The following is a 71,376-nucleotide window of genomic DNA, read 5'->3' on the forward strand; positions in this document are numbered from 1 at the left end:
TATCACTCCTTCAATCCTTCTCTCTTTGATTACAAGAATGGAGTTAAATGAGATTTTGAATGAGCAAAACTCTGTTATTCGTAGTTAGGAACAAAATCCAAGGGTGACTTTTTTACAATGATGGGGGGTTATATTTATAGATCTTTGATGGTGGATGGATAGAGGAGGGAAATGTGGAACCACCCTCCAAATTTCAGCTGGAAGTTCTTTTGGATCATTAGATATTATCAAATGTGGCAATAATTTCTAGGAGAGGAAATAGTTAAATACTTATTGAAAAATATTAAAATAAATTCAAATTTATATATTTTGACTCTTAAAATTATATTCTTTATTAATTTAACTTCATAAAATTCCATAAAAATATTAGTAAATCTAAAAAATATATATTATTATCTTAAAAGTATAATAAACCCCTAAAATATTTAAATAAATCTAAATAAATATTTTCTGACTTGTAAACTTATTATATTCATGAAATTAATGTCAGAAAACAATTCTAAGTACCAGAAATTAAGAGAAATAAGAAATTCATGATAAAAGTGCAATAAATCACTTTACGCATTAATAACATGCATTTACGATCATTTCAAAGAAAACGAGGAAATAAATGCATGAAATTATTACAAAAAGTAGGATGATATTTATGTTTATCAATGAGTTGTGATGAATTTTTATTTAATATAGTATTTAACTTAGAATTTTATCAAATCAGAAAAGGTTTGAAAGAAAATTTTTGAAGTTGTGTCAGATGGAGATATAATATCACAGCAAATAAGATGTAATAACCCAGAAGGTGCATCCCATGAAATCGCATGGAATAACCTAGAAATATCCACATAATTAATGAAAGATAGATGAGAAGGAATCATATGGAATAACCTAGAAAGTTCCACATAAATAATGAAATATCATGTAATACGCATTTTTTAAGCATGTAATATGTCAATCATGGAATTGATGCCCAATATCACTCATAGAAACATATCATGTCAAGAAACTCATTTTTAGTTTATCTTAGGTTTAATGGCATGTTGACTTTCATCTGATTTGTTACAATGTAATATGAATTTAAAAATTATGGATTCATAAATTTGTGTGCAAAGTATACGTGGAGATTAATGGACCTAGAGGCCAAATTTAAACCTAAATGACGAAGAATCAGGTCAAGTAAAGCTCAACAAATTTTTTTAATACACTTAATAACTATTAAGTGATTTTTATTTGTGGTTTGACTAAGTTTCAATTATCTTATTAAGTTAATTTCTAATATCAATCATAAAGTATTATCACAAGTATATCCATTTTGACCAAGCTCTCGTCTGTACTAGAATATTTAAAATTAAGATTACGTACAGGGTTCTCTTCCATTCATCATTCTTAAATATAAAGGCTTAGTTACATGATTCTAATGCACTATCGTCTAGGATGAGAATGTTGGATGGTATAGCATGGTTTGCATCCATCCTGTAGCTCATTTTTATGGTCAGCTGAAAGCATCCATTGGGAAATATCTCATTCCTGAACTGTCCTTCCCAAGGTGACTGATAAGTCCAAATTTAGGGGTTTTATGTCGTTGTTTTGATTCTGACTTAGCCAACAATATTTATGAAAATTTTCCACTTAAATATTCTATAATTAATATAGGGAAAGTATGGGGTCAATCCACAGAGAGGCATAAATTTAATTTCAGAATTTTTTCTCAAGCTTGGGATGAAGAGAAGGATTTTAAAAGTGAAAAATATAATTTCTGGGATTTTTCTGGATTTTTAGGTATTTTATATAACTTCCTATGATTTTAATTAAAGCCAGAATACAAAGAAAAACACAAAACACTAATTTCTTCTCAACAAAAGAAATCGAAATAATTATTTTTAGAATTTTCTGGAATTTTATTTACACCACAAACAACTAGAAACACTTAAAATGAGAGTTATAGATTTTCTAAGAATATTTTTAGATGTTAAAATGACTGTAACTTGATTATCTAAAATTTTATAGATTTTTCCTAATTTTTTTGGAATTTTTAAATGCAGAAAATAATTTTTCTGATTTTTTCCTATTTTTAAATATTAAAAATATGGTATTTACCTACTCTGGCGATCACCGGAGCGGTGGTGGCGGCGGCGGCAGTGGCGGCAGCGGTAGAGCGGCGGCGGCAGAGTGGCGTCGATGGCAGGCCAGATGGGCCGGCGGGCCTGGTGTGGCCCATATAGGGCTGGCCGTAGTAGGTCAACCCACTAAGGTTATCCCAATTTGGCTAAGTGAAGACTTAGCCAAATGGGCTTAAGCCTTATTGGGCTTAACCCAATGGTCAAGACTTAGCCGATTTGGCTAAGTCCGGCACAGGGCTACCCTGTACCCTTCGGTCATGTGCGCTGGCTGTACGCGGACCGGCAGGCAGACAGCTGTCCTTGCCGCACATGCACCGCATGGTGGCGGTTAGAGGACAGAAAATTTGAGTTTTGAAAGGATAAAAATGATAGTTTAATGCACTTTTTTTTGGAATTCAAAGTAGGGAATGCTTGAGGATCTAGGGAGAGATAGGGAAATATTTTAGAGGGAGAAATAAATGTTTTTAGAGAGATAAAATGTCAAAATGAGATGATAGAGAGAGAAAATGAAGAGATGGTGTAGAGAGAGTTTGAGAGGGAATTTGGAGGTGTAGATGAAGGATATTTTTTATGAAATTTTGCGGGGATTAACTGTGGATATGGATGGTCTAGAGAGAGAAATAAAATATTCTAGAGAGAGAAAGGGCCGAAGAGAGGAGATAGAGAGAGAAAATGAAGAGAGAGTGTAGAAGGAGTTTGAGATAGAATTTGAATGTGCAAATGAAAAAGATTTTTTATGAAATTTTTAGGGGAGTAACTAGGGATATAGATGAAGGTCTAGTGAGAGAAAAAACCTATTTGAGGGAGAGAACTTAGAGAGAATGAGTGTTTAGAGTGGAAAAGTGATGGATTTTAAGGGGAAATGGATGGGGAATGATGGAGAAAGTGGAAATCTAAGATCTTAAAGCCTCAATGCAAGTTTACTGAGCCCTAAATGCTTCCTCTAAAGTATGGATCCTTATATTTTCCAAGGATCAGGCATTTTTCAATGCAAACAAGAGACGAGATTAAGAGAAAACTTCAATAAACTTACACTAAGCAGGTTGAACAACCTGGATTCTGAAAAATGCCTTGTCCTTTTGGCCAGCCACTTGCTAGAGCATGCCCAGAATGAGGGAAAATGAGGGATAAAAATTCTATTTATACATTGAGAGAATTACTAAAATGCTCCTTTGGGCATATCTATTCTCTTTTCTTGCCATTTTGCCTCTTTTTCTCCATTGGTTGAGAGCTTTGCCTTGTCATTTCCAGTTTGTTTCTTTTGTAAGGTGTTTGAAGGCTCAATAGGTAGGTCAGGTCATGGCCCAAGCCCCTCTGATCTCTCCTTTAAAAGCCCACAACACTGTTCATCATTTGCAGCCCATTTTGATAATCACTAAGCTCCCAAAAATCCTCAAGTTTCCTAAGAATTGTATCTTCTAATTCCTGTAAATTTCTTCACATCTGGAACTATAAAATACTCATCATTAATCAAAATGATTGACTTCATAGAAGTCAACGAAGTTAGTGAAAAATAATCATAATGTGCAAAAGTTGGAATTTCTAGCTAATGCATAAATATTTGGTTAATTAAAGTAATAACATAATAAATTATAAATTTATAATACTAAAAACATCTAAAATGTGTGAAAACATATGTTCATTTATCATGTTATCAGTGTCACCTTGCCGTCCAATGTACATGACAGTTAAATATAGGTCCTTGTGGCTTTTGTCATTTCGAATCAGAACAAATGCTCAGCTATTGGTTCAGAAATAGGCCCTTGGCTTATTGCCTTCTTGGCTCTCATTAGGTACGAGTCCTTCCTCTAGGATCTCTACTGATGCAGAACGACGTTGCTGATGTCATCTTGAGGTGTACCGAGGCAATGCTCAGATACCGGGATAGGGACGGATGTCGTCGAAGACGTCGTCCGTCATGGTGAACCTATGGAGATGCGTCTACATGATGTGATGCAATCCTAGGTGAATGTACGTGCAGGCCCCGACTTGTGTGGTTTGTCGGGTTTCGTGCTCCAGGGCCGGCGTCCAATGACGGTGGCTGTGACCTCTTGATCCTCTTCGGAGTGACGAGGAGTCTATGGTGCTAAATGGCTTAAACCATTAGTGCTCTCATGTACGAACAGGCTCGGCCCATACCAGGGAAGATGCTCGTAGGACACACTCGTGTATGTTTACCCTCTCACCTACCCTAACCCGAGCACGGTGGAGTGTCGTCGACAGATATAAGACAAAAGATAATAAACGGGTGGGCTAGAGGAGTGAGGTACCTCTTGGCAATGTCATCCCGGAGTTACACGTTTGTCGATGCATAGATACCGACAAGCGGGGTCTGTGGAGCTGTGCCAGAAGCATCGCGGCATCGGTCAACTGGCGGCGTGGTGTGACTCAGGAGTGGTGACACAGAAGCAGAGTTAGAAGGGTAGGGGACGGTGCGGGCAGGGTAGGGTAGTGGAGTGCAGGCGGTGGCTGCAGCGGCGCGAGCAGCGATGGCGCGGATGGTGCGGACAGCGAGGCATTGGTACGGTGGTGTGATGGTGATGCAAGCAATGATGTCGTCAATGACGGTGCAAGAAGAAGCTCGTGCGACAGCGCGGCGGTGTGAGCAGCATCAGCACCCGGCAGATGCACGTCTGGCGGAGGCACGGGGCACGTCGGCGATGCTCGGCATAGACGCGGGGTGCGGCGGCGGCATCAGGCCAAGGCGTGGGGCACGTCGGTGGTGCCTGACAGATGCGCAAGGCATGACGGCGGTGGCACCTTGCAGAGGTGCAGGTCGCGGTGGCGGCGGCCGACAGAGGAGCAGATGCGGCAGCTGTGGCCTCCGACAGAGGCGGGAACACTATGGCGGCAGCCTCTGGCAAAGTCGCGGATGAGGCAGCAGCCTCCAGCGGATGCCGCAGGACGCAGCGTTAGCCAGCGGCGGAGCCGGGGAACACAGCGACGGGCACCGGCGAGGCCGTGGGACGCCGCAACGGCCTTGGGTAGGGCCGTAGGACACGGCGAAGGCCTCAGGCGGAGCTGTGGGACACGGTGGCAGCCTCTAGCGAGGCCACTGACGCGGCAGCAGCCTCTAGTGGGGCCGCGGGATGCAGCGGCCTCGAGACGGCGCGGGCACCCGCAGAAGCTGCAGGCAGCCGTGGGACGGCCGCATATGGCCTCGTGAGGCCACAGGCGGCCAGTGGAAACCTCGGGGCGGCGCGGGCGATGGGTGGCACCGGCGACTGCAATCCCCCCTTTCCGCTCTCCTTCCTCTTCTTCCTCTCTCTCATGATCTTGGAGTGGTGGGTCTCTTTCAAAAAATGAAACTCTACTTTTTGACCTTGACAAAGGGATTAGAGTGCCCACTCCATCCCTTATGTGGGGATTGTAATGTACCCTTGGAAGAGGTCCAACAAGGGGGGCCCATTAGGCATAGGGACCCCTAAAAAACCCAAAAAAAAACAAAAGGAAAAAGAAAATACAGACGAAATAGAAAGAGGTATCGAAATGAAGGGCCTTGTGGGTGGATATGGCCCGAAAATCTAAATTATAAAGATACCTTTGTCTTCGCCTTGGCGTGCTGATCTGGCAGGGCTCCAGTCGGCGGTTGTCACCGACGACTATGGGGGCTTCAATGTTGTCTTTGACAAAGGGGACTCTCCTACTCCATCATCTACTCTCAACTTTTTATTCTCTTGGCTCTGAGCATTTGACATTCACTCCTTTGGACTCCCTGCCATTTTTCAATGCAACCATTTTAGGATTACTCATTTCACAATTATCTTACCATTATGATATCTAAGTCTGTTAAAAGAAATCAAAATATAATAGAATCGCAAAGTGTGATTGGCAAAATTGTAAGCAACCAGATATGCATGCTTAGGCCCATTGGACCTGTCATCATGCCTATATATTTTAAGAGGGATGTCTCCATCAATATCACAAGTTGGCAATCAGATTAGGTCAACATCTTGATTAATAAAATGACTTAAATAATTATCAAATCATTTGATTTCAGTTGAAATGATCTGATGAGTCTCCGTCACATTAAGGTGACCTATCCGATCAAGATAATTATGCAAATGTCAATTGGTTGGTCTAAATAATGTGATAAGTCAATGTATTTGATTGGTCGATGGGATTGATCAAATCTTTGGCATCCCCACTGGATATTCTCTATGCATCACGATCAGTCTGTAGATAACAAAGATCAATCAGTCATACGATTGAAGATTGTCAATCTAATCATGGTCAATATAGTTAACCTCATGATCCCCATTGACTTGGCCCACTGCCTACCAATAGCCAGTGCAAAATCCATTTTTTTATTCATAAGAATGTCACCTCTTTAAATCTAATTTTGAAACTGATCTTTCAATCCAGATAAGCTTGATCGACCATTTCTTATCAATATTTTTTTATATAAAGGATCAGGATTGATCTTTGATTGATAAGTCAAGAATAAATATTTAACAAAACAAAATTCTGGTCAATTTCCAAAATATTTCATTTTATTGATTAAATAGATTAGCATGGTGTAATAAAATTATATAGTGCATTTTATCATGACTATTCATTTCTTATTTTGTTATTGGATTTTCATTTTTTCAATATCCATAGGCAACATCAAATACTACCAAAAATTTTAATACTAGGGCTATGCCCAAACAATCGTATAGAAATTGCAGATAACAACCCATCATGTGACACTATGCACAATTGGTCAAGGATCTTGGACAAGTTTTTTAAAAGTGTGTGCTTTATAAATTCCAAAACCCCACACACAACCAAAATAAAGGTAAGAGCACAAAAAAGTTCTGAAGACTTCTAGAGAAAGTCCAAAATATATATTTTATATTTTTCTGACTTATCATTTATTTATAATAATTTAATAATATATTTGCCTTTAAAATGGGCCTTTCCACATGTCGCCATTCGATTTGATTGAATGACAATAAATCAAAAGCATTCTGAATGATTAGCTGCACTAATCATTGCAAAAGGTATACTTATGGCATCCACAAACTGCGATGCCATAGTGTCCCAATCATTAACTAAAAGTTAATATTTTTATTCATGGGGGTCACGTGGACCAATAGAAAAAGGAGGGATTTAAATGGTAATAAATGTGATTATAGAGAGATAAGAAAAATAAAAAGGGTAGAGTAAAAAATCAAATATTGCCAATATACATGATACGCACATGCCCCACCTCAATTGATTAAAAAAGGAGACAGATGCTGATGTGGTACACAGAAATATGCACCACTTCAGCCAAGCATTGGGGAATATTCCCTCTTTTTCTGACGGGAATGACACGGGTTGTATCATTGAGTAGAAAAAAGATGACAAAAAAATATTGTGAAGTAGTCTGCAGTGACACACCCTACAGCATATGAATGAATGGAAATTAGACATCTCAAGAAACAACAGAAAACGAGGAAGCATCACTGCCAAGGATGAGGAAAGAGAGAAAATGGATGGCTTGGATTTCTCCAATTTTTAAGCTTGATATATGACAATCCATTAAGCCAAAATAGTTTAAAATTTGAATGGAGAAGTCACTTATTTTTGGCACCTTTTTCATTTGAATTTCTTTTTTTAAAAGAAAAAAGGCGCGAGGAGCGGGAGAGAAAAGCCACCTCTTTATACACTGGATAACCTTGTTGAGATCTTTTTTGGTGTTCAGGGCCTATTGAAAATAATGCATTGGATGGATGCCTGGGCATTGAGAAGGAAGGACACTTTCAGAGGCGAAAGACCATGGGGAGATACCGTATGTGATCCATGGTTCTCCGATCGGGAAACCGTATCCAAGCTCTGTGGCTAGTATGCGCTCCTTGGACTTTCAAAACTTAGCAAACTGAAACATCCATCCCATTTGATATATAAATAAAGGCGTGGATCCTTGTCAAAATAATCCTTAAACTTTCTTCCTACTAATGTGGGTTGATTGAAAGCTAGTGAGTTTCTGGGATACATCAAGCTTGTTATTGGTGACTTGGGAGTGTGGGAAGAGGCAACAGATAATAGGTGGAGCTTACATGCACTCACAAATCACCGTGAGCCTAACAGAACATAATGATCTTCGTAAGTGCCCTCCCCTTACATTGATTCTACTTAACATCATGAGAAGCATATATCAAGTTTACCGTCACCTCCCTCCATCACATCACGTTTGTATACTGTATAATCATGCCTTACCATCTTCATATCACCATATTATCATTATCTTACTTGTCATTCACCTTGTCATCTCGCTCTTTATATCACTCCCAAGCATTCTTCTTGTGATCGTCACTTCATCCTTGCTCTCCACGATCTTCTAAAATTTCAATTAACACTATCTACTGTAGTAATCTTAATTATAATAATGATTATATATGTCTTTCCTTGTGTTTTCTCGTACCTTGAGTCTGTATTTTATATGTAACTCATCTTTTCATACTAATCATTATTTTAAAAATATTAAGCCCTTAATCACTATTCCTTTTGGAGATGATTCATACTCATCACAACTAAAATTGCTGAAGCGAGTACAGGTTTATATTTTTATTAATTAAACTAAAAAATATCAGTGATAAATTAAAACCTTAATTTTTTAGCATATCAATCGGCGCTGTTGCCGGGAATTTGTAGCGTTAAGGCTTTTCTCACAATTGGTAGTCTTGTTTTGAGAGTGCAATCAGCTACACGAAGCCAATAGAGACACGAAGCAAAGGCACTATTAAAATTTTCCATCTTGATCTTTCTTTAATCTTTATGTTTTCTTGAATATATCTCTATACGTAGGGTAGAAGATCACTTAAGACAATAAAATGAAGATGTAGAAGAGAGATGATGCCTCAAATAATAGAGAAGATCATCTTGAAGATTATATTATAAACGAATATGTAGGAAATAGATGATGAAGATTAAATAAATATTATGCACTCGTAGGATATGAACCACTTACTAAATTAATGTTTCTATAGATGAGGGATCAAATTTCAAAAGAAATCATCATATGATTCAATCATTCATTAACTTCGATGGTTTATCTCAAGAGGAGCCAGATAAACATTTGGAATAATTTACTCTTATTTGTCAAACTTTTCACGTATGTAATGTTCAAACGAGGTTATAAAAATGTGATTGTTTTCCTTCAGTCTTGGGGATAAATCTAGAAGTTGGTTTACATCTTTATCTGTGAACTTTGATCATTGGAAGGAAATTGAAATCCCATTATTGAATAACACTTATTTTTTTTGGAAACACGAATGTATATTTAAGAACAATAGGATAATTTTGTGAAGGGCTTGATGAATCCCTAGGTTAAGCATGGGAAAAATTAAAAAAATTAGCGTAAAATGTCCCACATCATGGGATAGAAGATTGAAAAAAAAATTCAAATTTTTCACGCAGGACTAAGAGATGAAGATAGAAATATGACTGATGCCTGTGGATATACTTTTATGCATAAATATTTAGATGAAGCACTCAAAATTTTAGAAAATTTAGCAGAAAATGATGCTTACTATGCTGCTCTTAGTCATAATGGAAGAAACACAAATTCTAAGAGAGGTGGGAGGATTGATATAATAATATTTTAGCCTAATTGAACTAATAAATGTTGTTTGTAATTTAACTATATGCGTTGATAGTTTAAATATCTCTCAATTCATCTCAACCTTCTCAAATAGATATTTTTATCTGCAATCGTTATGACAGCTGATCATGTAGAAGTAGATTGTTGTCGATCAGCACTCGCCTGCGACCTCCTCCATTCCATCGACATCCAGGTGACCCTTGCGGTCACCCGCATTCAGTATCGAGTTGTTTATTGGCTTCCACCGCCAATAGCATTCTTAAATTGAATGCGGATGGTGCGGCCAAAGGGAACCTGGGGCCAGCAGGGGGAGGAGGTATCCTCAGAGACCATACGGGGAGTATACTCTTTGCCTTTTCTACTTTTTATGGCATACAAACTAATACAGTAGCCGAGGCTATGGCGATTCGTGATGGTCTACTCCTCTGTGAGGAACGAAACCTTCACAATATCATCGTGGAATCGGACTCACAGATATAAGTTGATATGCTTCGTCTAGGTACATGCTCTCAGTGGCGACTCCGCCGTGCGTAGCAAGACATCATGCGGTGCCGTTCTCGCATAGCCTGCTTTCGTCACCAGATGCGAGAGGGCAACCAGACAGCAGATGCCCTCGCCAACCACGCGGTACATGCACGAACCCGCTCCTCTCTCTTTCATTCTTGGCAGGCGCTCCCTCCCACAGCTAGAGGCTGTTATTGCCTCGATCGTCTTGGCATGCCCACCCTCCGCACACGGCGCATCCTCGTGATGCCAAGCCCGCGGGATTGGAGGATTGCGTGGAATACTGGAGCTAGAGGCGTGGACAGCGCCCGCCTCGACTAGAGCCTTCACCACGAACTTCCTCGATCCCACTTGACGAAGGAGAGTACACCTCCAGCACTACATCGTCATCGCGGGGCGGCTCTAGTGGGACGACGACGAGCACACTTCCCCAAGCGCCTGCGAGGTATCACTTATGTATCTTTTCTTTTCCACAAATATGGGCATGGGCGGGTGGGATCTGAGTGTAATTGGGATATTTATACTCGCTCCACGCCTATAAACATTGACAAAGAATTCACTTTATAAATAAAAATCCCCTGGGTGGCGTCCAGGGCACGGATAGATCGGTCTGCGGGCACAACCCCTGGGGTTGGCCGTACCCAGCACCGTGTTTTTTGCCAATTGTTATAAAAAAAAAAAAAAGTAGACTGCTCATTGCATGAACAAGTTATGGCCATTGAAAGGTCTAAGATGAATAGACCTACAACTCAAAATTCATGGAGCCCTAGATATTGTGGGTAACCTAGAAATAACAAGCCAGGAAATGCATATCAGAAAAATCCCTCTCCTTTTCAGCAAGAACAACTAAACTTTTACCCATGACCCAATGAAAATGATTTTCATAAAGATCAAAATGCTCACTCACTCACTCTCTCTCTCTCTCTCTCTCTCTCTCTCTCTCTCTCTCTCTCTCTCTCTCTCTCCTCTCTGTCCCTTGGCTCTCTCCTTCTCTCTCATTCTCTCTGTCTGGCTCTCGCACTCGTTCTCTCTCTCTCCCTTGGACGCCTCTTACCCTCATTCTCTCTTTGGTTGTCTTGCTCATCCTCTCTCCCTCGGCTTCCTCTCTCTCTCTCTCACTCTCTTGCTCTCTTTGTTCTCTTGCTCTCTCTCTCTCTCTCATTTCATTTATTTTATGTATTAACTTAATTAATTCAAAAGTTTTCATCTGATGTGAACCAAATGGTTCACATCAAATCAGTTTGGGTTCTTTGATCCAATCATTCGGCTGGATCATTTCATGGGACCTTACCCAATTGGTGAAAATTAAATCTGAATAAATTTTCTGGCCCAAATGATTACGTCTTAGATTTAATCGAGTGAATGCTTTATCTGATCGAGCATTTGATCAATCAGATCGAATCCCACATCCCTATTCTGTATGGTAAATTGCCAACATGTCATGAAATTTTGGGAAGATGAAAGAAGTAAAATAACCCCTCAAGAGTATTAAAATAAATTCTAAGTTATGTTTTGTCTCATAAGCTTATTTTATTTATGAAATTATTGTTAGAAAATTCCATGAAATATTAAAGATGGGAAAGATTGGAATTTCATTATAAACCTTTTATTTTGAAAACAAATCCATGTTTATTTTTTCTGACTCATAAAAATTATATATTTATGAAATTATTGTCAGAAAGCTCCATAAAAATACAATAACATTGGGAAAGATCAGCATTTTTAATCTAAATATATAATAAATGAAATCATATTTTTCTGACTTATAAAAATATTTTCTTTATGAATTTAATGACATAAAATTATGTTTAAATACCATAAGGTCAAGAAAGTCTGACCTTCATTCATAAAATGTAATAAATTAGTTTAAGCCTTAATAAGATGCATGTAATTTCATTTGAATGACTTTTTAAACTAGCATATTTTGTGTTTATCATGGATGGACTATTCTCCATCTATCGTGACATGGCCACAAATAGAAGCTTATGTCTTGGGACAAAAAAGAATAGATAATGGGTTATACTAGAAAGAGCTTACCAAATTGATCCGTATAAATCCCTGAATGGTATTATACAAAACTATCAATTAGGTTGATTCACGTCACGGTTGTGTAAATGGTCCTTAGACCTGAGACACCAAAGACGTCTTGTGGAAGGATGGTTTTACTTTGACTATGGCCAACGAGTCTCTTATCATGGGATTCTAAACGGTCTTAGTTCGGGTTCATTAAGAAGTTCACAAAGACGATTGTGTGGTCAAGATGGGATCCTCCACCCTTGGTATAAGAGGTGACAACTTAAGGAAGACGATGCGATAAAGTCTTTGGCCAAGGCAGTGGAATATCGGAGATAAGTTCTCTGATGATTTTTTAATGCATTTGTACTAACTCGGATGACTGATTAGGGTTTAACAGTTGACCATACCTTAAGTTGTCCAAGAAGTGTCAAGTGGATCAGGGATTATACGTACACGGTAACCGATGACAAATAGGTTCCATGAGTGAGTCGATACACACTCCTTTGTATCTTCTAAAACACAAGATTTAGCTTGGTACCCCACGTGTTGGAAACTCGACCTATCGATTGAGTTAAATCGATCCGACATTAATTAGTCTAATATGAGGATATAGTTAATTAATTTGGAAGGCCAATAAAGGTTACTCGGTCGCTAGAGTTGTTTACTAGCGTTATACATGGGCCTAGAGGGTCACACGCAAATGATCTATGGACGTCAGAAGATATACTTTTTCACACGCAAATAGTCCTATTTACATGTAAAAGTTTTGGGGCATTTTTATGAAAAATACCCACTTAGTGTAAATCCACCTAGGTCAGAATTGTTTAGGGGCCATTCCCCTTCTTCTCCCTTCTTCCCACACCCCATCTCCATCCGCGATGCGATTGGGACGACGGAACAACGATGACAAACATTGAACAGGGCTCGTTAACGAAAAGGAGGAGATTGAATGTGTCGAGGATCGTGTGGATACGTGATAGGCCCAAAGTCGATTGTGTTTGAACCACAAATTCACTATTTGTAACTAGAAATCTATAGATTATGTAAGGGCTTATGTTTGTATAGGTTTCTAGGTCGATCCTCAAGGATTTAGGGTATGATAATATCAGCTAATGTGGAAAGGTAGATAAATTCGAAGAGAGAAGAGACAAAAGAGAGAGAAAGAGGTGTAAGTCAAGGATAGGGATCAAGATATGAGTTCACAAAAGATAAGAGATGAACAATATACTTCAATTACTCAATATCCTTTCAAAGTCAACCCTTCAAAGAAAATACTCAACAGTCAAAAGAAAGAATTTTCATGACATACAGATTTGACAAACGACTGGAGTCCACAATTCAACTGCCAGGGGTGGAGAGCCCATTCACCAACATGCTGAGGAGGAATAGCAGCCACTGGATTACACAACCTTAGGGAGGAGAAGAGATTGGAATAGAGTAGAGAAAAGAGATTTCAGAAGAAGAAAAGTAATAAGAATAAGGAATATAAGGGATTGAAGAGATACTACAGAAAAACAAGAGTAATTAGAAGAGTAGAGAAGAAAGGTTTCACAGAAGAGACACAAGACTAAGAGAAATTATAATAATAGTCTTTCAGATGTGAAGGCAAAGAATAACATAAGAACAATGGAGTAGAAAGAGAAGAAAAAAATAAGAAAGGAGACATGGCCAGATCAGAGACGAAATCACAGAGAAGAAGGTGCAGGGGTGAAAGAGAAAAACAGATTAGGAAGGGGGAGAAAAATAGATTGGGAGAGGAAGAGAGAACGAGAGAACTGGAGAAAGAGAGGAAGAGCTGGACGAAATTGCAGAGAGGAAGAGAGAAAGAGAGAACTAGAGAAAAAGCGGAAGAGCTGGCCGAAATTGCAGAGAGGAAGAGACAACAAGAGAACTGGAGAAAGAGAGGCCGAGCTGGACGAAACTGCATAGAGGAAGAGAGAAAGACAGAACAAGAGAAAACGAGGAAGAACTGGCCGAAATTGCAGAGAGGAAGAAAGAAAGAGAGAACCGGAGAAAGAGAGGAAGAGTGGATGAAATTGCAAAGAGGAAGAGAGAAAGAGAGAACTGGAGAAAGAGAGGAAGAGCTGGACAAAATTGCAGAGAGGAAGAATCAGAAAACAAAGAGAGGGTAAAAAGAGAACGAGGAGAGGAAGCAAAATGAAGCCAAGCGAGGATGAAAGTAAAGCCAAGAAGGGAGAAATCGCAGAAGAGAGAGAAGAGCGGAGAGAAAAAGAAGAAGACAAATCAGGAGAGGAAGAGCAGAGAAAAAGAGGAGATGGAGAGCAAAGAATGGTATCCAAACCCCAGAAGAATAGCAGTGAGAGGAAAAGAGTGTAAGCCAGCCACCGAGAAAAAAAAAAACAGCGGGAAAAATATCCTCCTTTTAAAGAGAGCAATGTATGGGAATTTATAGTTACAGTCATATTAAAAGAGAAATAAAAGAGATAATAGATAGAGAGAAATATTGCTATATATTTAGAATTTGAGAGAAATGGAGTTAGCAATAGAGAGAGATTTAGAGTTTGTGGAAGATCTCTTCTCCTTCCTCTTTTTAGGGATTTTCTTCTTCATCTCCAAGCATGTTGAACTTCATTCAATGGACTTCCTTTGACCGCTTCTCTTCTGTACTCCAAAGAAGTCCTCCTTGTTGTTTTGAGGCTTTCTCTAAAACAAATAATTCAAGAATCATATAGATAAGTTCATCTTTTCATGAGGGCATACCATAAAAATACCCGAGTGTAAAAATGATGAGCGTAAAGGAATATTTATGAGATTATTGTAGCATATAATAGCATTTTTGATATACTTATAGATATTTATTATGCTATTATCAATACATCTAGAGGCAACACACTTGAGCATCTCGACTCTTCTCGCTCTGGGATCCAAGAAATCACGAATGGAATTCATACAAAGGTACTTCTTTTAATGGTTTTATCAATGTCATTCGATTCTGTTCAAGTCTTCCGATGCATAATCTTTTGATTTGTTCATCCAAATCAAGGCCTCTAGAACCCAAAAAAACATTCAACACACAAACCATCAGAAGATAAATGACATTGGGGAAATGAAACATAGATAAACTTCAGAGAGATCATAGATAAATATTGAGTATTATGACGGTATAGTTGTTGGTGTAGATCAAGATTGTCTTATATTCTAGAAGATTATTTTCCTCAATCTAACTCTATAGAGTCAAACAAATGCACCACCACTGGTTTTAAAATCTGTAGTTAATTGGGAAACAATCAAATGATCCGCAAAGGCTGAACCTATTTCATGGGAGAGTTTTTGGAGGGACATTGAATGAATCAAAAATTAAACTTGAGTCTCATTGTCACATCATCATAAGATGGTATGTATAAATTTTCTTATTTGTATTGAAATGATATGAGTTAATTCGAAATTAAAAATTTTTCCAGTAAATTTGTATTCAGCGATATGAATTAATCAGAAAATTAATTTTTTATATAATATAGTATTTCCAATTTGACCAGTTAGATAGATCTATAACTGTTAAAAATATAATATACCCAAAGAATAATTTTCTGAAAATAAAGTATAATTTAGGAATACATGTAAATTATCATTAAAATAAATGTAGAAAGTAAGTGATTCTAAATGGTCTCAAAGGAACTGTGGATGACTCCCAGTCCTGAGAAGTCAAGATAAGGGACAAGTTCCACCTGTAATTATAAAAAAAAAAACTTTAGATAAAGAGAAAAAAAATGGTATATTATATTTTATCACCTACTCCTTCAGACAAATTTTTTCATGCCAACACAAGAAAACATCCTGCGTTTATTTCCTCCAAATTTGTCTCATCCTTCACCCAAGCCCCAGGAGAGTTTTTTTTTCATCCCAGAATGAAAAGCATTTTAATTCGAAATTTGAATGAGTGAAGTAGCTTTACTGCAGAAATTATGAAATCAAGTTAAGCTCTTCCAATCATTTTCAAAATACAATATTATTGATCTCCAGAATACGTAAAGGTTGCTTTTCTAAGGGTTTGTTTTATTTTCTCTGATAATAGGAAGCCTGATATTCATGATTTGAGGTAAGTGATATTATTTTATCACCAACTCATATCAAAGTGAAGCTCAAGCTAGCTAGTCAACTTCTGCCAGCTGGTCAATTTGGATCAGTCATAAATACATGTCAAAAGGATCGCGACTCAGTCATCTCTCTCGACTGCTAATTCTACGAAACCTTTCTGTAGCTTATTACTTTTTGGTGATAGATATTTTCCGGGCTGGACAGTGTGCTGAAAGCTGCATCGATTGACTACTGAATTGAAAAAACAACACCTTTCTTCTCTGCCTAAAGCTGTTAAGCTTTGGGAGGTACTCTCCCAAGCCATTGAAGATGATCATCTACGATAGCAAGAACTGAATTCCATAAAAGATCAACTGACTTGTCTGCTGAACTCCCATCATTGAATTCAGGGGCCAGCTTGCTGGCTTCTTGAATGGCTGGGAACTTGTTTATCAGAATTTGCTGGAATACCTAACAGAAAAGAGTGATAGTCCTCTCTGTTTTCTTGGGAACCAATATGTTTCTTCTTCTCTGAGGAAATAATTTAACATAGCAATGTACTTCCGTTACAAATGATTTCTCTTTCGTTGATACAAAAACACTTTTTTTTATTAATTTCCTCTGAAGTATTAGGCCATTATGCTTATTTTTTTGAGCCGATAATCAATAATCCACTTGTTCCTCGTCTCCAAAGCAAAGAATAGGAAAATGGATGAGCATTGAAAAGAAAGCAGCGACCTCACCGGTTATGCACCTCATTCATGCTACTGTGGTTGTGGTTGCTGCTGCGCAAGGCCAAGAAGTGGGGAGACATCCAGGGCTGGGAATGCCTTGACAGCCTCCAGAACAGCGAGGGCCAACCTTGCCGCATTGTCCCGGTTCGGTGCCTAAATGTATCAATGAGAGAGAGACAGACAGACAAACAGGCATGGCATGTTCATCATTTAGAAACCTTTCTAAGGATTACAACCACTGGTGTATGTAAGTCTAATTGAGTTACCTCAACATTGAGAGGAAGCACCGGGTCGTGGAGGGAGAGCCGCAACAAGAACCACCCACCATAGCCAGACACCCGAATCTGCCATTTGTGCCAGAACACAATAAATTGTCAAGCCATAGACGCTTCGAAGATGTCCATCAAAGATGATTACAATCAAGAAAGATGACTTCTCCAAGTGAGGGGGAAAAAGGCATAAGGGAGACCGGCTAAAGACTCTCACCCCTTCGTGGTTAACAGGAGCTTTTTGCAACATTGAATTCAATTTTACGGTGCTTTCCAAGTGCTCCAGTATGGCTTCGCCATAGTCTCGGAATGATCTAAAATTGAATAAATTTATCAATGCATTGGAATAATATTTCAAATACTTAACTCAACTCTTCTTTCCAAGGAGCGTGGTTTCCATAAATTTAATATTGGATTGGAGTTAATCTTAAATCTCGAAGATGATGGGCATATTTAAAAATGACGGAAATCGCTATTCTCTTTCAATAATAATAAGTCATTAGAAATAGAACTGCATATCTGCATTGACTCACCCTCCTTTCAGATCCGCATGATTTTGGTCGATCTTCAACCTCAGTTCCACAGTAAAGTCAGCTTCTTGAAGACCCTCCACCAAGTCTGTCAAGACCTTACTACCGCAAGAACCTTTAGCTCTGGCAGATGCCAGTTTGTTCAAAAGCTTGACCTGCAGATGATGCAGCCTTTTAAGGTTCGAATATTCCAATAATTTATAAATATAATTTCAAGAAATAATAGTGGAGGAGGAAAGAAAAATATTATGTTCAACTCTGGATATCAGGAACAGCTAACCAGCACTAAGTAAGCCATCCGGAAGCAGCCAATAATCAGATTGTTGAGTTCATCCGTACCATGAGGTATGCTCCGTCGTCAAGCCAGTGATTCTCCTTAAGGGCACCATGCCCGCTGGTTTCAATTGCCAAATATGCTTCTTCACCAACAGCATTCTGAAAATAATTATCTTCATTTATTTTCGCTCATTAATTTTTAGTCAAAATCACATAATGTATGGAAAGACAAGAAAAACACACGGTTCCACAAAGCCAAGTGAGGATTCTGAGATCTCACTAGTTGCATTTTCAGTAACAAAGCTACTTCTGGTAACTCTTTGATATTCGATGGTGGAATTAGAGGATAAGACAAATATGCAAATGAAATTCTTTCTAAGGATATTATTAGACCTTGATAATGAAGAGTTCTATCAAAAGACATCATTAGGGAAACACAAAAAAGAAAATTTACATATTCTTTATCGATTCTGAAGATGCGTGTGATAGAGCAGAATCACACGTTCTCATAAGAAAAAATACGAATTTACAAAAAGGCAGTTATTTGTGATTTCTGAACCTTAAGTAGTGAAAACAGAATACTTGGCAACTGAAATCAAGCGACGCTAACCAAATAGACCGTTATAAGATAATAAATGAGGCTGCAATGGACACTTACCAAACGGATTGCTTCGTCAATAACATTCTTGTATCCTCTCTTGAAACGGTGATGGTTCCCTCCTTCAAGTATAAAAAATTTCTACATAAGCCTCAACAAGATAAATTAAAAAACGGATGAAGGACTTACCAAGCTTATTCTCAATAAATGATGTTAACCCATCCGATGTCACACTATCGGTGACAATTGTTGTCCTTGGATGCTGCCCACAGGGAGTAAGAATGGGAGACACAGGTAAGGTAATTCAATATTTGTTTTATTCCAAAATAATTTACAGAATCCTATGCCCTTGTCTTTCGGGACAGATGGGTAAAAGATTTTTCATGAAGAACTGTTTCATTGTATTTCCGTTGGCTACGTATTTAGCGCAAACAAAAATAAAAAACAAAATGTTAAAAGACAAAAAAAAACCAAAACGTTCAAACATTTTATACCGAATCCAAGAAAATTCCCAAAATCAACTGATTCCAAAACCAAAAAGTAGAAGTCTTACTTCCTCAAGGACAATGGCAGATATCAGCGCGATGAGTCTATTCCGATTGAACTCCCTACCAGTGGAGTCTACAGCAGCAGACCTACGTACACATGAAAGAAAAAGGTACCAGATTAATGAAGATCACAGATGACAGACAAGGTAAAGCTGGGCACCTGTCGACATCAGTATCAAAAATGATTCCAAAGTCAGCTTTATTATCGACGACTGCCTGCGTTATAGCCATCATTGCACTTCTGTCCTCTGGATTTGGAATGTGATTGGGAAACATGCCTGAGGGAACAAAGGAAACAAATAAATTGGTTTTCCGCAATACCTGCTTGACATAAAATGTTTCCAAAAGATAATACCATCTGGTTCCAGAAACTGGCTGCCGGTTGTTATGGCTCCCAAGGGTTCAAGCACCTTTCCCTGGTGAAAGAAATAATTTGAAAATATCAGAGACACTTTCCGGAAGAGGAAGATAATTAAATTTATTGAAAATTTTAAAGCCATGTTGAAAATAGATATCCGAAGACCTAAAAGGTCTACCAAAAATACAAGAAGGTAACATGCGGATTGAATGGCATGTTTGTCCCTGTCCATTAAATAAGACTGATACTGGCCTTGGTCTAGGTTCGTATCGGAAGGAGAGTGGAGGACGAGGCGACGTAGAAGTTCCCGGTGTTGAGAGGTGAAACGGAAAGGATCCGAGAGGAGGCCGAGCAGAGGGGGGTAGGGATAGGCCGAGGACGAGCTGCCTGAAGACGCGGTGAGGTAGAGACGATCACGAGGACGGGGATCGTAGAGGGAGACGGAGCTTAGATATAAGAAGAGAGTAGAGGAGGGGAGCAAACAATCACTTAAGATCAACTTCCAGTCTGCCCTCCATGAAGGAGGTTTGTGCTATTTAAAGGAAACATAGAGGGAAATGGGCCTGGCTGCGCTTAATAGCAAAATGACGAGAATGCCCCCAACACGGCCTGGGAATCCTATCAAATATCAAGGTGGAAATGAGTAGTTACGGATTTGAGGTAAGTTGAAAAACCTTTCCAGACTGATCCGGCTGAGCAACCTCTTGATCTGCAGGCTTGAACCTATCTAGCCTTGCCTTTTCTTCCCTCTCTTCTTCATTCCCTTGTGGGTTTTACAGGCCACTAATATCTCATCCCTTTAGGAGCATAACACTGATACCAGAGCATGATATTTTTCCATGCCTGTGCATGGTTGATACACCTAGTGGTTAAAAATGAAAGTTATGGTAGATGACGCGGTTGTGCTGAAGCAAAAATACGACTAACAGGAAAAATGCATGGACCAAAAGAACATTCTGCAAGCCCAGATGCTTGAGAACTCTAGGGTGGTCATGCTCAAGAGATAATTGATATGACCACCATTGAGTATATCAATGGCAGATCATTCATCAGGATGCCCTAGGGGATAAATAGAGCCTCTTCAGCATCTGTAGGGTGTGGATAGTAGCGTCCATCCTTATTTCCTCCTCATCCCCATCTTTACCACTGGCTCAGTAGTGCCACTCAGATTATACAACATAGAAGTCAGTAGCCCAGGAGGCCATGTCAGCACATATCACAATAGAGAGAACCATCAGTGTCAAGCTAATCAGAGAAAATCTTAGACAAGGAAGACACCAAGGCAGCTAGAGAAAAAAAACAGAGGTCCATAATGTGTTGTTAGGCCTCTTGCCTGAGAACAGAAGAGTGCTCAGGTTGACTGATGTAGTTCCGATCTGGAAAAGACTAGTAGAGACAAATTGATTTCCAAGATCCACAACTTTCCTTTAGATCCAGATCTAGGAACGAGTTCAAGAATAGAAATGGCAATGTTCCATGAGAAGAAATAGCAAGAAGAACAAGAAAAGGGAAATAGGAATGTCGCTCCCGACGCTTCCTCCTCTGGATCCGGGACTCTCCCGCGCTCCAGCCCGCTTTTGAAATCACACTCTTCCAGAAGACGCCCTTCTCCCTCCTGGATGCTTTATTTATAGTCTTTCTACGTTGACCACGGCTACTTCGTTGACCGGCAATGTTTTGACCTTTGATACATACGTGGCAGAGTCTTATCATTGACCAACTAGGAGTTCCAGAAAAGGAAAGACAAAGGCTTTTTTTTTCTAATGGAAGGTTTGAACCGGGATAGCTTAGAAATAAAATTAAAATCATCTGCATAACTTTCCTGCCTTCAAGCTCTCCTCTGGTTGAAGCATTCCTTAAGACTTTCCATGATAGTCCAGAGGAAGGGCATCAATGATTCCTCAAATATAAAAGAGGATTTCCCAAGAATTTTGATACGATCTAATATCAAATTGGTAAGAAAAGATCAAGAAATTATAGCTATTGCAAAGCCAGATCCCTTGACCAAAATCCCAGTGATCGCCTATCATCTTGTAGCTGGCTCCTCCTGATGATACAAATGCCCTTGGAAGACCCTTGCTGTATATAGCTGGTCTCACCAAGATCTCCCGCAACCTTCAAAAAGTCTAACTGCCAAATTATATCTTTCTTTGAGGTCTCACCTCTTATTTATAGGCATTCTTTATTAGCCCACCACTCCCAGTCAAGACTGGGAATTAGTGGCCACGTCAGCACCACCTGGGGTATCACGTCCTCTGGTGCCTGTTGACTGGTCAATGCTCCTTATTTGACTCCCCCTTCTTTTTCTTTTCTCATATACTCTAATGGGAACCATATCAAATTCCTAGGATGGGGCTAAAGAAGCTGATAATATCTTGTAAACAAATACCATATATGTTTAGAAGCTAACCATCTTCCTTAAGGCCCCCTCTATTGGTTACCGTAAGCTATACAGAGCCCGGCACAATATCACATTGTATTTCTCGGAAGGACTCCCAAAGTATCCATGCTAGACATCTATAAACGAGCTAGTCAATAGGGTTATAATATATGTACATTTCATCACTTTAAAACATAAGAACAGGCTAAGTAGCTAGCTGGAAGTGTGGAAAATAGAAAATGACAGCATGGAATTCCAAGATAAGTTATCTCAGACAGGGGCCTACTGATCTGCAGTTCTTTCTGAAAAGAACTGCGCAAACTTCAAGGTGCAGAGTTTAAAATCAGCTCCTCTTCTCACTCAGACTAATAGCCAGACGGAGTTGGTCAACAAATGCTAAAAGAATCACCTGTGGCACTTTGTGGAGGACAAAACAACGCAGTCGCCTTTCTGGTTTACACAGGGCTAAACAAAGTTATGATACTGATACGATCTGGTAAAGTATCAATTTAGAAGATCCATAATTCAGTAAAATCCAGAGCGGATTATCTGAAATTACTTGACAGAAGAAGAACGAGTGATAGTGATAAAGGGAATGAGAGAGTTCTGGGGAGATTTCACAATGAAAAGAAGAATAAGTGGAGATCAAGACTGCATTAGCAGGTCTCCTCTGAAGTGGGAGGATCTCCTGCACCACAGCTTGTCGCATAGCGACTTCCAGTTAGGAGACTTCTTGATTTATGACTTGGATCTGGCGCCATTTTTAAACCCTCAGCTTTCCCGACCAATGATTGGTCATTATCTGAATGTAATTTGAATGCTTGGTTCTGATTAGACTTTGTTAGGAATGTATCAAATACTTCTTACCATACCTTCAATAAAATGGTGTCGTTCCAAGAACTAAATGGAAAGAGACTTCCTTGTTAGGTCGATGAAAATACCACTGATCCAAGTTAAATCTAAATGCCGCCAACAAAAGAGTTTTTGCACAAATATAGTCCCAAAACATGCTCGTCATCTCCATCAAGGCATATTTAAGGGTGCAGAATTTATCCTCTTACACTTAAGAAATAAGTTAAAAAAGATGAAGCTGATCATCAACCACTATGGATCTTTTTTAAAAGGACTAGAGGCGTCACTGGTGGCCATGGTACATGATATGGAAAAATTTTCCTCTGTTCGGTTCAGAGGGAGGTGAACAGAGGGGTGGGGACTCCCTGGGTCAATGGTGTATTTCTGATTTTAGACATAGTAATTATATAGGGAGGATCAATGATCTCGGGTGACTTTCCCCTCTTTTCTACGAAAAAAAAAAAACTACAAAACTTTATTTGGAATGGCTACATCTTGTCAACAAGAAATATAACTCGTTCATGATTCACATCAAAGCTAGTACATGTAAGGTGCAAGCAATGGAAGTGTTTAGACTGCCAAGAACTCAATCAGATAAAGATTTATGAAAATAAAGGATAGAAAAGAATTAGAAACTACCGGAAAGAATCCTCCGGCTCCATTACCAGCGTCAACAACTATATGGAATCCCTCAAGTGGTTTTTCTGAAATTTTATGAAGTCAAAAGAATTAGCTGTAAATAGACAGGAAAAACAGAAAGGAAGAGTCTTCCCTGATGTAACTGAGGATTGTTAATGATGCTTTATTTTATATTGTTAATGATGAAACAGTTTTTTAAAAGATAAAAAATGATATGTAGTAAATAATAATATAGAAGAATATAGAAGAATATAGAAGAATATAGAAGAATAGGGATAAGAAAGTACCAACATCCCCAGAAGCTTTACGAACTGCCTCTACGAGACCTGACGTATATACAGACATGTAGTCCACTCTGCGTATCGATGTTGAAGCTGCATTTGCTGACTCCTTCAAATTTTCTACCGTCAAGTTTTCATATATATTTTGTGCACGTTCAAGTATGATCTTTATATCAGCTTTGCCAAGTCCTCCCGAATTTGTGAAGAATTTAAAACCATTTCGATTGTAGGGAAGGTGGCTAGCTGATCAGTACGTAAGTTCCATTAGAATAAATAATTCATTGGAAGAAAAATAAAAATGAAACAAATTCAATAACGCATACAAAACCTGTAATCATGATAGCCCCATCAGTAGGACAGAAGAAATTTTCATCTTCTGTGCGAGTACTGTTGAACATAGCCGGAGTGGACGCCAGTCTGAAATAAAAATTTAAAATAAGCATAAGATTATAGTAATTTTTAAACATTTCAATGTTGAGAGAAAATAGGTTAAAGATGATGTCGACCTAATAAAATAAATATGCCACACTTCAAGAATAATGAATGAGTAAAGAGTGCACACCCGTACTGAATAACCTCTAAACCAGAGCTGGCGAGTCCACAAGAAACTGCATCCTGATGACAATGTATCAGGAATTAGATGCGAAGTAAAATTTTTCTCACTGCTCCAGTAGCCTTTAACGTGATTTCATGGTGCCTCTAAGGTCATAAAATTCTCCCAGTCTCATGCAATATTATACTTTATAAATGAGTCCACACATTTGATGGGATAAAGAAGACAATGTTCTCTGATCCTGTTCTGTTGAAAAAGGAATCCAATGACATAAAACTTTAAAGCTCATCCAACACCTTAGTCACCAGAAAGACACTCTGTATATCCTTTGACATCCAGGAGACAAAAAACTATTTTAGAGATCAATGAAGAAAAACCCATCGAAGAAGATCCTGGTGCAATTAATATTACATTAATGATTTAGATACTAGTGACGACACAGAGAAGTTAAGGACTTCCAGGATTGGGTTAGAACCCACGTAACCGTCGTTTGATCTGCACAGATGGACCAAATTTTGACACTTCTTTAAGTTAATATATGATTCATTTATCATCATTTTGTTTCTTTTTTTAAGGAGGCTATTTAAGTATTTCTTTAGTAAAAAACTTTACAAACAACAAAACGGTGTCGATAAAAAAAATCATATCCTGAAACCCTTTGTTCTCCCAATGTTCACGCATGCTTTACAAATGTCATTCACAATGGATTAATGATTTATCTGCTGGCCTTTTGACCCTACAGCATGCCCCATATCTGATACTTACTGCAGATGAGAAAAAGGATGACACACCTGCATAGTTTGTGCAGTGACGCGAGAATCGTGGCCAACAGATACCCGCAGGGATCTTGACTCTTTGGGTTGCTTTCTCTCAGACAACCATGATGCAAATGCCGAGGCAATAGCTTCAGCAGCAGGTTCAGTAAGATTGACAGGCTCCCCTGTGACACCAGCCAATGCCACCCCTCGGATATCACTGCAATAATAGATGGAAACTCTGTACATGTAATATGGCTCTCAAAAAGCAAAATTCAACATGCTTTCTCGGAGAGATTTTAATCAGAACAGCGCAGATCCAAAAACCTTTTACAGACTGAGATACAATGCCAGCCTTTTAGCGAAGGGATGCTAAGTGCCTAGAAACTCCCAGTGGAAAAATTGATCAGTTTAAAGGCCGTTCTTAAAAGTAGAATATCTTTTAGAAAGGCTTAAAATGAAGAGTAAGATTATTTGTTGGCTTTGTATGACATTTTTACAAAGAAAATGATTTTGCATGAGTTTTAAAGAGAACAAAAAGAAGCATCCATGAATCACTCCGTCATGACCGGTTTCACATTTTTTTGGGCGAAAAAGAGTTGTTACCTTCCATTTTGAAGCTTCTTGAAATCAATCTTCTCAAAAGATGTTACAGTGTTGTCACAAGTTGAAGCTGCAATGGCTGATAAGAAGACGCCATAAGTGAAGAAAATCAAAAATAAACGAATTTCATAGAAACTTCAAATGATAAGTAAAGGAAGATCTTGTTAAACATTATTAAAAGGAAAGCAAAGAGATCCTTTATAATTGGATAAAGAAGATCAGAACAAGAAAATGCTATCTTCTCCTGGCAGGGATAGCAGGAGAATGCAAGTCATCCAAACAAATTAAAGTGCAAAAAGACAAGATTCCATCCATTTGAAGTCTCTTGTTTTAAGGCACTTTCAAATCATTAGAAACAGGTCAAGGACATCAGAGGCAACAACATGGTTCTAATGAGGAAATATTCAACGATTGAGATTGGTCCTCCAGTTGAGAGTCCAGAACAGACCATTACACTGGGCATTTGCCCGATTACCAGGGTACTTAAACTGTGATGCCAAGACAGGAGCCCGAAAACATGACATTCCAAATGATGCAACCCCCCTCCTTTGTGAGGAACTTCTTATGCACGAACTAGAGATAAGAAAATTTCTACGACATCGTTGTTTGAATTCGGTGTCCCATTGGCAACAATTAGCCCTAAGTGCACTTTGAATCATCTTCCCAGGTTGTACTGCATGAAAAATAAATACGTGCTGAGATAGTAATTCAACGATGCATTCACATATGTAACGCGTAAAGATACAAAACTAGGCGTATAACACCGCCTGCGACTTGACACCGTGCATTCGCAGGTTACGTACATCTCATGACCGAGAAGGATGTCAAAAATCGCAACAGGTTAGGATGGTTAAATATAACTCAGTTTTAATGTTCACTCCTTTAACACGCGCTCCATGAAGATTTTGTCCTCAGATGTTTATAATCGGGCATATACACTATCTACAGAGCAAATTTACCAAGATTTGGGAAACAGACAGAACGAAGGATTCATATCCGGCGCGCGGTTGGGGACGAGGTTGGGAAACACGGTTTATTGGGACAGCATATTTATAAAATTGCATCTACAGTCGCGTGCGGAATGAAAAAATCAAAACCATGACTGAAGACCGCGCCATCACAGCCAAGCCAAATTGAACAGTTTTAGGCGTGTCCGAGAAGAGGAGCTAATGAATTTCGTGGGAGGGGGGTAAGAGTAACGAATTAAGGAGAAGAACCTGCCTGCCATTACCAGGCTCGCGGCGCTGCAGAAGAGTGGACGCGGAGAGTGAGGGAGAGAAGAAATATCGGCCTGGGGATGTCAGTTAATCTAATCTGACTATCCGGTCGGAGCGTGGTGATGCACGGACAGCCGTCGGATGGAGAATGTCGTCGGCCGGGGATAAAAGACGGCCCACACGGCCCAACAGAGGATCTATCTGGTTTCTCATCCGAAAAAATAGAGCTTTTGTCTAAGCAAGCTACTACCGTTCCCCCAAGCTTCTCTCGCGGGAAGACAACGCGTGTGAGCTAACCATCGTCGTAGGGACGCCACGACGCAGTCGGCAGAGGTATTTCCCTCCTCTCTATCTCCTTTGTATTCTTCGTGGAAGTTTTGAGCTTTGGAGCTGCCCGATCGACCTTGTTCGCTGACTAAGCGAATGCGTTCTTCTTGCGGCGAAGCCCGGATCATGGACAAACCCCCGAAGAAGCGGGTGCGCCTCTTCTACTGCGTGGAATGTGAGGAGCTGGCGAGGAAGGTGGCCTCTCATTGCGACTCTATCCAACTTCAGTCCGTCAACTGGAGGCGAGTGACTTCTTGATCCGTCCTCACCTCTCATCTCGTCCCGTTTCAAGAAGTTTTTCAATGCGGTAAAATTTTGTGATTCAAAAGAAAAGATAACCAACCTTGTTTCAGTTGTAATCACTAAGACGATCAATCTAGACGGGATTTGCCCCTATTTCATTCCTTCTCATCCTATTTCCCGTGGAGGAACTATTTAATCTCATCATTCCTTGAGCTTTGATCTTGTTGCGTCAGCAATCATATGTCATATGGTTCTCCTGCCCTGAAGACCACTTGCAAAATCTGATGCATCCTGTCATGCATTCGCTCATGGTAGCAGTAACGCGGGCGATTAGCAGTTCCGATTTATCTTTTTTGCTGATCGTGGAGGATTTTCGGGTTGCAGCAGTTGAATGGCGGAATTTTCAATTTGCGTCCATGTTTCAGAATTGGTTGCTGTGATTTCTTTGTAGCCTTCCGATCGCAGTCGACTGACTGTCTTCTTTCTTTTGATAAAATGTGATGTATCAATGACGGTTTTATCAGAAATTTCGCCGATGGGTTCCCAAACCTCTACATCAACGATGCTCACGGTATCAGGGGCCAGCATGTTGCATTCTTGGCGTCTTTCAGCTCACCTGGAGTGATCTTCGAGCAGCTATCTGTGATATATGCATTGCCGCGACTCTTTGTCGCCTCGTTCACTCTGGTTTTACCCTTTTTCCCCACTGGCTCTTTTGAGCGTATGGAAGAAGAAGGCGATGTCGCCACCGCTTTTACTTTGGCGAGGATGCTCTCCGTTATACCCGCTTCCAGGGGTGGCCCCACCAGTTTGGTTATCTATGATATACATGCTTTGCAGGTTAGCGTTTTCTCCTTACTTTTCTTGCTCTTTCATGCGCTGAAATGATGGGTAGAACTGTTGATTTACTTTATCTCCTGCTGAACGTGCGATCTGCATTTGATATTTGTCTCATTTTCAAGGGCCAAACTGTTTTTCAAGTGCCTAGGTTGATACACCAGCAGCTTCAATCAATCTTTTTTTTTTGAAAGAATCAATCATAGTTTTATTTCATTCCTGCTGTTGCATGTTATCTTCTTAATCTCCTGGCTTGAGCATTGTCATACTTGAGACCGGTTTCTACCGGTGTTTACTCTGATCTGAAGGCAATAATAAGGAAAGAAATAGTCTGTGTGCAAGCTACACTGAGAATAATTTCTGATGTTTCTGGTTGGCATTTTACTTCAAAAAATCTCTTTTATGACTCTCTTTTTAAAATGAAAGTGGGGTTGTGGCCCTTTTCCATGCCATAGACTTGATCTCCATGTGATGATTCATCGCCCGTCTCTCAGGAAAGATTCTATTTTGGGGATCATGTCCTGCCCTGCTTTGAAACTGGGATCCCATTGCTCAAGCAACGACTCCAGCAGCTCCCAGACACAGACAATGTATGTTATCCTTTATCCCCCCATTCATTGATTGATCAGAAGCCTGTTTCTGTGCTCTTCGATCCTCTGTCAAGAAGACCCGCAGGCTGAATAATTCAATGATTTAGGCCTTCAATTTGATGCAATCTTGCTCTTTGCTGTTAATATTTCAGGTGACCATTGCCTTCCCGGATGATGGAGCCTGGAAGCGATTCTATAAGCTGTTTCCTGATCACCCGATGGTGAGTGAAAGTTCAGGGAACCAATATTGGGAAGATGGTGAATAATAGGGGATCCGAGACAAAAGCCAAAGGAGCTTAACCTCTTCTTTGGGTGGCAGATAATCTGCACCAAAGTTCGGGAGGGAGCCAAGAGGATCGTGCGACTCAAGGAAGGGGACGCAGAGGGTCGCCATGTCGTCATCGTCGATGATCTCGTACAGTCCGGCAGCACGCTCATTGAGTGTCAGGTAGTTGTACCACCCTAATGTGAAATGTGTTAAATGCTCCCTGTGCACTGAGTTCTGTCTGTTTCTGCAGAAAGTTTTGGCGGCTTATGGTGCGGCCAAGGTCAGTGCCTATGTGACACATGCGGTGTTCCCCAACCGGTCATGGGAGCGGTTTGTTGGAAAGAATACAGGTAAGGGAACACTACTCCACTTCGTTTATTTTTTGTTTTATTCTTCTTCATTGTTGGTCACTTGGTGCAGATGGGGAGGAGCCCTTGGCCTTCTTCTGGGTGACGGACTCCTGTCCCCGCACGGTTAAGGATATCCAAGCCAATTCCCCCTTTGAGGTGCTCAGCTTGGCGGAGTCCATCGCAGGGGCGCTCCAAATCTAGTTCTCTGGATCTGCCTGAGGCTCTGGTTAACAACCAGCCCATCCCTTTAGTGGGAACTGGGAAGGAAGAACACGTAATCCTTGCCTCTGGATGAAACAGTTTGTATGGTTGAGCTGATGTTTGATCTCTATGAAAAGAATGCAGCTGGGCTGCCTTCTAAAATAATTCTGAAGAAATACACTTTACATCTTGGGATGAACGTTTCTTTGATATTCACCGGAAAAAAAGTTTTTCTGTAAATATTTTATGTGAGCCCCCGTAAGCCAAACCAAGGAAATAGGGTGCTTTTACACAAGCATAAGGGGATAGAATGAAAAATGAAAATATTCAATCCTACAACAATAATGAAGGATGATAGTTAAATCAAAAGTCTAACAGGTCACCCCAGTTTAAAGCGAGAACAGATGTTGAGACTTTAGAATTGGGGGAAAGAGAGTGGAGAAGAAGAAAAAAGGAGGGAGAAAAGAAAGACTTGGGAGCTGGGCACATTTAAAGTAATTGGGAAAAAGGTTAAAGATGTCTCCTCTAAAATATATTTTGGGAAAGGTGGCGGAGATGGTGGGCATGGGTTTCAAATTTGTCTTTAGGTATCTAAGAAAATTCTAATCCTATGCATAAGACTTTAAGAGATGAGCACCCTTCCGTCAATAAAGATTCCAGTTAGTGGATAGCTAAAACAACTAAGCATGATAGATAGTGGAAAATGGTATGATGAGGTTATTCCCTCAACGCTGAACCTCCGAAAATAGAACTTCAACATTTTTATTTTTACGTATGTTTATCACCCTACCAGATATTCCAGTCATATAGAATCTAAAAGTTTTTAAACCCATGGCCCATACCTTCAAGATGTACACTTGATCTGCTACACAAGCCTAGCTTTTCTATGTGTGCTTCTATAACTTGAAGTAAATGAAATCTCTAGGTTGGGTTTGATTCATTTCATGAGAGGAATTTATAAGAGGGCAAGACTTTTTGATTTTTAATTTTAATTTTTTTTTACTAATTACTTTTCCCCAACATGAACTGAGCTGGTATTGACCTTCTTAAAATGACAGAATGATTTTTTCTTATCCCCCAACTTAAAACATGCATTGTTCCTAACACAAATAAATTTGGAAGAAAATAAAACAGAAGGGAAAATGTGGTCCCTAATGCTCAAAAACAACTTATGAACTCATAATTGTTTTCCTTAAATGATTGTGCTAGTTCAGGTTATTTCCACTTGGACATTATGGTTACAAAAAAGCCACTAGAAAGTAATAGGTGATATCATAATGGTGATATAATATCAAGTTATTCATTTAAAACAGAAATATAATATCCATTTATTCAAAGCAAGTACTAAAAGAGCATACTAGGATATGTTGGAAATAAAATATAATAACTAAACTCAATGATGACTTCAAAATGACAATAATCATCATATAGTTCATTGTACTTGTTATATTTTCAATAGCCTATGAGGAAATTTATTTTTCATGGTTGTTTTTAGCATGTTTGAATGAAAATTTGATGCGCACGGGATAAATAAATAAATAATTCCATCATGAAACAAACCTTTTAAAATTAGTTTCAAAATCCATAAAAATGATCATATCAATCTCCTTCTAGGAACAACTTAAATATGATATAAACTATTTTATTTTCCGACATGTATCAAAGAGATGTTCATGTCAATATGTAAAGAGTATTTATTCAACAGATTCTTCTAATTACACCAGTTTTTAATGACTTTCCTTCATAACTTGTTTTTCCATTATCACGAGTTTAACTGTGTGGTGAAGAGGTTCATCAAATGATTATTTAGAAAACATGTCTTTCATTCAGATGTTGGTTGAAATAATTATCCACATAAATATAACTTTGAATATCTATAAATAAAATCTGAATAGCATAAATACATTGACATCCTATTTTTAATAAGGACACAAAACATTGACATCCTATTTTTAATAAAAAAATCATTTTCTTGAACATGTACTATTTTGACAATAATCATCCATGCGCATATGAATCAAATTTTCAACATCTGGATATATCATACATTATGTTTGAATGTAACAAATATCATCACAAGGGCGTAACTCACATTCGAGTTTAATATGATCAAGGACTGACTTCCTTCAATAACAAAGGAGTAGTTTTCATAAGATTCATTCACTCTTATAAAAATATCACAATGATCAACTATATAAAACATCGGAAAATAATTTGCAGGAAATAAATAAAGATCATCCTCCATTAACGGTAACATACTTAAGTATTATATTGATTTGTGTCACAATTGTATAAGAGGTATTTGTTCTTGAGATACCGAATATACTTTGTGGATTGACGGTTGTATTTACCTACGTACTTATAAATTCTTAATGGATTCTGAAATTGTCAGATTAGATGCAGCAGAAGGTCCATAGAGCTGATTGTGTGGTCAATATGGGATAAGATCAAAAGGCTCAGGGAGGATGATGAAATGAAGTAATTGGATAAGGTATTTGAAATATCAAAGAAGTAGTTCTCCAATAATTCCTTATTGAATTGGTACTAGTTGGGATCACGATTAGTGTTTGATAAGATACTGAATCTCAAGTCATCATAGGGGTGGCATGCACACGAAATATTACACATAAAAGGTAAATTATGACAAAAGGTTTCCATTTAAGTGTTGATAAAATCCTTTGTACCTTCTGGATTGATGGATACTATGTGGCTGTCAAGCCAATCACACCACCATTAAGTTCATCGAATAAAATGTTGTGTTTATTATCATTCTATTGTGATATTTATAATGAAGTATATGAATACATACAATGACATAGTGAATTATGATGAGATCATAATACATAGTTCACTAGTCTTTAAACATGTATTCTAAATATTATTATTTGTTGCATAATCGAGATGGACATCGAATTATCTAGATAGAATAACGCTAACTGATCCTACTTATAGAATAATTGTAGCTTAGGATGTGGCTATTAGTGTGGCGACACTAAGGAAAATTAGTGGGTGCTCTTTGGAGAAAGAGTTCACTGAATTGATCCGTATGAATCCCTGAATGGTATTATACCTAAACGTCAATCAGGTTGCTTCGTGTCAAGGTGGTATAAGCTATCCATTGACATAAGACACCAATGACATCTCGTGGATGGACGACTACATTTTGACTACGACTTACAAGCCTATAATCATGTGATTCAAATAAGTCATAGCTTGAATGTAGTGAGAAACTCATGGAGGTGATTGAGTGGTCAAGACGGGATCATCCACGTTATAAGAGGAGATTGACTCAGGAAAGATGATGCAACAAATCCCTGGTCAGGGTAGTGAGGATAATGGATAAGGAGTTCTTCAATGATCCTCGTTACACATCAATACTAATTGAATGATGGATTGGGGTTTGACGATCCACTATGCCCCAAGTCATTTGAGAGTCTCATGTGGATGAAGGATTATACACATATGGTGACCGATGATAGTAAAGGTTCCATGAGAGAGTTCAAACACTAATCGATATCCTCGAGGGCACGAGGTGTAGCTTGGAACTCCAGTGGTTGGAAAATGAACCTATCAATTGGGTTAAATCGATGCTTAGTTAATTAATCTATATGTTGGTATAGTTAAATAACATGGTTGGTCAATAATTGTTGTTCAGCCACTAAAGTTATTACCTAAAATGATACATGAGCCTAGAGAGTCACACACATAAGATCGTAAGGGCGTTGGTGAAAAAATTTTACTTTTTGGATTTCTGAGAAAAAATTAGGTAAAATATAAATAGGGAACATGCACTCATTTAAATCACCCAAGCCAGCCATAATTGAGAGTCACACCTTTCTCTACTTTACTATCTTCTTTAGTCGCCTAAAGAGGGTGTCTTCGTGGTGAGAAGATCTTCAAGATTTTCTTGGAGAGTTGAAGAAGAACATGTGGAGATCCAAGCGCCAAAAGATCACGTGGATACTTCTAGAGGCCGAACACACGAACGGCTTCAGAACGATCTCAATGAGAGAAAGTCAATGGTAGAACAAGTTCCCCCTAAGGTACATTTGATATATTATTTTATAGATCAATTAAGAATCGATTTGATGCTTTTGCATCAAGGAAACCATATTTTCCATGGTTAAACAAAGGCACAAAACCCTACATAGATCACGAGGCTCAGCCGGAGACATCATGGGATGGCAGGTCAATCTATATGTTGTGTTAAATTAATCAATGATTAATACTCTATGTTAATTTAGTCAATTAATCATGCTTTCCATCAAAAGGTTATTAAGATATTGTACTTTTTAACTAGACTAGTACATTGGCCTGGAGGGTCACATACTAATGGTCCATTAGACATTTAAATATATACTACATATATAGGGGTTTTAAGAAAAAATTACATATGAGACTTCATTAGGTGCAGTCCTTTCCCATTCTCTCTTTGGGCACCCTCTGTTGCTAGTGCGATCGAAATGATGAGATCCTTTCAGATGGATTACGGTGCTTATGGACTAGAAGATTACAAGAAAGTACTAAGATTCATGTGGATACATTCGAAGTCCAAAATTTGAACAGCTCAAATAGAATCAATCAAGGATCTTTTGTGATGGATTCAGGTTTTGCAAAGTTGATTTAATCAATGGTTTTTCATCATTATGTTTTCAATGTCCATTACAATTATGTTTCAATTTTTGTGGCACAAATAATTTTTGGATCCATGATAATGACCACCACAACTCAACGCAATTTACATAATTGAAACAATGAAGAGCATATTTCAATAGGAAAGTGTCCCAGTCAGCACCTATAGGTCTACGTCACATAAGTTATGAGATATGGGGCCACATTTGCCAATGTTTCTAGTTCATTTGATGCATTTAAAGAAAATTGTTCCTTATCCAATACGTTTGGTTTGGTTTTATGAGGATTTTGTAATCATTGTGTATACATTTCATGCATCCAAAATAAAAATATAGGATCGGAGGTTTTTATATGATTGACAAATGATTTAAGGAAGAGCCCATTTTATTTGAAATTATTCATTCGCATCCTGTCATGAATAAAAATGTTGCAAATTTCACACACATAACACAAACACTTTTGATATCAAACTACTCTCATATATTCTCATTATCAATATTAAATAACAATAAATATGTGAAACCCTAATTTTCTCTAACTTTACTTGATTTATTTTAGTATTTTGTTGAGATTAATTTCCAAAAAAAAGTCTCTAATTTTACAAGCTGTGCCCTTTAGGACGACACTGAAAGTTAATTTAATCATTGTTCTTAGCTCATTCCTACATAAGTGGATGGATCAAGAGTTTGGAGAAGATCAATTATCGTCATTATAAGGGAATTTTCTGTAACAACTATGTAAAGCTTCTGAACAAATTCACTATCTCCATTGAAAATCATTTATGGCATGCATAATGAAAGTTGGGCTGGAATAAGCTTTCTCCATTAGCATAGTAAGAAATCACATAAGCTGATGTCAGTCCACCATGTGCTGCCATTGGAGCCTTTGTTCTGGTAAACACCAATTGTCATTTTTTGAATGTCCCCTGGTCATTCATCTATTTTTTTGACCTCACCACTTGCACCTCCAAAACACTTTCCGGTTGATGGAAGATGGCAACCGGGCTGCTGCCAAGAGGTAGACATGTCATGTTAGCCCGCAAGGGCATTTCAATCATTTGGTCATTGAGTATTTCTATTAAATTACGATGTCCTCCCTTTAGGAGAGCAGGCGAGAAGAATGAAGGTGTCTTGTCTCTCCTCTGATGTCTATGTTCCCTCTCTCCCTTTATGATTCCCCTCCGTCTCTCACTTTAGGATCCCCTTCCCTTTCCCCCCCTACAATCCCCGTCCCTCGTGATTGTCTCCAACTCACCATGTCTTCAGGCAGCTCATCCCCGGTCGAACCTTGGCTCATCAGTTAGACATTCCCTCCCATCAGGAACTTCTACGTTGCCTGACCCTCTACTTCCCTATGATACGAGTCTCGAACGAGGATCACATCATCTTATCCATTTCACTCAACTCACTGATTAGACATTTGGTTTTATGTTATAGTTGCTTTTAATTGTATATTATCATGCAGTACTAATTTTATATTGATTTTAAAAATGTTATTTATTGAAAATCGTTCCTTAAATGTAAGAGATAACTCTTCATCAAGACAGTTCCTCATTAAAAAAAAAAGAAAGTTCCTCATTTAAGGTTGATATCACTGCAACATCTGTGCCTTATGATTATGATTTTCAAACATTATAAATATTTATGTACCCATAAAAGTGGAATATTAAGTCTGATATATATTTTTGTTAACCTATCTAACGTTGCAAGTAAAACCTTCAAAATCCAATCACATCATAGAGGTTATTTGGACCGTAAGCTTTAAAAAAACATAGTTTCTACTTGGACCGTAAGCCAAGAAAATTTAATTTTCTGTGGTTACCTACCAGTAGAGAAGTCTTTGAGAAGGAGTTTGGACTCTGGAGAAGCTGCATGACTTTGAGAAAGACTTTGAACACAGCAAGCTGTAAAAAGCTTCCATTCCAGTTTCAAAACCAGTTCAAGATCTGGAGAGTCGAGAGAATGATAGCATGATAGGGAGACGCACTGTGGGCCAGAGAATCGCGGATCAGAGCGGAGCCATGCTGTCCGGGCAAACCCAACTCAAAGGTTTTAGGTCTGGTTCAACCTCAAAAAGAGTATCGAAGATGAGTAGTGGGAGTTAGGCATCCATGACCCATCTAAGGACTCTAACTCTAGCAATCTCTCTCTCTCGATATCTTCTGTTCCATCCCCCTTTCCAAGGCCAGGGGGCCATCATGTCGCTCGGGTTCCCCTCTCTGAACCCTCTTGGCATCATGGCATGCCACAAGTGAACAGTGTGTGGCGCAGCACAAGTCTGCAAAACCGAGAGAGAGAGAGAGGGAGAGGGTAACAGTAAGTCTGGGGCGGGCAGCGCGTTCGTTGAGGAATCGCGTTCGTTGGGTTCGAAGAGTAGCACGTTATGGTGGAAGGCAGAGAGGAGGAGAAGAAGCAGCCAACCATTGACGAGAACACAAGATGACGGAGACAAAGGCCGGGTTGACATGGTAATGGTAATGGTAATGGTGGGTTCCGGCGAAGCGCTTCCGCGGTCTCTAGTGGACAATTTAGCACGCGCGCGGGATTGAGGAATGCGGGCGTAGGAGGAGGTGCTATCATATCAGATCATATGATATCACCTTCTTGCACGGGTCTACCACGACGCTAATCTTCCTCGTCTTGAGAGAGAGAGAGAGAGAGAGAGAGAGAGAGAGAGAGAGAGAGAGAGAGAGAGAGAGAGAGAGAGAGAGAGAGAGAGAGAGAGAGAGAGAGAGAGAGAGAGAGAGAGAGAGAGAGAGAGAGAGAGAGAGAGAGAGAGAGAGAGAGAGAGAGAGAGAGAGAGAGAGAGAGAGAGAGAGAGAGAGAGAGAGAGAGAGAGAGAGAGAGAGAGAGAGAGAGAGAGAGAGAGAGAGAGAGAGAGAGACTGAGAGAGAGAGAGAGAGAGAGAGAGAGAGAGAGAGAGAGAGAGACTGAGAGAGAGAGAGAGAGAGAGAGAGACTGAGAGAGAGAGAGACTGAGAGAGAGAGACTGAGACAGAGAGAGAGACTGAGAGAGAGACTGAGAGAGAGAGAGAGAGACTGAGAGAGAGACTGAGAGAGAGAGAGAGAGAGAGAGAGAGAGAGAGAGAGAGAGAGAGACTGAGAGAGAGAGAGAGACTGAGAGAGAGACTGAGAGAGAGAGAGAGAGAGACTGAGAGAGAGAGACTGAGACAGAGAGAGAGACTGAGAGAGAGAGAGAGAGAGAGAGAGAGAGACTGAGAGAGAGACTGAGAGAGAGAGACTGAGAGAGAGAGACTGAGCGAGAGAGAGAGAGAAATGATGATGATGATGATGATGAAGGCAGAGAAATCCGGGCATCTGGCAGCCGAGAACGGCTCATATTTTGTGGGGCGAAGAGGGGCCCGCCGAGGATGCCGCAGGCATCAGATATTTTCGACAGCATGGGCCGTTTCCACGTAGGATATGACCGTTTAATTGCGTCGCTGCCCCCGCTGACCGTTGACGACCGCCGGAGATTGAGGGTGGGCCCCACTCCAACGGGGAAGGGCCACATGCACAAGGCCTCCGACGGCCGAGGGTCTTGCTGCAAAATGAGCGGAGGAGAGAGAGTGAGAGTGAGAGAGAGAGAGAGAAAGAGAAGAGGGCCCCTGCAAAGGAGGTTTACTTAACTGCGAGGGGGGGGGTGCCACTGCGGAGCTCAGACTCTGACACGTCGGGGAAGAGGCGGAGGGCAGATCTGGGCCGTCGGATGCGGGGAGGCATTTAAGTCGGGGGAACGCCGTGCCGTGCGGCGACGGCCGACTTTTCTCGCGCCCCCTCCCGTTAACTGACAAGGAGAGTGAATGCGAGCGTTGCAGGCCCCCACGCTCAAACAAAAATATGGTCGTCAGATTTCAATTAAAAAATTTATAAGCCGCAACGGGCGCCACTCCTGCCATCTCCCCCCCCCCCCCCCCCCCCCCCCCCCCCCCGCTTCCCCTCTTCCTCCCTCTTCCTCTCTTCCTCCTCCGCAGGCTTCTCCCCCTTCTGCCCTGTCTGACAGGCGCATAAACTCGTCCCCGTCCTTTGCTCCCAATCTCGCCCCCGGGCGTAACCCTAGGCCCGCCGTCCCCGGCGAGTCTTGCGCGGAGGAGCTGAGCGGAGCGGAGCGGAGAGGAGAGAGGGGTTCGTCCCCGATGCTGCCCACCGGACCTCCATCTCTCTGATCGCTCCTTGTTTCGTGCGCCGACCTCCGATCCGGCTTCCAGGCCTCCACTCGGACCCGAGGCCGGGCCTCCCGACTCGGCAGATGTCGAGGGTTGCCTCCTGCTAGGTGGAATCGCTAGCACCCGATCGCCGCATCCACTGCGCTGGAGGAGGGCTCCTTTGCGGTGCGGTCCCAAGGAATCTGAGAGAGCCGGCCCAGGGCCCCCCCTCTTTGCGCGCGGCTATGGAGCATTGTCGAGCGAGGTTGTCGACGAACGGAAGCCTAGACTGCCAAGGCAACGCTGCCTGATCTTTTGGAATCTGTCTCGGGCTGCTGCCAGGCGTCGGTCGCAGTATTCGCTGTTGGATTTAACGCAGTCTTGAGCCTCCCGAAGGTTGAAGAAAAAGGAGAACCAGCCATAGAGGAGGGTCTGATTCCGGCGGTCGTGTATCATGTACAAGAACCAGCTGCAGGAACTGGCTCAGCGGAGCTGTTTCAACTTGCCTTCGTACACGAGCATACGGGAGGGCCCCGACCATGCCCCGCGCTTCAAGGCCACCGTCAACTTCAACGGCGAGACATTCGAGAGTACCGGATTCTTTACCACATTGCGGCAGGCTGAACACTCCGCTGCCGAGGTCGCCCTCGGCGCCCTCTCCACTCGTGGCCCTTCGCACTCTCTCACTGCGCGTATCCTGGTTAGTTCACCTTATCTTGTGCTCTTACTATTTCCTCTGCTCTCGATCTGGAATGCCCTAATCCGCCAAACTCCAGAGATTCCTGAACTCAGTCACTTCAACTTCTTTCCCTGCCTGTGTCCCGTTAGGCACCGTTTTTTCTCTTTTGTTCTTGGCGTCTATGTTCGACGACGAGCGATTGCTAGTGGAAGCATTGTCTTCGGAGTCTGGATCTGCCGAACCGCCTACTTCTGCTCTGTGTAATTATTTTTCCATGGTCGAAGTACGATTGGATTTAATTATAGATGGTCTCTTCCCTCGAGGAACTGCTGCTGATTTTCCTGTGCATTTCCTTGGGTTTAATGTTTTCATTTTACCCATTTGTCGAGATCTCTCCCTTCCTCTCGTTTCTTAGCCTTGTTTCTTGTTTTCTCTTCATTCCGAGAAGCGGTTCTCTGCATTTGTCATCGCTTTTCCCCATCGGCGTAGCGATCAGTTCTCGCTTTGCCCCTAAAGCATATCAGCCGTTGCTTTGGTTGTCGTAGCGATCAGGTTTCCCTTAGAGTATGCCTCCTAATTTTGGGTAGACTTTAGGGGCCGTGTCAGGATGGGCTGTGTGTGACATTTAGGAAAACTTTGGGACAGGTATTCGTTGAAAATTTAAGTGGATTAATCAAGAACCTAGTCGATGACAGCGAGAACTGTGCTGTATCATTGATGTCCATGCCATTGCTTTGCTCCCGACTTGCTTCGCCATTCGCGAGGAAAATCTGAAATATATGAGGTTCCCGAATTGTCGGCATTATTTATGGTGTTTTCGGGCGGTTCGATATCTATGTTAATTGCATGTTTATTGAGTTGAGCAGGGGTGCTATGTCCGCCCTTACTCTTTGATTCCTCATTTATCTTGCTCTTAGTGATGAACTAATAGTGCTACGAATCACGCTATAAATACCTCCTTTACTATTTCTAAATCTTCTGCACCCCCGCAATAATGACCAATCAATTCTTTATAAAGCCTTGCCGTTTCCTAGATCCGGTGTCCTGTGCCGTTTTCCTCCTCCCAAGCTTTGACCACCCTTCACTTACTGAGATTGCTTTGCGAATTTCTCGGATACGCTCCATGTATCCTTTTCTGTGCAGCCAGTTTAATTCTGCCGGGGCAACGCCCATGCCTGAGCTGCGCGGTTCGTAACCCAATGCGCAGACCTTTATTGGTGAAGATATGGTACTAATCTCGGTGATTTGACCGCTTCCTGACGGGTAGCTATTGGGTTTCGTTCTTCACCGATTGTTTTTTAACCTCTTGGCCGTTCTATTTTCGAGCCGTCGGTTCATGTTGCGGTCGTATTTCCTCTCTTACCGTCTTCGTCTTCCCCTCGCTCTCCTCGGAGTTTCTTTTTCTTCCTCCCCCGGTTAGATACTCCACGTGATGCCGTCCCGGTGCAGTAAATGCCTGACGCATTAAAGTTTTATTTATTGTTTTGGTTGGAGGGTTGTTTGTTCGTACAGCCTTGATCACTCCCCTCTCTACCGCGGATCCCGACAGGAGGCCCTGTTTTTTTAATCGCGATACACTTGTATTAATGTCGAGGATGGGAGAACTCCGTCTTTATGATTTCTGTCTGCATGGCCTCCTCCGTAGTTGGAATTATTGTCTCTCGCGCGCACTTACTCTCCTTCTCAGGTTTTCCTCGTATTTTACTCCGTTCTCGCGTTTCTCGCTCTTCTGGTTTACCCCTCCCCTCCATGAATGGCGCGGTCTTCTGAAGAGCGTAGACCGCCCTGTCATCGGTCGATGCTGTAGACGCCCTGTTCGGCTAGCTCATTCCCTGCTGAATACGCTCAGTAGATCGAAGCTTCATGTGGCATTGAATTCTTTTCTCTGCGAGGTCCTGATAATAATACAATTCCAGGCCCCCTTACGATTTATTAGCATTGCTATCTCCTTTGTAAAATACTGGTGCGGGTCGGAGCTTGCTAATTCTGCCAATGTCTGATTCTATTCGTAACACAGGATGAGACCGGAGTCTACAAGAACCTGTTGCAGGAAATCGCACAGAGAGTGGGGGCACCTCTGCCCTCTTACGCAACCACACGCTCATGTCTCGGGCACCCGCCAGTGTTTACCGGAACTGTGGAGATTGCTGGAATTGTCTTCACGGGGGAGCCCGCGAAGAACAAGAAGCAGGCGGAGAAGAACTCGGCCATGGCGGCTTGGTCGTCTCTGAGGCAGCGTGAGTCCTTTCTACTAGGTCTTCCTGAACGCTGTTCTTCCATTCTCCCCAATGGTGAAATGATTCTAACGAGGAGAACTTGTCTTCCTCCGTCCGTCTGCACAGTGGCCCAGCAAGAGGCGAGCTCCTCGTCGGGACCCGAGAACAACGACGAGCAGGAGCAGGTGACGTTGGCTAGGGCCCTGCTGAGCTACCGACTCAAGGAGAAGATGGCGGCCATGGCGGACAACCCGGACGCAGCCCCATTCCCCAAGTTGTTCCCTTTCAAGCCGGCCGACAAGAGACCACTCCTGGCGCGTCTAGCGGCACCGTCGGGGTCAAAGATTCTGCCCTTTCTACAGCAGAGGACCAAGCTGCAGCCGTCGCCGGCGGCCCCTTGTTCGGCCGACGGCGCTGCCTGCGGGTTCATGCAGCTCAAGTTCCCAGCCGTCGGAGCCACGCCCTACGTGCCCATCCGGCACTGCCGGCCATTTGCCGGCGGCATGGTGCCGCCGGTCACTGTCAGGACGGCGGTTCCGGTCTTCTCTGCCCCGCCGCACCCCTTGGCATCCGGCAATGCAGCCTCTACCTTCCATTCCCAGCAGCAGCAGCAGCAGCAGCAGCAGCAGCAACAGCAACAGCAACAACAGCAGCAGCAGCAACAGCAACAGCAGCAGCAGCAGTGGGGAGGCCAGCCGGTACCGGTCCAGTGCACCAGCCGGCAAATGATGCCGCCCGCAGTGCGCCTAAGGCACTCGGGACCCCTTCCCTTTGGGCCTATTCTTCAATCCAAGGCAGCCGCCCCTGTGCAGACGGAGATCCAGCTGCGGCCCAAGCAGTCGGCTCCGACAATGGCGACGACAGCCCAGCCCCAGCCGCCGGCGTCCAATCCCTTTGCACCGATTCAAGTGAAGCTGGCGGCGCCTGTGCAGATTGTCCCCGCCGCCCCAGCCCAGCCAGAGATCCAACTTCCATCAACACCGCAACCGCCGCCCAGGTCTGTGGACGATCGGACGCCGGCGCCGCCGCAGCCCGGCGCTCTGAAGCTTGCGGAGGAGGAAACGCGCCTGGGTCTCGTTCCCCCCACAGAAATCGGTGGCACTGGGCTGTGCAGCGAAGCCGAGCGGGACCAGATGGAGGAAGCCGCGGCCACGGCGGCCGCGGCGGCCGTGGCAGCTGAGAGCTTGAAGCAGTTGGAACTCTGATTGATGCTCGAGCTCTGAGAAGAGGCTTTGGCACTTTTACTGGGTTTTCAACTTTGTCTATGCAGCTTTTCGTTGGTCTGCCCAGTTTCCCCGAGGACTACTCTTTGCGTGGAGGCATCTGATTCGCCCGAGGACTCCATGCATCGGCTGCGAGACGGCACCACCGGCCTTTGCCTCTCTCTCCATGATGATGGAGCTGCAGCTTGTCAGTGCCAGTCGCACTGGAGAGAGAGAGCTCTGATGGAGCTGCATCTTTGCCTTCCTCGATATGATAGCGCGAAGCATCCAAATTTTTCGGTGTTCCCAGTCTTGTACCGGACGGAGGTCTCCATCCCAAGTGCCAAAGCTCTGATCTCTATCCGCCCCAGCTCTTTGTACTTTCGCGTAGCGTCCTTTTCCGTAATCTCATTTTGAAAGGGTGCATCACGTCTAATGGTAGGGTAGTGGAGTAAGGGTGTTGAACGGTAGTTCAGTGTAACAAGTTGCCTGCGACTTCCTTCAGGCGCACTGCGGTAGTTCAGTGTAACAAGGCTTCGTTGGGATCTCAGATTGGCTGCCCTAAAATGGTTAATCCTAGCACATTTGATATTTGATGCTCAGTGGACGTATCTTGCCTGTGCATCCCATTCCCAGTTGGAACACCGTCACAGGAGTTGCAACGAGATATGAACATTTTTTACAGGTGTTTGTCTCTGGGTCTACCGGCCTCTCTCTCTCTCTCTTGATGGCCCGGATATGGACGGGACGAAATTCGTCCCGTCCTATGTCTGTTATAAGTTCAGGAACGAAGGACAGGACGGTTTTTCATCCAACAGCAAAAAAACCTTCCCATCCAAAAATCTCAGGACGGAATTTTGTCCTGTCCAGGCTAAAAACCGTCCCATCCTTCTACCCCGACGAAAAAATATAATATAATGAATTTTTATATTTTGAAACATGAGTCAATCCGCGCCCGAAACCTAGGTTTACTGGTTTAGTTTTGGTCCTTTTGGAATTTTGAAGGAAGAAGAAGACCACCCCCTCTGGCGCAGGGCGATCCTCCACCCCCTCCTCGGAGCAACCAGCTCAGTGGGGGGTAGCATTCATGCTCCGGACGTCCTCTGTGCCCGTTCGCATAGTTGGAGTTCACTTCCCTGACGTCGAGGTATGTTTGCATCCGTTCTGCTCTCTATATTTTTCATTCGCTTCTGCATTTTGTTTGGGAATTATGCTTCTTGGTCAGATCTTTCCATCACATGGGAAAGAGCGTCTTTCCTCTTTTTCCTTTCTCTGTTACTTTAATTTGTGTATTTAGTGCTTATTGACTAGAAAACTCAAGGAGTTGATTATACAAATGTTTCGCTATTTATTTGTTCTTTCTTATCGCTATTTATTTCAGTGTTAATTCCATATAGACGTATAATTCCAAAGAATTTTTGAGTGATTTTGCACTGCAGCTCTCTTTTATCAAAAGCCCGGCCTATTTCAATTCAATAACTTAATCTGTCTCAGAATTATTGCCGACGAAATTTAAGATTGTGAGTCATATGGGTTGTTCTTCATAATCGCTGATAGGAATCTAGCCTCAGGGATTGCTACTTTTCCTTGACAACCACAGTGTAAGTGCTGGCAGTCGGATAGATGGTGAGGAGATATTTAAAAGTGTTTATTTTTATTAGAAAATTAGACATTAATTTTGACGGGCAAATTCTATATCAAATCTTTTTTTGATGGACATTAATTCTATCCTTGATGGGCAAACATCTTTATTTCTATATCAATTCTATATAACGTCATAGTTCTGATGGGCAACTTAATGGATGTTATTGACATTGTGAGAGTTATCTTGAGTCAATAACTATGCTGAGATGGAAGTGCAGTGTAGATGAGGAGTGATGCTATCTTCTAAGGTTTAGTTGAAAAGGGCCTGCAGAGCATTCTCAACCAGGCTCATGGCATTTCGGATGGGTTGATTGATGTCTATAACTCCAATGGTATTCCAACCACTAGGTAAAAAAATGTGATTTCACTGATTGAATTGCAGCTGCCCGCTTTTACTCGAGGATTGAAATATATATCTTATCTCAAGATTCTGTTTCAGTCTTTGTAAAATTAAATAACGATTGTATGCCACCATTTTAACATATTTTTTCTCGACAGACCCAGGAAAAAAAATAGACACTGTTTTCATAAAACTTACGGACAATGACTTGTGGAATATACTTAAATCATTATTAAATATAAAAAATTGTCTTTCCTCATTGCTCGGTTGTTTAAGAATCTTGAGACATATATTCTAAATACAAATGTCTGGATTTGTATTTGAACAGGATTGGCCTACGTCCATGAAATTATCAATGTGTCTAAGTCCATGAATCCATGAATCCTGTTCATGTAGTAAAACTCTAAATATTGAGACATATAGGCAATAAATGCTTTCTTGATCTTGCATCAAATTATCAATGTGTCTGCATTGAAAATCAGTCTAATGGCCTTATTTCTTACAATGGCCTTATTTCTCAGAATTAATGCAACTTTTTGATATTTCTATCAGAATTTAGGTGAATTTGTTTTCTTTGCTGAATTGTATTGTTTATTTTTTCATACTCTTAGTGTTTTTAATGATTGTGGTGTTTTGAAAATTTGAGTTTCATGTATTACTCTACTTTACGAACAATGATGCATATGAGTTTATTTTTCATGGAAAGGAATGTAGAAGACAGTATGAAGGCATATGCTTAATTAAGCTAATTAAATTTGATCTAGGATTATTAAAACTCTAAATTTTTTATAAATCTGAATGTGTTTAACTATGTGCAAAGTTATTTGGCTTTGTACGTAGAATGGCCCAATAATAAAAATTTTTTAAGCGTTTCTTCGAAAGATTTTGTGATTTTATATGATTGGTGTAAATGTAAGTGAACCAACCATGGTCATTGTCTTCTTAACGATTCATGTCAGACGCTACATGAACAGGATTGGCTTTTCCAAAATAAGTTTTACTACTAACGTGTTTTCACAATGCGTGAATGTCATTTGGCTTTTTACGTAGAATGGATCAATCATTTTTCGATTAAACCATTTAAAATGAACTTCTTCCATGTAATTTAAATTAATGATGTTGTGCTAATTCAACTTATTAATTCAATCTATCTTATGAAGTTTTCCCATTCCGTGGGTACCGCCGGTACGTGGTACGCTCTTCACCTAGCTAACTAGCCTTGGCTCCTCAATCTTTTGGCCTCTTTTGGGACGGAAATTATTTTTTTAATCAGGTATGTGCATTCTTCTTCGCGTTCTCCTTCGGCTGCTTCATAATGGGTTAATTTTTTGGGTAGTTGCTGTTGATGGGAGTAGTTTTCTTGAATTAAAATCTCTCACTATTTTTTTATATTTTACTACTGATGGATTGTTTTTTCCTTTGGATTTTGCATTTTTGTGATAATTCCTTCTTTGGGCAAGAAGATTTCTTGTCAGATAGCGGGGTGTTTTCACATTAATGTAATTGTTCAAATAATTTTATTGATGGATCTAGAGGACAGTATGAAGGCATATGCTGACCATGGTCATTGTCTTCCTAACGATTCATGTGAGACACTACATGAACAGTATTGGCTTTTCCGAAATAAGTATGGATCCCTCATTCCAGTTCAGAGAATAGTTATCTCAGTAATGTTCATTATTTTATATTTAAATGTCATAATAATTGTGAGTCATGCACATTTTACAATGATTGCTTCTTGTGAATTAACTTGGTAGAGTAATGGAGTCTATATCTGCTACCACTCTGAAATCTACGGCTAGGGCTACGCCGTTAGTGTCCGTGGAGTGCATCCCAGTTGAGGTTGATGACAACATCTCAACTCGCAACGGGAGACGCAATCAGTCAAAATTTTTAGATCAATTTGTTGAAATTTCCCTAGACGAGTACAAGTGCAGGTTATGTCAAGCACAGAACCCCACCCGTAAGGTCATTATCAAGAGGAATAAAGATAAGAGCACAAATGTATTTTGGAGACATCTAGAGAAAGCGCTTTGTAAATTTCACGATGAAATTAAGGGAGCCCAGACGAAGCAAAGAACCATTCTCCTCTACGAAGTACTCTCCCACAAGCTGTACTTACATAGCATCAACATGGACCAGACGAAGGAGGAGTTCATTAGGTTCATTTGCGACAACAATCTTCCTTGGCGTCTTGTGAAGAAGAAGTCCTTCCAAAGTTTATGGTTCTACGGGGCACAAGTGGTTGGGGACATCCCTACTACGTGATGGAGAACCATCTAGTCGATCACGCCCCGATCCGTCGCCAGCCACGTCGTGAAGCCTGAGCGGACGTGAAGAATCTACAATTTCACTACGAAGCTTGAGAACCGACATCGTCTTATCACTTTGCGTTGTGTATCTTTATGTTCTTTCTTTCTTTCGTCGTCTTTGGATTATCAGGAGGCCCCTCCTGCCTGAGTACCAGCCTCCCTCGTGCGTGTTTTATTTTAATTATGTTTAAGTGTCATCTTTAGGGGGAGGAAATCCATTTTGGGCTTCTTCTCCCCCTAAAGATCTCTCTTAAGGGGAAAGCCCACTAGGCTTTCTCCTTTTAAAAAAAGGGGCCCAACTTAGCCTCCACAACTTCCACTTCCCCTCTATAAAGCATAGGGAAGGGTGGACGTGGAGGCCAGGCCAGAAGTCTTTGTTAAAATCCAGATCTCGTTTCTCAAATTGGCAGCTATTTTTTGTGTCCATCGTACTTGTTTTGTTTGAAAGAAGAAGAAGAAGATCCTCGTTCTCTTGTGGTTCTCTTGGTGATCGAATCAATTCTCTTGCAGATCTCTTCTGTTCTGCTGAATAGTAATCTCCTATCGCGCTTGTGTCTTCAGACTGACCATCTGGTGTAGTCCTTATGGACAATCATTCGGTATTGCCCTGCTGATTTCACTCACAATCCCAGTTCGTCAAAGTTCCACCAGGCTTGAGTTGTCGGACCACCCGGGTTGCCGACGGCCTCATCCAGTCAAAGAGGACAATAGCTTGTTGTGTGAAAAAATCACCGGACCAGTCCTCTTTACTAGTTCCACCGCGTGATACCTTTGGAACATGACCGTCCCGTCGACCAATCCTATTCTTCTTGGAGGATGAAATAGACTGGACAGAGAGATTCTAGAAGACAGCACGATCTTCTGGTTACGACCATGAAATCATGAAAATCAGATTGATATCATTCTCGTCGTTCATATTAAGAGGAAGAAGACCCGGTGGCCTAGCCGCCTACACTGGGACATATACCATCAAACATTTCCCATTTGCTGTGGTCGGTTTCTCTTGAACAATTCGTTCAACTGACGATTGAACTCTATCTGATTGAACTTGGCATGTGATTCACCTGGGATTGTTCGTCGACTTCGGCCAACTTTATCGATCTCTCCATTCTCAACGGCGATTGATCAGCGTCCATTAGCTTCTATGGTCGTCGGATTACGTGCCGACTGATTATTCCCTATGGGATGACCATCGTCCTACGTCCGAACTATTTATCACGGCCTTCTTCTGGCTGATAATGGTATTGGGTGCATTTCCCTCTGAATATGACCACTCAGGCGCCTTTGGACCCCTGTCAAGCCCGGATCCATCTGATTGATCGCATCCGGATTCTTCCACAGCACTTCATTACGAATTCACAGGTCAATTCTAATCCTCCCGTCATTTTACAGTGTTATTTACTTCTTTCAATGCCAGTTGCTATTTTGATCATTGCCTCGAGTGAATCTTACGTGGACTGATGTAATACGATCGGCCGGGATCGATCGGCTCGTATTACTCCACAAGAATTTGATGAATAATTTCGTGAATGATATGAATATATGACGATGAAGAAAACGTCGAATGAGCAAGACTCGGTCGTTTACAAGCAGGGAAGAAGACCTCGCTGATCAAGGGGAAGATATTGACCCTAGATCAAACTCCCAATGACCCTCTTGACCGACTAGACGACTACGAGGTAAGGGGCGTGTGACGGCCCTAAGATGTTCGGCGTTCAAATCAACGAATATCCTTTCAACCACAAAAATAAGATCCTATCTCTCGACGAATGTGGCTAACCCTATCCGTAGATTATATTGAAAGAGGGCAGCGGACGAGATAGGGGAAGACGACACTGAAGGCGGTAATAATACTGGGAATGACGGAGGGGAGATGATGGAGGACCATCGTGCTGACGACGACCTGATGACGACGACGACATCAGCCGGACGACCGACGACGACTCGCCAGCAGCCACGTCGGACAGCTCGTGCCGACGTCCGCAACCCGGGGTTTAAGTACTCCGGGTAGGTTCGAACAATTTATGTTTTTTCTATGTGTATTTTCTTTGCATTTCGAATTATGGATTAGGCCAGTATCGTAGGGCCCATCCTCGTCTTTATTTTAAGATTGTATTTTGATTTTGTAAGGAGAGGTCGAACCACGTCTCATGACGGTTCAACCTCTCCCCACGTCTCCTTGGCACCCCTCCTCCCTATATGAGGGGAGGGCATGCCCAAGGGACTATTTGGAAGTTTTTGAATTGAAAAGCATTTTCAGAAGTCTTCCCCCCTTATCGTAGCTGTAGCGTAGGGGGTTTGGCTAGCCCCACCTCTTCGTCGAGACCACTCCGGAGAGTAGAGCCCCACGCCCCGCCCGTCGAGATCACTCCGGTCATGGCGTGTTCAACCGTACCATCGAGATCACTCTGGTACGTTCAAGATTTTCAAGAAGCCGTCGAATCAAGAATTGAGAGGGCTCCCATCGAGATCACTCTGGGCGTCCTCAAGGTTCGTGACAACTACGACGCAGTGCGGCATCGGGACATCTGCCTCCAGCGAGGAGGAACGCCCGCGATCCCGTCAAGAACCCTCTCCGCCAGGTTCTTGATCCTTCTCCTTCACCATCATCCTTCTCACCTCCCCACCTCGATCATCTTTTTCCATCGTTCTTGATTACCCCCCCCCCCCCCACTTCTTCCCTTGTTTCCTTGACCGAGAACCCCTTTCTTGATCTCCTCCCAATGCCCTTTCCCCCCGTTCTTGAACCCCACGTCCTGTTTCCCCTCCCCCCCCCTTCGCCTTCTTGAATCATCCCTCCTCTGCATAATCCCTTCTTGATCCATCCCCACCCCTTCTTGACCGCCTGTGCCATCCCACTCCTTCACCTCTGTCCCGCCACCATCTCGCCACGCCGTCCACCGATTCTTGATCTTTCCCCACCCACGCTCCGGCCACGATCATCCCTGACCCCGTCGCCATCCCAACGCTGCCCTCGCCGTTACCCCTCGCAGCCAACTTTTCGCTGCCCGCGCTGCGCCGCCGCAGGCCCCACACGCGGTCCCGCCTGGTGCCGCGACCGCACGGCCCCGCACGCGAGCGGACCCGCCGTCCGCTGCCGCTGCCAGCTCCGCGCGCGCCGCGGCACGACCCCGCACGCGACCTCACCTGGTCCCGCGACCGCGGCTTCACCTGCTCCGCACGCGGCCTCGCCTGTTCCGCGGGATCGCGCCATCCGGCGGTCTGGTCGCGCGCCCAGATCTCCGCTCGGCGCCGTGCTCCCGCTTTGCGCCGCTGCCCTGTTCCAGCCGACGAGCGGCCCCGTGACGTGCCCTCGCCCTGCCGTGTACCCCCGTGTCCCCGCATCGCATTCACGTCGGCCTCTACCGGTGACTCGGACATCATCAAGCTACCATTGGTCTTCGACCCGTCAACTCATCGCTCTCATCCGACACGCCGTGGACTACGTATCCTAAGGTCCGCTCGTCTCTTCTCCCACTTAATCCAGTATTATTACTACTTGCAGTCCCGTCTTCCGCTATCACGTCCTCTGCCCCGGCGTCCCACCTATCGCCAGAAATCGGAATAGCCACCGTTGACGAGAGTAGGGACTTTCTTGAGGTAAACGGACTGTCCCCTGACCACTTAAATTCCGAACTTAACAGGGCCGTTGGACGCCCCTCTCGTCTAGACGTCTAGTAGATTCCGAGGGTCATTGGGAGTTTGATCCTTGGATCATTCTTCCCGGGGTTATCTTCCGAAGTCTTGTATTGCTCGTTCAAACGTGCATTATTTTTTTGGATTTCATCTCATTACATTGCATCACTCTTTCCTGTGACGTGAAACGCGCCGTTCGATCCCGGCCGACAGCGTTTCGCATCAGGAGACGAGAGGGTACCTTGTATGTCGATAGTCCACGGCGTGGGAAATGGTGTCTCGACGTAGTCAAAGGCGATGGGAGATTCCGCGTGGGTGAGGCACAACAAGGGCGGAGGATGGGGTTCTTGGCTTGTAATCACCCCAAGAATGCCTCTGGATGGTGGTTTGTGTCGATTCTTGAATTTCTTGCGCAGTAGTTGATCAGGAATGCCAAGAAGGTGACAATTTCTTGAAGCCTTGATCGTTCTTGAGCGGTAGTAGATGAAGAATGCTAAGAAGGTGGTGGTTTCTTGAAACCTTGGGGTTCTTGAGTGGTAGTTGATCAAGAACGCTAAGAGGGTGGCGGTTTCTTGAAATCTTGGTGGTTCTTGGTGGATGGCGATGGCGGCGGCGGACGATGGCGGCGACGGGGACAATAGCCTCCAAGAAGAGGGTTCTTGAAAATAACCACCCAAGAAGTCTGTGACAGAGGGGCGTTTCTTGAGCTTCTTGGATAGATCTTGGAGGAGGTCGATGGTGGCGGCGGACGACGGCAACGGCGGGGATGATAACCTCCAAGAAGAGGTTTCTTGGACGTTTCTTGGGGACTAACAACCCAAGATTCCCAAGGAGAGGGCGTTCTTGGAGGAGGTTGGTGAAGTCTTGGGTAGGAACAATGGCGACGCGTACCCGGAGTGATCTCGACGGTGACGGTTGATGATGCTTCTCCCTTGGTGACGCTTTCTTGAATCCTTGAGACCCTTCGGAGTGATCTCGACGGAGGGCTTCTTGGCTTCAAGAAGGGAGGAATTCTTGAATCCTTTAGCTTCTTCGGAGTGATCTTGACGAAGACATTGAATGCATTCCCACGGAGTGGTCTCGACGTGGGGGATGCGGGCTCTACTCCACGGAGTGGTCTCGACGTGGGCAGGAATAGCCAATTCCCTCTACTCTACTCACTACGATAGGTGGAGACAAGAGTTGTAAAAATTCTTTCAACAAATGACTCAAATGTTCCTTGGGCATGCTATTCCCTTATATAGTGAGGATAGGTGCCAAGTGAACGTGGGGAGAGGACGAACCGTCGCGAGACGTGGTTCGGCCTCTCCTTACAACTTGAAAATAAAACTGAAATTTCAAAAGTAAAAGATAAAAGGCGAGGCCCAACATTGGCCCAGTCCATGAAATCCAAAGACACAAGCAAAACATAAACAAACACAAGGGAAGATAGAGATGCTTACGTGGGGTACTTGAACCCCGGGTGGCGAGCGTCGACGCGAGCTGCTCGGCGTGGCTGATGTCGTCCCGTCGTGCCGTCTCCAGGATGGTCCTCCATCATGAACTCTAGGAATAGCTACCCTATCAAACTTAGATACTTTCTTCGCAGTGTCAAACCAGATTGTCTACGTTGACGGTGTGACGGTCTTGGACGAGATCGTTCCCCACTCGTCATCTTATGATCTGATTACACAGGTCATTGGAAGCTTGATTGCGACTTGGCACGGAGGAACTAACCAACTCACAGGTCGACGAAGATACTGCAGCGACAGTTGCACATTTGGGACTTGAAGTTTCCCGCGTGAGAGCCATTTAGAGATCTGCACAACATATGTAGAAATATATTGATATGTGCAAAATGTTTGATCTCCCATATTCGAACAAGATTTAGTTCGATTGCCCAACGCACTAGAACTCCACTTTCACTATGTTAGAGCGTGCCATTGCAAAGAGAGAGGTTCTGGACCATATGGCTGCGAGGTTCCTTTCAACGTCAACTAAATATTACGACCTATTGATAAGCCGAAAATAGGGGTAAAAACTATGCAATTTTTAGCCCTTGTCGTTGTGGATTTTGGCTTATGCAATAAAATTTATAAGAACTCCACTTAAGACGTATAGTGATAAGTACGAGTGTCGTCCAAATGAAGCGAGTAAGAAATTCAATTCGATGGTCTTTTTGGTGTTTTAATCCTAATTGGAGTGAATTTGATCTTCAATGAAGATCAACTCACCCTAATTAGAAGAGGAGTTTAGAAAGGGGGGGTAGAAGAGGTGAGATGAGTAGAAGAATTATGGGACTCTAAATTGGCTTCTTTGATCCTAATGAAAGGATCTAAGAGGTCAATTAGAGAGGTTAAAAGGGAATTTTTAGTTGGAGTTTGGGTTGTTATTTTTTTTGCAACTTTGGTAATTCAGAACTGAAATGGGGTAATTCAATCTCCTAAGAATTAAAACTAATTTTTTTAGAGTTTTTCTTTGGGAATCCAATTGAATGCCTAGGTAAATCCCTCAATTTCTCCTCTCAATCCTAATCAGGGCTTGTACATGCCGCTCAAGCCAAGCGATTTAGAAGTTCAGATCAGAATAGAGAAGAAGAAACAAACAACTTAACCAATTTCATTCAAAATGCATCAAAGTTCAAATACAATGAAGGAAAAAGGTACCAAAAAGGTTGATCCAGGCTGGGGCACCTCTCTGTCTTGCAATTGTGATAGAGAACCATCAAGAATGATCCCCTCCTCTCGAAATTTGGCTTTTATACCTAGGTAAAATATAATAAATTACCATTTTACCCCTAATGAGTAATTAAGTTATATCTATCAATACAAGCTTGATCTTGATGATCCAACTGCACAGATAGAAAGAGGGGATCAAGACGAACAAATCCATAAAAAAATCATCTGAATCGGACTTCTGGATCAAAAGTTATTAATAAATGAAGTTAAGCTAATGTTAACCATTGGATTAATTCATTTATTAATTGATTTTTTTTTAACCGCAGGCTGAGGTGTCGCCCTCTCATTGGGCGCGCCGATTCAAATTCCTTGGGCGGGTGCTCTCTCGTGGCGCCACGTGCCCCTGGCGAAAAAAAGAAAACCAAAAGAAAATATCATAAGTCGGGATTTGCATACATATTGATACGCACCTTTGCGTGCGTCTGAACTTGAAAGATCCCACAGAGAATGTGCCACGTCACCGCCCGTTAGAGTGCTTAGCATGCGTCGCACGGGCGGTAAACTTACCGCAACGGGCCTCTATCACTGACCGCCGTCACATTTTCATCCGGCGGTCGTGATGAGACCACGTCGTGGCTCCCATAAATCGCCCTGACATTTACGAGTAAGTCCTTTAGAAAATTAACATTCGCCATCCGACGCCGCCCAGAAAATATTTAGAGATATACCCCTTTTTGCATTCTCTCTCCTCCGCTTTTCTCTGAAATATTAAAACAATTAATAATACATTTGCAATAAAACCCTATAAGATATTAAATTACATCTTTACGCCTGCAGTGGCGACCGAGAGCTGTTTTCAGGGTCTTTTTGCAACGAAAGTTTGAAAAACAGCCCTTAAATGTTCAAAAATTATAAAAATGCTTTTTATTTTCTTATAAATATACCTTTTTTCCTTGAAATAAATACATTTCCTCTTCAAATAAATCTCAGAAAAATCCTAAAAATTCGTAAAAAATTCTAGAAAATTCTAAAAAATTTAATGATTCATTCCCATGCTGATAAATGTCGAAATAAAATATTAAATATGCCATTTTCATTCAAAAATAATTATTTCAAGCTTCAATAAATCCTTTAAAATTCATAGAATTAACAGAAAATTAGGGAAAAATTAGAAATCACTTGAAAACACTATTTTCATGTAAATATATGATAACAACCCCATTTGAAGCTCTTTAAATGCATAAAATTGTGCTAATAACATAAAATAAAGGCATAAATTAGGGCGTTATCACCTATGTCAGGAGAACTGGATGTTGATTGACGAAAACCTGGGTATCATTGGCCCACTGTGCCAGTGTACTGACTTTGTGTGTTCGGCGAAGAAATTGCCAATAACTTAAGTAACGTCATTGGGTGTGGAACTGAAGACCCACCTTGAGCAAGCGATGTATACTGCGGGGGCAGCATTGGATGCTGAGCAGAGGGATGCATTACGGTCGGCGTGTAGTGCTATGCACAACAAGTTGATGCAGTATGCACTTGTACTTTGGGGCAATAATACCATGGCTGTAGTGACGACACTGGATCTGTTCTCTAAAATCGAAGTTGTGCATTCGTCATGTTGCCAAAGTGTGCTTTCCTATCTCGGCGGTCTTCTGGAGTATGCGTCAAATACAGAATCACCTAAATTTGACTCAGAGCAGGGAGAACCGTCAGAAAGTTGTCGTCCGACACAATATGTTTCGTCCAAGCGACAATATACACGCCCAGGCAGTCGTCCGCGACCATGCCAAACAGCAAGGCAAGAGCTGGATAAATATCTAAACATCCCATGCAGCGAGGAGGAGGATAATAATCTAAGCTGATGGAAGGATGTCTGGACGCGATACGTTTCGAATTTGACAAAAATTGCCTGCCAATTTCTTGCCGTGAGTCCGACCAGTGTACTAGTGAAGCGACTGTTTTCAGTTGGTCAAGGCATCACCACGTATCCAAGATCACGCCTGGTGCAAAGAGCATTGAGATGCTGATGATGCGTCGAGCATGATTCCATCGTGTAGACTGGGACTCCTCCGACTCTGACGATGATGACAGCTCGGGTGCTGGGGCGTTATGATCTATCGCTCTCCAACCTGTACGTAAGCATGTTTCTTTATGCTGACTCTCTCTATTCTACGTAACAGAGTAAGGGGGAACAACATGATCGCAGTGGACGGGACGATTTTGCTGATACATTCTAACGTTTAATGTAAGTTGTGCTCTTTCGTCACTCTCTCTCAATTTCATTTACTGATTCATTCCATGTAACATAGTACTGTTTCATCCTTTGTGTTTTAGATGACTGCAGACAAATGTATACTCATTTACAATAAATTTATCTGTTTAAAATCCTACCCATTTAAAGCAGAAAAATAATTTTTAAGCTAATGAAATGATATGATAATTTGCACTGCATATCATGTCGCTATGAAATGATATCTTTATTTCATTATTATTTTGGTCCTCTTCGTATCAAAAGATATGTTTTGCATCTGTTTTTCATATCTTTCATGCTTGGGACATCTCGATCAAGGAGCCTACTGAAAACAGTCTTGAATCCATGCAAGAAGATCTTGTCATATACTTTTGTTCCCTTTTTAATTTGTCCATTTTGATTCATTTTTTCTATTGTGTAAATCTTGAGTAATTTTGGGCTGCTGTTCATGGCAGGATTTGAGTAGTCCTTGCAGCATGTGATGGCCTCTCCCAACCTCTTGTCGCTGTGTGCCTCGCCCTCGTTCAAACATCTTGCCATGTGGTGATGCCCAACGTGCTGCAACTTTTTACTTCCCCTTTAGGGGACTGTGAACGATCCAGTTCTGATTCATACCCATTATGATTTAGGGACTTGGATTGGGTTTTCTTGCCATTCTCTCTCAAGAAAACTATGAAATTTTGTGTGAAGTGGCGACTTTATCGCTGTTCTCTCTCAAGAAAATGCAAATTTTTCTGAGAAATGGCCCTGTACTTTTTGATTTTCCACATCGCCATTTTCTCTGAAAATTTTTTCAATGGGGTTGGCGCTGATTTTCCTAAGATATCATATTTTTACAAACTCGTTAAAACATTCGTCTTTTTACATGGATAATCGCTAATCAGAAGTTCATGACCAGAAGAAGTTTGACTAAATATAATTAAATTCGATTAATTAAACTCACAATTAAATTTGATTAGCTAAACTCTACAATTAAATTCGATTAATTAAATAGCAAAAGGACTCAATTATAATAAAAATAATATTACACTGCAGGGGTAAAGTAATGACATCTTTTCATTTTGCTATAATTTTATTATATTTTTGAGAATTTAATCCAAATAAAAATGACATTATGAAAATTTTAATTTACCCTAATTATATGCTAAAATATTGATTTCATGCTATTAGTTAAAAAAATAATTTAATAAGATGAGAGTGGTATGTATAAATATTAATTATATTCTTTATTAATTAGGGCTTACATATTGCCCTTTCCAAGTTTGATTGTAAACACCATTCATTATTTTGCCAATTTAATCTAATTATTAAAGATGAGACTAGCATGCATAAAGATTAATTATAATCTTAATTAATTAGGGCTTAAATATTGCCCTTTCCAAGTTTGATTGGAAATCCATACATTATTTTGCCAATTTTATCCAATTACCCTATTTTTTTCATGTCCAGCATGTGTCTGTCCGTGGTCTGCGTCTTCCGGATGGACAATTTTGTCGTCCGGTGGGACGAAAATCGTCCCCTCCAGTCGTCCCTTGGATGAATTTTGTCCACAAATTCGTCCATATCCCTTGGACGGGACGATTTCTGTCGTCCCTGGATGAAAAATTGTCCCGTCAGTGTCCCTGTACTATAGTCCCTCCTTCGGTCTCTCGATGTCTCTCTCTCCAATTCTGGATGTGTATCTCTCTCTCTCTCAATCTCCCCATCTCTCTCTCTCATCCCTTGGGGTCTCTCTCTCTCCATCTCATCTCTCTCGGTGTCTCTCACCCTCGTCTCTTTCTCTCCTCTCTCATACCTTTGGGTAATTCATTTTTGGAATCGATCGAGCGCTGTTTGTTGCCACATAAACACCCAAAATTTTGGTTCATGTTTGCTTTGTTCCTGTACATTCGCCAACAGCTCTCAAAGGTATGAGTCCTTTACTATGGTAGCGAGCATGTTAATATGCATAATGTGGATTTGACCGAATGGTAATATGCATTATTTTTCAGAAGTTTTTTACTCTGGTTGTCCTTTTTGTGGAAACAAAATATTAATCGTCAAATACCACTAGTATACTGTTTAGAAATATAATCAATCGCTAAATTTAAAAGTTTTACTCTATTTTCTTATTTTAATTTTCTGCCATGTGTTTGCCAATGGCTTGTGAACAGGGGAACCATTTGCATGAAATATTTTTTCTCCATCCCTATTCTTGTCTCTGTAAATATATCTCTCTCCCTCTTCTCTCTATGTCTCTCTCCCTCCCTCTTCTTTCTCAATTTCTCTTTCTCTCCTCTCTCGCTTTCTCTCTTTCGGTCACTCCTCTCTCTCTCCCTATTCTCTCTCAGTCACTCTCCTATCTCTCTCTCTCTTTCTCTCTCGGTCACTCCTCTTTCTCTCTCTCTCTCTGTCAATCCTCTTTCTCTCTCTCTCTCTTAGTCACTCTCTTCTCTTTCTGTCTCTCTCTGTGTGTCCCTCTTTCTCTCTCTCTCTCTCTCTCTCTCTCTTTTATCGGTCTTTCTCTCCCTCTTCTCTCTCAGTCTCTCTTTCTCTCTCGTGGTCGAATCCGGAGCTTAAGAATTATATTAAGAATCATTGGTTGATGGTTTTTTGTTGAAGTGGCAAGGAATAATCTCACGGGGTCAAATCTCGAGCTAGGAAAAATGCTCAAATTTGGCGCGTGCCAGCCTCAGTTCTTGGAGCAGAATATTGAGCAACCTCAATCTCTTGCAGCGGAAGTCTTTGCGATAGCTTAAGTACGCATAGAAGGGGTTAGAGGAGAGGGTGGGGATGAAGCCCCATCGGGGAATAGGATCATTGCATTAATACCATAAAAAGGGGTTATATTGTAGTCATGAGCATTACACGGGGAAGACAAGGGATGATACCTAAGTATCGAGACAAGGCACAACGTAATAAGCTCAAATTTAGGTGTATTTTTACTGGTTATTTATCAGTTAAATTGTGTGAGGATTGAGCTTATGCAACAATATTTATAACCTCACAACCTTAGGGTAAGTGGGGTGTCGATCCACAGGGAGCAGGTAAATCAAGAGTAATTTCCTTTTTGATTCAATGTATGTTTATACTCAGTCTTTCAAATTCAACAGTAATAATCAGTAAATTTATCCTCAGTAAAGTCCCACAGAGTATTCTTTTTAGACGAACCAACTAAGAAGAATCCTCAGTAAATAGTTTCTTTACTGAACTATTCACTTTTACCCTTTTAGGCAAGTACACAAACACCTAGCGGGCGCTCTTGTGGCTCCTTCTGCTCACGGCCTTAGCCGTCTGCAGAAGGTTTTGCAGGAGCGTATGTAGGTTGCGCGCACGCGTGCAGATTACTGCACGTGGGCGCGCCTGCGCACGGCGCTTGTGGTGCGCGGGCGTAGGCTTGCGCGCAGCCTTGCTGTGCGCAGGCTTTTCTTGCGCGCGCGTGCCGTAATGCACGGGCTCTGCCTGCGCACTGCAGATGCTGTGCGCGGGCGTGCCTGCGCGTGGTAGCTGGCTGCGCACGACTTGCCCGTGCCCCGTCGCCGCTGTGCACAGGCGTGGCGTGCTAGCAGCGCTAGTTGCACGCGGGCAAGACCCGTTTACGGCGCGGGCTGTGCGCAGCGTTGGCTGCAGGCAGCCTTGGGCGTGCGCAGCCCTGCTGTGCACATCCTTGGTTGCTGGCGGCTTGGCTGCTGCTACAGGGGAGAATCTTGAACTCTATTGATAGGAGAACAATGGACTTGTGGGGGAAACAAAAGGAAAAACGATTTGAATGAACAAAGAACGTGCAATTAACTAAAACAAGAACAATGTCAATTGGAAACGTTAGAAGATCAATGGTATGAATCTTCCAACCCAATATTGATTGTCTGAATGGGAGAATTACACAGAACTGAAATTTGGGGAATCACTCCGACCTGGTGTCACGACCCTTGCGGCGAGGTGGAGATCGTCTTGCCTAAACTACTCCTCAGCTTGCTCCTTCTCTCCAGCTCCAATGCTCATCAGCTCTTGGAGGGTGCAGAACTCCTTATTCCCCAAGCCCTAGCCTCCTTGGACAGAATTTCTGAACAACCTACAATGAACTCTTAAGAGAGTATTTATAGGTTTCTCTTAAAACATGCCCCGGGGGCATTTTTGGAATTTTCTTCTTCCTGATTTCTCGCCAGCTCCCCCTGATCCATTTCGTCTTCCTTTGGCTGCCTTACTCTATTTCTGAACTCATTAATCAAAATTGTCAGATATAATCCACTTGATTCAAAGAATCAAGTGGGGTTAGTAAATTTATAAAACAATGCATATGGATGGCAACCAACATGAATTAGATGGATACAATTGATGCTTTTATGCTAAAAAAGTCTAAACATTTGATGACGTATTGATAGTCATCACAACGCCCCTTGGTAGTGTCGCTTTTGCACCTTGAGCCCCACTTCAACACACGTGCCCCCGAGCTGGGCGCCGTGCGCCCGTGGGCCGGGCGATCACACACGCCACCCCCGCCTTGGCGATTACACACACCATTAGTACACGTGCTAACACCTATTACACGGTCTGCTCGGACGGCGCCGTGCTCGGCACCGTGCCCGGTGCCTCAAGATGGGTGTTGCGTGCCCAATGCAACCTGCGGGGGCACTACGAGCCCATGCCGTCTTGGTGCTCTTTCAGCGCCAATTCCTTAGTTCCATGGCGGGATGTCTCTTGGCCCGCGTCTCACAAACGTGATGCATGCAGCGCGCGCGCGCCCGCATGGCTCACACGCACATCCCCTCGTGCAGCACCGCAGCACTACTACACAGCCTGCGCATCACACGCAAGCGCCCGCGTGCATGATCTTGGCGGCCTCCGCGCCCAGAACGCACGGGGCTCCCCTGATCCCCTGATCACCGCTCTTGGAAGCCCTGAATGCCCACAACGCTTGAGCACCGACGGACACACTCACCTTAAGGGCGATGGCCTAAAAGATCAGGGTCGAGCGTCACCACCCGCAGTGCACGTTCGTAGTAGTTTGCATTGAAGGACTCAGTCTCCAAAAAGTGAGTCCAGCACACGCACATGTCCCCATAGTTAGCACGCATGCCTCTTTGTAGGAATGCCGCATACTTTCAGGCCTTACACGCCCCCACCGTATGAACTTTTTGACACCCTCATCGACGCCAATTGCACCGCTTCATAAGCCCACAGCTGGCCCTCAAATTGCCACAAACCTGAGTTGTGTTCCCATGTCGCTGATTCAGCTGGTCTATTCCTCCACTTGATGAGACACTCAATCTTGTGGTAGCAACTGTGACGTCCTCCAAGTCAATCTCCCTTTTTGCTAGGACCACCTCTACCTCTTGGTCGAAATGCACTCACTCACACATTTGGTGGAGTACACTGGGGCTGGTTTCTTGTCGTGTCTTCGGGGTTTGATATATACTTTTTCAGCATCAATACATGGAGGACCGAATGGACCACCAACAGTCGGGGTATGTTGAGTATGTAGGCAACTTGTCCGATCTTCACCACTACCTTGAATGGCCCATCATAGCATGGTCCTTTGTGCCTTTGCTTCGCATGTTTTGTCTTTAACATTTGGGCGTTCATCTTCAACAAGTCCATATCACCCTCTTGGAACTCCACATCCTGTCTGTGCTGATCTACACATTTCTTCATTCTTTGAGCAACACGTTCAGTGCCTCGCGAGCTTCCTCAATGCGGGCGAGCTTCATTCTTTGCATGTTTCTTCATTGTTTATCTTGTTGACACACTAGGCACGAGCTGACATATGCCTACGCATTCCATTCCATTCCTGGCTGGTGATAGCTGCTGGACAAGAGTGCAAGCGTATGTGCTTGTCCTAGGTGTCTGTCGTGGGTTGCATTGTGTGCTTCGTAGAGGAGCTTGTGGTGCAACCCACCCGAACACGACACACCACCCATTTTCATAGATTATATCATCTTTAATCCAGAATCTCCTCGTCTTGCCCACATCAGTGTGCTTCATAAGGCGAACAACTTCTGGATCATCTTTTAGCACCAACTTGATTTCATCTAGAATGCTTCCTTGGACTACTAAAAGTGCGGCCACAAAATTCTCATGAGCTTTGAGGCTTAGGGCATCATCAACTTGATTGGCACGCGCTGACTTGTACTTCAAGTCAAAGTTGAGCTCTGCCAAGAAATCTTGCCATCTTGCTTGCTTCGGATCAGCTTCTTCTTGGACTCGAAGCAATTTGTGACCACGTTATCAATGTAGACCACGAACTTACCACCATGGAGCTAGTGGCGCCTTACTCTTAGGCAGTGTACCGCGGTTGTCATCTCCTTCTCTTGTATCAAAATTCCTTCTTTCTACGTTGTTCAGCTTTCGACTCTCGTACGCCACGGGGTGTCCATCTAGCATCAAGACACCTCTGAGTGCGAAATCAGGAGCATCGATATGCACCTCGTACGTCTTGTTCAACTTGGGCAATCAGAGCACTGGCATGTTGGAGACTGCTTTCTTCACCTCGTCGAATGCTCTTTGGCAACGGTCCATCCACTGCCACTTCACATCCTTCTTTAACAAGTTCATCAATGGAGCAGATAGTTGGGAGAAGCCTTTGACAAACTTCCGCTAGTAATTGGCTAGCCCAAGGAAAGACCTCAGCAGGGGTAGTCCTTTCGGCACTGTCCAGTCACGAATAGCCCTCACCTTAGAGGGATCCATACGCACACTTCCCTTCCCTGCCCGCACAAGGGGACAAGTACCGGGAAGTAATTCAATTTCGTGGTCCACGTCCTGCCTAGGCGGCAGTCTCACTGGGAGTTTTACGGGTATCACCCTGGCAAACTCCTGCAGTACGTCCACTATCGACCCCAATAGTCCACCTGCAATAATGCCTGGGTTATAGACATCACCCTAATTGAGCGCAACCAAATGGGCTGGAGCACACCCCTGCCTTCTACCCTTTTTTTGGGGTGTCGGCCCTTGTATGGTGACGAGGAAGGTCTCTTCCCCCTTCCTTAGCCTGTCCTTGATTTGAATTTTAGATAACAGGCGGTGTTCCATGGCTTTTGGGCCCCTTGGTCCCTCACAAAACATGGGTGAGACTCCTCAGGGAACAATATGCTATGATACTGGGGAAACACAACCACACAGGTTTCCATTAGGAGGTCGAGACCTAAAACGGCTGCAAAGTCATCCATGGGGGATACCATGAAGTTGGTCCGGCCCTCCCACGCTCCCACCTGCTGGAATACCCCCTTGATCGGGCCGACGATGTCTTGTGCCTCTGAGTTGATGGCCTTGATCTTTCGCGCACTTGGGGAGAGTTTCAAGCCGAGTCGCTTTGGCTCTTTTTTTTGTGAGGACATTGTACATCGCCCCCGTAGCAACCGTGGCCATGGGGGGTTTACTATTGATGAGTACCGATAGGTGTAGGAGACAAAGACCTTCATACTGGATTGGGCCACCCCTCTACAATGCCGCCAGGCATTGTAGAGGGTTCAATGTCATCGTACTGCTACCCTCAGGAACATCCGCTGGGTTGAAGAGATGACCTTTGCATTAACATTAGTGGCTATCCCTGCTCCCCTCGGGCAATCCCTCATGAAGTGGGGCCCTCCACATGCAAAACATGCCAACTTGTTGCCCCCACCACTTGGATTCACCTTGCCCAGTCTCAGGCTCTCATCCTTGTCGTGGCCTTTGCCATAGCCTGGTTTCAACTTCCTCTTCAGGCCTTGAATAGCTGGGGTCGCCGGTGATTCAGTGAGTTCCTAGTGCGACCTATTCTACTTCCCAGATTTCTCTTCCAGCTTTACAATTCTGTTGACGTGGAGGTCCACCATTCCCTCCACAATTTGATAGGCATCTTTACGATCTTGATATTGCATCCTCTCTAGTTTTGTCTGGGCCCAATGGGGGAGTCTTTTGGCAAAGTAGTAGAGCTTGTCGGTAATCCTCCTGACTATGGACACAAATTGGTTCACATATTCACTTGTAATACCAGACATCAGAAGGTTGTCGAGCTCTCCCCTTGCCATCCATGCAGTATTGTACGGCATGAAATTTTCTTTAATCTCCCATAAAATCTTCAAATGTGTTCGGTGGCTAGTCTCCGCCCCCTGAATGTTGACGCCACCATAGTTTGGCATCCTTCGAGAGAAAGCAGTTGGCCTGCAAGACCCTTTTCTCCTCCCGGAGTGTCAAAATATCTTTCACAGTTGTACAAGAAGTCGGCCACATCCACCTCCTATGTGAGCACCGTTGAATTTTGGTGGTGGCATCATAATTCTTTCCCCTCCTCCACTAGGTCAGGCCTTTGGAGCTTCAGCCCATCGTAGTTTTTCTATTTTAAGCTTTATGGACATCACCATGTCCGTAAGCTCGTGTGCTATGTGATGTAACATGACGGCCGGGAACAAACAACTTGTGCTACACCACAGGAGAACGAACGTAGAAAGCAATGAAATGGGGTGAAATGATGCGTATGTTTGAAAATCAATAAGAAAGTATGTTGAAACCCAAGTGATATGAGACGCAACCCATATGACAACATGGGGAGGATCGTGGCATGACTGAGCTCCCAATGATCTGCGTGATCAGCTCGAGGGCAGACAGAGAAGGGGACCTCTTAGCCCAAGAACGTCTGCACCGTCGACGTGAATGAACAGATCCGACGCCGTCAAAGAACTGTCCTAACACGTGGCGATGGCTAATCCTATCGCACATTTAAATTCTCTGAGGGAAATCAAGCAGTCAAAGATTGGCACTAAAAGATGTAGTAATAATGTAAAGAGGGGAAGGGGAACGAGACTTGTGGGCCGAGACGAGTGTTTGAGATCTGCCGTATAGATTGCTGTGAGATGGCATACTACGATCTTGAGTCTGAACGAACAATGATGGGAGACCAATATTGATGTCTGACTTGTAGTGCGGACCTTTGGATGGATGGCCGCTCGGCCTTTAAGAAATTCTTGTGCCTAGGCAAGGCAGTACTGGTGTCTCAACTGGATCGCGCACCGGGGAGAGGTGAAGGTGGGAAATGCAACAAGTGAGGCTGTGGTAAGAGCAACTAGAGTCATCTTTGGTGATGGAGGAACTCACGGCTGGGTTTTCAGCAGAGGCTGCGAGCAACAGACGTGATAGTGGTGACAATCTTGTGTCCGATAGTGAAGGCGGGGGAAGGGCAGCTATGGCTGCGATGGGTAAAGCAAGGGCCGCTGACTCAAATGAGGTCATTCGAGAGACGGGTAGGGGCCACCGGGCACCGTTCTCCAGCGACATGTAGAGCGGCGATGCAAGCAGTCGACTTAACCGACTGTCAATTGGGAAAAATTAAGAGAGATGGTGACTATGGCAACAATATCTGCACCGCGGGATGCCCTCGTAGTCAAAGGAAGAGGGCACGAGGCCGGGGTGGTCACTTGCACCGTTGCGAGCGGGGAGGGCACCGGCGCCGGATGAGGGCTAGGAATCTGCAGCAGGTTGGGCCGAAGAATGGCAGGACCATCGAGTGGATGAATAAACATGCAGCCGATCGTGGATGCCTAGGAAAAATCCTTATCGCACTAGGCTTGGGCGATGAAACCGCGGATGATGCAAGTCAGCGGTCGCGCTGCAAGCAGACAAACACCTCCCCGAGCAAGGATGATCAACATCAGCGTGGGATCGATGGGGCGTGATCCACAGATGCAGGTTGAAGATGTCAGCTTCAACACCACAGCGAATGACATAGAGGTGTGACGATGGCTCGGTAGCAGTGGGAAAAAAATCGGCAGGCGAGCCAAACCAAGAAGGTCCTACAAAGGAAAAAATAAATTCTCCTCTAGAGAGGATGGAAACCCTAGTGCAACTCATGTAGTAGAATTCATCTTCAAAACAACAGTCTCATCATTCAAAAACAAGTTGATGCTATTGTGAGCCTCCCCTTCCCCCTTTATAGTAAAAAGAGAGGGGGCCTGTAGGTGCCCTAGTGGGCTCCTTTAGGGGGGAAGAAACTTATTGGGCTTCCTCCCCTAAAGGATTCTTTAGGGGGTAGGAACCAAGCATGGGCTTCCCCCCCTTAAGGGTGTAAACAAAACATCTAGAGATACAAAAGCACAAATGGGGGAGGCCCGTACATGCGCAGGAGGGCGCCTCCCTACAATCAAAGGAGGTGATGAAAGAAAACAAAAACGATGCGAAAAGGAGGACCATACACAAAAAGGACCTCCGTAAACCATACGACAACTCGAACACAATAAACGACGCGAATGCAGTTTCTCAAACCTGATAGCGAAAACTCGGGTTCTTCACGTCGGTTCAAGCTACGCGACGTGACTGATGAGGAGTCTGGGTGATGGCGTGCAGCAGCCTGAGTTACCATAGACGTCTTTGGAGACACTGTCATTCTCTTCAATGCCTCTTCTGGTTTGCGTTCAACCCAACCGGCAAGCCACGGCGACCGTGAAGGCGCCCGGGTTCAAATACCCCAGGTGAAAACACGTTCGTGATCATTTGGATTTTTTGGTATCCTTCTGTTTTTGTTCGTCTGTCGTTTGCTCGCTGCGTCATTGTCTACTTTGTGTCTTCCATTGCTTCTTTATTCTGTTTGTCGCCCGTCGTTCATCCGCCATTTGTGTGTGCCTTTTTGTTTTATTTTTTAAGGGGTCCCTAGTTAGTTGGACCCCCCTTCCCTTTTTATGCTTGTCTTTCTTTTATTTGGTGTAAGAGGGGCCCATTATATAAGGGTCCCTATATGGACCCTTCCCCTCCCCCTCCCCCCTAATGTACCCATTAGGGGCCATTTAATTTTCATATTTAAGGGAAGGGGTGACACCCTAATGGAATTATACTTGTTTTTCTTTTATCTTATTGAAAGTTGTTGAGAAGAACAAGTCTCGCCCAAAAAGAAAGGGGGAAGGAGGTTGAGAAGGGCAAAGGAGGGTGTACGAGAACCAGGGGGCTCCAGGAAGATCGTCCGCCGACGAGCGACCTACAGGCGGAGATTCACTCCTCTGCTCTCCCCATCGCGCAAGTGCCCATTGTGGTTCCGCTCGCCGGTTTCCACATTTGATCAATCTAAGTGCTGGTTGTCGAGCATCAACAACGTGGCTCCCGGACATCCATCCACTCCGCGGTTGCTTCATGTAGCCCCCGGGTCTGCAACTCAGACTTAGGCTGGCTGGCGATCGTTTATGCCCCGTTGACTCATCGACGTTGGGCTTCCTAGTCAAGACAACACCGACTGCCAGTGGACTGGGACTGCACCGCTCTCAGATATCCGCTCCTCGGATTAGTAAGCAACTGCACGCGAGCCTGGTCCGGGGGTGGAACTTCGCATTGGCTAAGGGGGAATCCCCTACCATCCCTCAAGACTGACCTGAGGGCTCTCATGGGGCGCCAGTGGCCACGCCCGTCACCACCTAGGACTATCCTACGTGTGGGTGCACGCCTCACCCGTTTGCTGAGATCGTATGCTGCCCAGCCGTACCAGCAATCTCGCAAGCCGTTGCCCACCTCAGTTCACCACGCACGTGTACTCCCGATCTAGAATGACTACGTGTGATGCAACACGACCTGCTGAGATCGAGCAGCTCGTGTTTACACCACAAGGAGTGCAGGGCAGTGCAGCGAAACGGCCGCACGGGTCGGATGCTTCGATGGTGATGGCGGAGTGAACCCGTCTTCAATCTGCTATCGGTCGACAAAGATAGGCGTCGGCGGTGCGGAGCAGCGGCTATATATCTTACTGCGGCATGTACCTCGCAGCGATAAACTGCGGTGTGTCATCCGGCGATTGTCTCCCCTGAAGCTTCGCTAGGAGACCGTAGTGGCGGGTATGTGACGGCGGACGGCGCAGCGGCATGAGGCGGCTGCATGTGATGGATGACGTAGCGGCATGAGGCGGCTGCATGTGACGGATGGCACAATGGCATGAGGCGGCTGCATGTGACGGACAGCGCAGCGGCATGAAGTGGCTGCATGTGACGGACGACACAACGGCATGAGGCAGCTGCATGTGACGGACGGTGACGGCGATGGCGAGCGGCAGCGGCGGTGAGCGGCGGTGGCACAATCTGGCGTTGTTGATATGAGTTCTGATTGACGGTAGTGCGGTGGCGGCGGCGGCGCGAGCAGCGACGGCGCGAGCGTCGGCGGTGCAATCCGGCGTTGTTGATACAAGTTCTGTTCGACGGCGGGTGGCAGCGATGGCGAGCGGCAGCGGCGGCGGCGGCACAATCCCGGCGTTGCTGTTATGAGTTCCGTTTGATGGCGGGGGGCGGCGGCAGCGAGGCAACGACAAGGGCTGTGATGGTGCGGCTATGTGCCGGGATGGCTTGGAGGCGAGCGTAGTATTGAGGACGAAGGCGCCACTAGGTGCGGCGATGGGCTCGGAGACGAACGTTGTGACGAGGACGGCCGAGGCGCAGATAAGCACGGCTTAGGGGCAAGCATGGTGATATTGATGCGGCCGCGCATGTAGGCAAGGCGATGGCTCAGAGGCGAGCGCAGTGATGGGGATTGTGACGATACGGCTATGCGCGGGATGCCTCGTCCTCGTAGTTGCGCAGCTGCAAGACTGCGCAGCAGTGCGGTTGCACGGCCCCACTACCGGGGTGGCTCCGATGGTCGCGGCCACTCCGGCGGCTGCGGTCGCTGTGGTGGCTGCGGCCTGCTCCGGTAGCTGCGGCCTGCTTCGGCGATTGCGGTCGTTCTGGCGGCTGCGGCCTGCTCCGGCGACTGTGGCCTGCTCCGACGGCTGCGGCCTGCTCTGGCGGCTGCGGCCCGCTCTGGCGATCTGCAGCGCTCCGGCGGCTGCGGCGCTCCGACGTCAGATTGGGCGCGGCTCGCGCTACGGCCTCTACTTGCAGCGGCGCGCGGGTTAGGCGGCTGCGGCCGCGGGGTTGCGGCCACTGCTCTCGGCGGCGATCGCGGCTCGCGGCTATGGCCGCTACCTGAAGCGGCGGCCGCGGGTCAGGCGGCTGCGGCAACTGGTCGCGGCGGCGGCAACTGGTCGCGGCGGCGGCCACTAATAGCAGAGTTTCTAACTCCGTTCATCCTACCAGTACCGTTCAAGGCAAGTCAAGGTCTTCGAATGATCAGGTATGAGCCAATAGGATCACACATAAAGAACTTGCTAGTAAAATGATGCCACATAACCCTATACCCGTTAGAGGAAATAGTGAATAGGATTAAACGTAAGTTCAAACTTAGATTGCTAGGATCAAATCTTGATAGGATTAAAGATAGCCGTTAGGATTAAATATAGATAGGAGAGATCCAACGGATAAGATTTGTTTTATTATAGCCGTTGTGTTCTGTTACAACGGCTATGATTAAATCATATATTCGAACTATACAAAGGCTACTCTTCTACTTATAAATACAAACCCATTGTTAACAGAAGTTTTATGGATTAAGCAAGGATCTACATTCCAACTACTCTTGTGTCAACTCTCTCAACTCTCTCCTTCTCTTCTACCCCCGTTCTTAACGTTGTGTTCTGTTACAACGGCTATGATTAAATCATATATTCGAACTATACAACATCTACTATTCTACTTATAAATACAAACACATTGTTAACAGAAGTTTTATGGATTAAGCAACGATCTACATTCCAACTACTCTTGTGTCAACTCTCTCAACTCTCTCCTTCTCTTCTACCCCCGTTCTTCTCTTCAGCCACAACTCGCGGCTGTAGCGGCGACCGCGGGTCTGCAGTTGCGGCCGCGGGTTCTGCGGCTGCGGCCGCGGATCTGCGGCCATTGTGGCGGCTGCAGCCGCTCCGGTGGCTGTGGTCGCTGCACTCGGTTGCGGTCGTGGCTCGCGGCTGTGGCCACTACTCACGGCGGCGGCTGCAGCCGCGGGTTTGCGGCTTGTCGCGTTGAGGGCGTGGCAAACTGGCAGGCGGTGGCCCAGCATTGGCGGCGGCGGCAACGGCGAAGGCAGCAGCGGCGAAGGCAGCAGCGGTGCTCCGGCAGACTCAAAGTCGAAACCCTAGCTCTCCCCTCTCGTAATGGCAATTTTGTAAATAACCCCAACTTCAAAATCTCTGAAAAAACTCTAAAAAAATAACTCCTAAACTAAACCAAAGATCACAGAGGACTACATTTTGACTATTATTTTTTTCACTTGGCTCTCTCAAGGACGGGACTGACTCTTCCTTTTTTCCAAAAATTCAACAAAACTCTCTTCTTAAGTTGGACACCCCTCCCCTCTTACAGGGGAAATATGGGCTTCCTTCCTTAGAAAAGGAAAAGAAGGCCCAAAAAGTTTCAATGGAGGGCCCAATAAGGAGAAAAGAAAAAGGATACAAGAGAACACGAAAGAAAACATAGACGATGTGCTTGTAAGGCAGGATGGTCCCCCATCAACGTGGGTAGAATATCGGGAGACCCTCGAGCCGTGTGATGTGCTTAGACGCCGCCCCCGTGGGGTGCAATTGCATGATAATCACATTTGTCTGCCTTACGCTGCCGATCGGTGCCACTGCCAGAACAATCTCTACGCTGACATCCTTTGCTTCGCCTCACCTCCAATCTCCCTCACGCTCCTGTGCCACACCCCCACTGCCAGTCGAGCTACGCCAGCCCTTCTCTAGCACATCTCTCCACTCTACTTTGGCTGCCAACCGCGCTAGCCACATTTGATGCAGAATTTATCGTCGAGCACTCGCGGACGGGGTAAGTCATCCTCTGCTCGCCAGTTATGTTATCTTCTATAGTATATTTTCAATTGCCTCCACTGCGCTCGGTCTAGATAGGTGAGAAAGAACTGAGAGATAACTACAAAACTTGAGTGTCTTATTGGTACGTGCCATGCCCGTCTGTTACATGCGAGCCCCTATGGATTGATTCTGTTTGGCGCCGTAGACTCTGTCGCCCCTCTGACAAGGTTCAAAAGGCCACTGTCGCCATCACCCGGTGACCCCTTCGGAGCTTGGAGCTCAGCACACTTCATCGAGATGGGGCCTGCAAATACGACCACGTAGGATGCATCATCTAATCATAGTTACATACCCATTAGTTACATACCCATTTGGGGGTGACATCATAATTCTTCTCCTCCTCCTCTAGGTCAGGACTTTGGAACTTCAGCTCGTCATATTTCTGTTATTTTGAGATTTAGGGACATCACCATGTCCGTAAGCTCGTGTACTATGTCTTGTAAGTATTCGTGCCTGTGACTCAATTCCGTCCTCAGGTCTTTGGGGCTCGAGTGTGCTTCATCTCGATTTCTGTCCACTTGGGTCTTCAAGCCTAAGAAGTTCTTCTACAATAGGCAAAATTCTTGCCTATGCTATTTCACATTCAGGCGTCTTTCTTCGAGCATCTTGGAGTGTCTTAAAAACTCCATCTCTCCTGCAACGGGTTTAGGAACACAGGCTGAAGACACCCAACCTGGCTTTGATACCAAATTGTCACGTGGTCAAGTCCCAAGCTAGGAAAACTATGTGCCGGCCTCAATGCTTAGAGTAGAACACTGAGCAGGTGCAATCTCTTGTAGCAGAAGTCTTTGCGATAGCTGAGGTATGCATAGAAGGGGTAAGAGGAAAGGGTGGGGACGCATCCCTGTTGAGAAATATGATCATTGCATTAATATCATAAAAGATGTTACATTGTAGTCATGAGCATTACATGGGGAAGACGAGAGATCATACCGAAGTAACAAGACGATGCACAACGTGCCTTGGTACTGTCACTCTTGCACCTTGGGGCATGCGGCTCCATATGCACGCACTCGCCAGCCCCACCGCTACATGCATGCCCCCCCGTCGGGCGCCATGCACCGTCGGCTTGGCGATCACACATGCCACCCCAGCCTTGGCGATCACACATGCCATCGGCACCTGCGCTGATACTTGTTGCACGACATGCTCGGACGGTGCCGTGCGCGACGCCTCAAGCTAGGCGTTGTGCACCCAGCACTACCCGAAGGGGTGCCACGCGCCCGTGCTGTTTTGGTGCTCTTTGTGCGCTAATGCCTTAGTCTTTTGATGGGATGTCTCCTACCCCCGTGCCCCGCACACACAATGCATGCAGTGCACGCCTGCGACCGTGCGGCTCACCCGCATGTCCTCGCAC

The 71,376-nt window shown here is 43.6% G+C and overlaps 3 protein-coding genes across 11 annotated transcripts; 2 read left to right on the top strand and 1 right to left on the bottom strand.

Annotated features, from left to right (window-relative positions):
• Positions 1-14,563: 14,563 nt before the first annotated feature.
• On the bottom strand, positions 14,564-26,969 carry LOC144710751 (phosphoglucosamine mutase family protein). Of its 7 annotated transcripts, none has more exons than XM_078584602.1 (19): positions 26,837-26,969; positions 26,064-26,288; positions 25,619-25,694; positions 25,049-25,232; positions 24,267-24,319; positions 24,033-24,121; positions 23,711-23,947; positions 23,424-23,488; positions 19,550-19,610; positions 19,355-19,472; positions 19,200-19,281; positions 18,836-18,908; positions 18,707-18,768; positions 18,112-18,207; positions 17,776-17,927; positions 17,460-17,556; positions 17,240-17,317; positions 16,983-17,126; positions 14,564-14,868 (listed from the first exon to the last, which is right to left on the bottom strand). In XM_078584602.1, the coding sequence occupies exons 1-18, from the start codon at positions 26,841-26,843 to the stop codon at positions 17,004-17,006; spliced, it is 1,878 nt and encodes a 625-aa protein (XP_078440728.1). In that variant the 5' UTR covers positions 26,844-26,969; the 3' UTR covers positions 14,564-14,868; positions 16,983-17,003. The 7 variants fall into 7 exon arrangements, with proteins under 7 accessions (XP_078440728.1, XP_078440727.1, XP_078440730.1 ...); XM_078584601.1 differs by lacking the exon at positions 14,564-14,868 and adding an exon at positions 15,715-15,890; XM_078584604.1 differs by lacking the exon at positions 14,564-14,868 and having other exon boundaries at positions 16,816-17,126; positions 26,091-26,288.
• A 44-nt stretch (positions 26,970-27,013) lies between these two features.
• LOC144710752 (Phosphoribosyltransferase family protein) lies at positions 27,014-29,813 on the top strand. Of its 2 annotated transcripts, none has more exons than XM_078584608.1 (8): positions 27,014-27,165; positions 27,278-27,401; positions 27,927-28,242; positions 28,734-28,829; positions 28,982-29,050; positions 29,149-29,280; positions 29,348-29,447; positions 29,518-29,813. In XM_078584608.1, the coding sequence occupies exons 2-8, from the start codon at positions 27,286-27,288 to the stop codon at positions 29,646-29,648; spliced, it is 960 nt and encodes a 319-aa protein (XP_078440734.1). In that variant the 5' UTR covers positions 27,014-27,165; positions 27,278-27,285; the 3' UTR covers positions 29,649-29,813. The 2 variants fall into 2 exon arrangements, with proteins under 2 accessions (XP_078440734.1, XP_078440735.1); XM_078584609.1 differs by having other exon boundaries at positions 27,015-27,165; positions 29,149-29,277.
• An 8,376-nt stretch (positions 29,814-38,189) lies between these two features.
• Positions 38,190-42,944, top strand: LOC144710645 (double-stranded RNA-binding protein 2-like). Of its 2 annotated transcripts, XM_078584464.1 has the most exons (4): positions 39,002-39,123; positions 40,246-40,994; positions 41,120-41,339; positions 41,445-42,944. In XM_078584464.1, exons 2-4 carry the CDS (start codon positions 40,689-40,691, stop codon positions 42,521-42,523), a joined length of 1,605 nt encoding a protein of 534 aa, XP_078440590.1. In that variant the 5' UTR covers positions 39,002-39,123; positions 40,246-40,688; the 3' UTR covers positions 42,524-42,944. The 2 variants fall into 2 exon arrangements, with proteins under 2 accessions (XP_078440591.1, XP_078440590.1); XM_078584465.1 differs by lacking the exon at positions 40,246-40,994 and having other exon boundaries at positions 38,190-39,123.
• The last annotated feature ends 28,432 nt before the right edge of the window (positions 42,945-71,376 follow it).

This window comes from Wolffia australiana, chromosome 12, assembly GCF_029677425.1.
Source record: "Wolffia australiana isolate 7733 chromosome 12, ASM2967742v1".
Classification (NCBI taxonomy): Eukaryota; Viridiplantae; Streptophyta; class Magnoliopsida; order Alismatales; family Araceae; genus Wolffia; species Wolffia australiana.

Coding starts and splice junctions, on each gene's coding strand:
- LOC144710751 (XM_078584602.1), bottom strand. Junction 19,611..23,423: donor GAGCCGGAGGATTCTTTCCG/GTAGTTTCTAAT, acceptor TTCTTTCACCAG/GGAAAGGTGCTTGAACCCTT. Junction 17,557..17,775: donor CATGCGGATCTGAAAGGAGG/GTGAGTCAATGC, acceptor ATTCAATTTTAG/ATCATTCCGAGACTATGGCG.
- LOC144710752 (XM_078584608.1), top strand. CDS start 27,286: ATGGACAAACCCCCGAAGAAGCGGGTGCGCCTCTTCTACTGCGTGGAA. Junction 27,402..27,926: donor CTTCAGTCCGTCAACTGGAG/GCGAGTGACTTC, acceptor CGGTTTTATCAG/AAATTTCGCCGATGGGTTCC. Junction 29,281..29,347: donor CGCTCATTGAGTGTCAGGTA/GTTGTACCACCC, acceptor CTGTTTCTGCAG/AAAGTTTTGGCGGCTTATGG.
- LOC144710645 (XM_078584464.1), top strand. CDS start 40,689: ATGTCGAGGATGGGAGAACTCCGTCTTTATGATTTCTGTCTGCATGGC. Junction 40,995..41,119: donor TGAATTCTTTTCTCTGCGAG/GTCCTGATAATA, acceptor TTCGTAACACAG/GATGAGACCGGAGTCTACAA. Junction 41,340..41,444: donor TTGGTCGTCTCTGAGGCAGC/GTGAGTCCTTTC, acceptor CCGTCTGCACAG/TGGCCCAGCAAGAGGCGAGC.